The sequence below is a fragment of the Triticum aestivum genome, chromosome 5A (assembly GCF_018294505.1).
Source record: "Triticum aestivum cultivar Chinese Spring chromosome 5A, IWGSC CS RefSeq v2.1, whole genome shotgun sequence".
NCBI classification, from domain to species: domain Eukaryota; kingdom Viridiplantae; phylum Streptophyta; class Magnoliopsida; order Poales; family Poaceae; genus Triticum; species Triticum aestivum.
Window position 1 is genome coordinate 490,201,414 of NC_057806.1, and position 67,645 is coordinate 490,269,058.

Here is a 67,645-nt window from a genome sequence, read left to right on the forward strand (position 1 = left end):
CAAGTGTTAGTGAAGAAAATATAATCAACACAAAGTTCTTGCTCAACTAGATAAAATAATAGAGTAGCGTTTATTCTATTTACTCTAGCTAACACTTGCTTCCCGAGAACACACATAACATATTTTATTTCTTGAAAATAAAAACATAAATTATGGGAGTGAAAGGTATGTAAAGACAACATGATACTAGAGAAAATTGCTAACACTTACGAGTGTCTACTCATCAAGGCTCTCAATTACTTCTTTTAATCATTACTTGTTGATGTTGGGGAATGCAGTAATTTCAAAAAAATTCCTACGCACACGCAAGATCATGGTGATGCATAGAAACGAGAGGGGAGAGTGTCGTCCACGTACCCTCGTAGACCGTAAGAGGAAGCGTTATGACAACGCGGTTGATGTAGTCGTACATATTCACGATCTACCGATCCTAGTACCGAACGTACGGCACCTCCGCGGTCTGCACACGTTCAGCTCGGTGACGTCCCACGAACTCACGATCCAGTAGAGCTTTGAGGGAGAGTTCCGTCAGAACGACGACATGATGACGGTGTTGATGAAGCTACCGACGCAGGGCTTTGCTTAAGCACCGCTACAATATGACCGAGGTGGATTATGGTGGAGGGGGCACCACACGGCTAAAAGATCAATGATCAACTTGTGTGTCATGGGGTGCCCCCTGCCCCCGTATATAAAGGAGCAAGGGGGAGGCCGGCCGACCCTAGGAGGGCGCGCCAAGAGGAGGAGCCCTCCTCCTAGTGGGAGTAGGACTACCCTTTCCTAGTCCCACTAGGAGGGGGAAGGAAGGAGTGGGAGAGGGGAAAGGCAAGATGGGCGCCCCCCTTTCCTTGTCATATTCGGACTCAAGGGGAGGGGGCGTGCGGCCTGCCCTTGCCGGCCCCTCTCTCTCCACTAGGGCCCAACAAGGCCCATTAGCCCCTGAGGGGTTCCGGTAACCCCTCCGGCACTCCCGTTTTCTCCGAGATCACTCGAAACCTTTCCGGTGTCCAAATATAGCAGTCCAATATATCAATCTTTATGTCTCGACCACATCCTCGTCATGTCCGTGATCACATCCGGGACTCCGACCTACCTTCGGTACATCAAAACACATAAACTCATAATACCGATCGTCACCGAACGTTAAGTGTGCAGACCCTACGGGTTCGAGAACTATGTAGACATGACCGAGACTCATCTCCGGTCAATAACCAATAGCAGAACCTGGATGCTCATATTGGTTCCTACATATTCTATGAAGATCATTATCGGTCAAACCGCATAACAACATACGTTGTTCCCTTTGTCATCGGTATGTTACTTGCCCAAGATTCGATCATCGGTATCTCAATACCTAGTTCAATCTCATTACTGGCGAGTCTCTTTACTTGTTCGGTAATACATCATCCCGCAACTAACTCGTTAGTTGCATTGCTTGCAAGGCTTATAGTGATGTGCATTACCGAGAGGGCCCAGAGCTACCTCTCCGACAATCGAAGTGACAAATCCTAATCTTGATCTATGCCAACTCAACAAGTACCATCGGAGACACCTGTAGAGCACCTTTATAATCACCCAGTTACGTTGTGACATTTGGTAGCACACAGAGTGTTCCTCCGGTATTCGGGGGTTGCATAATCTCATAGTCGTAGGAACATGTATAAGTCATGAAGAAAGCAATAGCAATATACTAAACGATCAAATGCTAAGCTAACGGAATGGGTCAAGTCAATCACATCATTCTCTAATGATGTGATCCTGTTAATCAAATGACAACTCGTGTCTATGGTTAGGAAACTTAACCATCTTTGATTCAACGAGCTAGTCAAGTAGAGGCATACTAGTGACACTTTTGTTTGTCTATGTATTCACACATGTACTAAGTTTCAGGTTAATACAATTCTAGCATGAATAATAAACATTTATCATGATATAAGGAAATATAAATAACAACTTTATTATTGCCTCTAGGGCATATTTCCTTCAGTCTCCCACTTGCACTAGAGCCAATAATCTAGATTACACAGTAATGATTCTAACACCCAAGGAGTCTTGGTGCTGATCATGTTTTGCTTGTGAGAGAGGCTTAGTCAATGGGTTTGCAACATTCAGATCCATATGTATCTTGCAAATCTCTATGTCTCCCTCCTTGACTTGATCGCGGATGGAATTGAAGCATCTCTTGATGTGCTTGGTTCTCTTGTGAAATCTGGATTCCTTTGCCAAGACAATTGCACGAGTATTGTCACAAAAGATTTTCATTGGACCCGATGCACTAGGTATGACACCTAGATCAGATATGAACTCCTTCATCCAGACTCCTTCATTTGCTACTTCTGAAGCAGTACTCCGCTTCACACGTAGATCCCGCCACGACGCTTTGCTTAGAACTGCACCAACTGATAGCTCCACCGTTCAATATAAACATGTATCCGGTTTGTGACTTAGAGTCATTCGGATCAGTGTCAAAGCTTGCATCAACGTAACCATTTATGATGAGCTCTTTGTCACCTCCATAAATGAGAAACATATCCTTAGTCGTTTTTAGGTATTTCAAGATGTTCTTGATCGCTGTCCAGTGATCCACTCCTGGATTACTTTGGTACCTCCCTGTTAAACTAATGGCAAGGCACACATTTGGTCTTGTACACATCATTGCATACATGATAGAGCCTATACTGAAGCATATGGAACACCTTTCATTTTCTCTCTATCTTCTGCAGTGGTCAGGCATTGAGTCTGACTCAACTTCGCACCTTGTAACGCAGGCAAGAAACCTTTCTTTGCTTGATCCATTTTGAACTTCTTCAAAACTTTATCAAGGTATGTGCTTTGTGAAAGTCCAATTAAGTGTCTTGATCTATCTCTATAGATCTTGATGCCCAATATATAAGCAGCTTCACCGAGGTCTTTCATTGAAAAACTCTTATTCAAATATCCTTTTATGCTATCCAGAAATTCTATATCATTTCCAATCAACAATATGCCATCCACATATAATATTAGAAATGCTACAGAGCTCCCACTCACTTTCTTGTAAATACAGGTTTCTCCAAAAGTCTGTATAAAACCATATGCTTTGATCACACTATCAAAACGTTTATTCCAACTCCGAGATGCTTGCACCAGTCCATAGATGGATCACTGGAGCTTACACACTTTGTTAGCATCATTTGGATTGATAAAACCTTCAGGTTGCATCATATACAACTCCTCTTCCAGAAATCCATTTAGGAATGCAGTCTTTACATCCATTTTCCAAATTTCATAATCATAAAATGCAGCAATTGCTAACATGATTCGGACGGACTTAAGCATCGCTACGGGTGAGAATGTCTCATCGTAGTCAACTCCTTGAACTTGTCGAAAACCTTTCGCAACAAGTCAAGCTTTGTAGACAGTAACATTATCGTCAGCGTCAGTCTTCTTCTTGAAGATCCATTTATTCTTGATGGCTTGCCGATCATCGGGCAAGTCAACCAAAGTCCACACTTTGTTCTCATACATGGATCCCATCTCAGATTTCATGGCCTCAAGCCATTTTGCGGAATCTAGGCTCGTCATCGCTTTCTCGTAGTTTGTAGGTTCATCATGGTCAAGTAACATGACCTCCAGAACAGGATTACCGTACCACTCTAGTGCGGATCTTACTCTGGTTGACCTACGAGGTTCGGTAGTAACTTGATCTGAAGTTACATGATCATCATCATTAGCTTCCTCACTAATTGGTGTAGGAGTCACAGGAACAGATTTCTGTGATGAACTAATTTCCAATAAGGGAGCAGGTATTGTTACCTCATCAAGTTCTACTTTCCTCCCACTCACTTCTTTTGAGAGAAACTCCTTCTCCAGAAAGGATCCATTCTTAGCAACGAATGTCTTGCCTTAGGATTTGTGATAGAAGGTGTACCCAACAGTCTCCTTTGGGTATCCGATGAAGCCACATTTCTCAGATTTGGGTTCGAGCTTATCAGGTTGAAGTTTTTTCACATAAGCATCGCAGCCCCAAACTTTAAGAAACGATAACTTTGGTTTCTTGCCAAACCATAGTTCATAAGGCGTCGTCTCAACAGATTTAGATGGTGCCCTATTTAACGTGAAGGCAGCCATTTCTAAAGCATAACCCCAAAACGATAGCGGTAAATCAGTAAGAGACATCATAGATCGCACAATATCTAGTAAAGTACGATTAAGACATTCGAACACACCATTACGCTGTGGTGTTCTGGGTGGTGTGAGTTGTGAAACTATTTCGCATTGTTTCAAATGAAGACCAAACTCATAACTCCAATATTCTCCTCCACAATCAGATTGTAGAAACTTTATTTTCTTGTTGCGATGATTTTACACTTCACTCTAAATTCTTTGAACTTTTCAAATGTTTCAGACTTATGTTTCGTTAAGTAGATATACCCATATATGCTCAAATCATCTGTGGAGGTGAGAAAATAACGATACCCGCCGCGAGCCTCTATATTCATCGGACCACATACATCAGTATGTATGATTTCCAACAAATCTGTTGCTCGCTCCATTGTTCTGGAGAACGGCGTTTTAGTCATCTTGCCCATGAGGCATGGTTCGCAAGTACCAAGTGATTCATAATCAAGTGATTCCAAAAGTCCATCAGAATGGAGTTTCTTCATGCGTTTTACACCAATATAACCTAAACGGCAGTGCCACAAATAAGTCGTACATATTCACGATCGACCGATCCTAGTACCGAACGTATGGCACCTCCATGATCTGCACACGTTCAGCTCGGTGACATCCCACAAACTCACAATCCAGTAGAGCTTCGAGGGAGAGTTCCGTTAGCACGACGGTGTGATGACGGTGTTGATGAAGCTACCAACGCAGGGCTTCGCCTAAGCACCGCTACGATATGACCCAGGTGGATTATGGTGGAGGGGGCACCACACATGGCTAAAAGATCAATGATCAACTTGTGTGTCATGGGGTGCCCCCTGCCCCCGTATATAAAGGAGCAAGGGGGCAGGCCGGCCGGCCCTAGGAGGGCGCGCCAAGAGGAGGAGTCTTCCTCCTAGTGGGAGTAGGACTCCCCTTTCCTAGTCCCACTAGGAGGGAGAAGGAAGGAGTGGGAGAGGGGAAAGGCAAGGGGGCGCCACCCCCCTTTCCTTGCCCTATTCGGACTCAAGGGGAGGAGGGGCGCGGCCTGCCCTGGCCGGCCTCTCTCTCTCTACACTAGGGCCCAACAAGGCCCATTAGCCCCCGGGGGCTTCCGGTAACCCCTCCGGACTTCAGTTTTCTCCGAGATTACTTGAAATCTTCCGGTGTCCAAATATAGCCGTCCAATATATCAATCTTTATGTCTCGACCATTTCAAGACTCCTCGTCATGTCCGTGATCACATTCGGGACTCTGAACTAACTACGGTACATCAAAACACATAAACTCATAATACCGGTCGTTACCGAACGTTAAGCGTGCGGACCCAACGGGTTCGAGAACTATGTAGACATGACTAAGACTCATCTCCGGTCAATAACCAATAGCGGAATCTGGATGTTCATATTGGTTCCGACATATTCTGTGAAGATCTTTATCGGTCAAACCGCATAACAACATGTGTTGTTCCCTTTGTCATTGGTATGTTACTTGCCCGAGATTCGATCGTCGGTATCTCAATACCTAGTTCAATCTCGTTACCGGCAAGTCTCTTTACTCTTTCCGTAATACATCATCCCTCAACTAACTCATTAGTTGCATTGCTTGCAAGGCTTATAGTGATGTGCATTACCGAGAGGGCCCAGAGCTACCTCTCCGACAATCGGAGTGACAAATCCTAATCTTGATCTATGCCAACTCAACAAGTACCATCGGAGGCACCTGTAGAGCACCTTTATAATCATCCAGTTACGTTGTGACATTTGGTAGCACACAAAGTGTTCCTCCGGTATTCGGGAGTTGCATAATCTCATAGTCATAGGAACATGTATAAGTCATGAAGAAAGCAATAGCAATATACTAAACAATCAAATGCTAAGCTAACGGAATGGGTCAAGTCAATCACAGCATTCTCTAATGATGTGAGCCCGTTAATCAAATGACAACTCATGTCTATGGTTAGGAAACTTAACCATCTTTGATTCAACGAGCTAGTCAAGTAGAGGGATACTAGTGACACTTTTGTTTGTCTATGTATTCACACATGTACTAAGTTTCCGATTAATACAATTCTAGCATGAATAATAAACATTTATCATGATATAAGGAAATATAAAAAACAACTTTATTATTGCCTCTAGGGCATATTTCCTTCAGCTGAAACTTTTGTTGTCCAGTGATGGGATCATGCCAAAGGAATGCCACATGCGTAGGGCATCGTTTTGGCTTAAGGTCGAATACTATGGACCAATATGTTCTCTTTTCGAGCTCTTGCGATCAGTACTCAGTTATTACCACATACACACACTCTTCAAGAGAAAGTCGAATAATATTCATTGTAGTGTTGCCACTACAAATGTTACGAATCTCATAGCCGAAATTCGAGTTGAAACTCAGTTGGATCGTTCATTGGCCAACAGAGTTCTCAATATAACATCAAGAGAGGTGACAAAATCACATCTACGCACGTAAATGCACATATAATGACAAGGCCATGGCACCAGCAAGAATCTAATGCACCATGCAAAAATGCAAAGTAGATTTTGGCATAATCTCGATCACCTTTCAACTGGGTTCCTCTGGTGCAAAAGATGGGAGTCGTAGGACATACGTTCATGATCATGAATTTCCACACTTCTCTTCTTTAAGGATGTGTTCCTCGATGTCCAATGTAGATCAACTCCATTGTAAAAATATAGACAGAATGCAAACGAAATACGGGCCAAAAAAGAAAAGAACAAGGCAAAAGAAACCTTATTCTTTTTGTGGGGGCGGGGGCGGGGGGGTTTGAAAGCTAACTTGCAAAAGAATTTGCAACTGGTGAAAAGAATAAAAAATAAATGAAAAGCTAATAAAAAGAAAAGTGTTGGAGCAAACCAAAGCGAGTGTTTGAAGCTCAGCGAGCTGAAATACAACCTCATTACAACTTGACAACATTGTTTCTTCCTTCAACCACCTGGGCGCCATCCTTTAGCTGCATTAAAGATCTCATTTGCTACTTGCTCGAGTAGCTTTAGCCCCATATTAGCTCTCTTTGTCTTTCCTAGTTTTTCTACAAATCGACCAAGAGTTAATTAACGCACAAACTCTATGCAGAATGATAAAAGGATCAAGCACCCTCTTGCATTCAAAGCAAGTCTCATTTCTGCAATTTCATATGGACCAAATCATAGCTGATATGCCAACTATAAGCATCACCTTTTTTCTTTGTCATATATTGCGCAAGCTAAGTAGTAAAAACAAAAAAAGATTTCATATTTTTAGGAGGAGCTCTTAGATTAAAAGTGCATTGTAACAAGCTCCACATGAACTTAGCTAGCTGCAAAGCAATAGAGAAACAAATGATCAATTGATTCATCTTTTCCACCAAAAAACACAACATTTGTTTCCATTCTAACCTCTGTTCAAAAGATTGTCACTAGTATGTGTGAGAGCGACTATTTGCCTGTTGAGCTCATCTGATTCCGTCATGAACAGTAAAATTAAAAGAAAAATAATAGAAAAATTCAAACAAAAAAGATATATTTTTTGCATGGAGATGCTTCAGTGGTGAGGTCTTTGCCAAATTTCACCTCATTTGGGCATCTGAGTGGTGCTTAATTTTTGGTGGAGTTTTAACTTTCCACAAAAAGTTTAAAGAAACTTGCATCTCATTCAGAATCATCTGATTGTATAATTAAATGAATTGTGGTGAATATTTTTTTAGAAAGCATTGTAATGAAAAACTGGGATCCAAACGAGTTGTATTTGATTTCAAAGTCAATCAACTTGACAAAACCAGTCGTCATAGAGAGACAGTGGTGAGCAGAGTAGGACGGAGGTGCTTTCATAATTACACTCAGTTCCGCATCTTGGGACAACGAGCAGCCATGGGCATTCCATTCCGATTTCTTCACGGATCATGAGCAGAACACGGCTTCGATTTCATCACGGATCACAAATCTTCACCAATATATGGCCTTGCCCTGAGTCTTCTCCAGTGCCCTTCCCATCTTTCCCATCGTCTCCTCTCTTCCACCGCATCCTCTCGCATCTTCCGGCCCTTACCCAGCGACTGCCATCCACCTGTTCCCATGGAGATTGCCCACCGGGAGCCCTTCAGCGTCATGTCCGGCCACGGTCGGAAGCGCCCGCTGGAGATCCTTCGCCAGCGGTTCCAGTCAGAGATCGTCGCGGTCCGTCGCCTCCTCGCCGAGGCGGCCGCCGTGCTTCCCGCCTCGTCCCCGACATCGGCTCCCCGCGTGTTCGTCCGTCCAGCCGAGGACCCGCCAGCCAAGAAGACGAAGGCGTCCCATGCCGTTCCCATGAAGAAGATGACGTTCAAGGAGCTGGACCTGATGAAGCTATGTAGATAGGGTAGGGTCATGGATCTGTCCAACATACCCTCCCCAAGGACATCTCTACAAAGAATCAGAAGCAGTCGAAGAGAAACCATCATCCACTCGACCATGAAGATGTGCTCACTCGACCACCATGAAGACACTCGACCACCAGAAGATGAGAAGCCCTTCACTCCGCAATGGTCGGGGTTTAAACCATATCTTTATGGGCATTTACAACACTTTACTACAGACATTACCAGTAACGCCCCTCCTTTATGAGCATTGAACCTTGTGTAACGGAGGAGAGCTGGGGTCCTAGCGTACTGTATATAAGCCACCCCCCTCCTCTGGGATAGGGGTTCGCACTTTATGTAATTCACACACATATATTCAGTCGACCGTCTCCGGGCTCCAAGACGTAGGGCTGTTACTTCCTCCGAGAAGGGCCTGAACTCGTAAAACTCGTGTGTACAACTCCTCCATAGCTATGATCTTGCCTCTACATTCCTACCCCCCTATTCTATTGTCAGTCTTAGAACCACGACAGTTGGCGCCCACCGTGGGCCGGTGTCTTAGCGACTTGTTGGAGAAGTTGCAATTTTTCCGATCCCCATCATCATGGTTCCAGGCGGAGGTTTGGCTGAGGGCCGCGAGATCTGTCTCGGCGCGCTCGTGTTTGTCGCCGACGACTCCGCTTGGCTTTAGGAGGCACCACTCGATGCCGATGCGCTCCCCGCCCGCGGGGCGACGCACTTTCGCGCGTGCGTCCACGGCGTCCTCCTGCGGCAGTCGTCGACCTAGTATCAGTCGACTCCAGCAGCTTTCCCCCTCCCTGCGGCCCACCGGAGCAAACGCTCCGGTCGGTCGAGGCTTCAGCGGTGGGTGAAGCATGTGGTGGCCCGCCAGTCGGCCACCCCTCAAGTCACGGCGATCGAGCCCGACGAAACTCTCTACGGCCTGTTTGATCTGTCGACTGGCTCCGTAGAGACCTTATCCGAGTGTGACAGCAGCGACCCAGCGGCAGAAGTCCTGATGGTCAATGGACCACGCAACCCTCCTGGCTTCAACCGTGAAGACGGAGGCGATGGGAATGGCGATCCGTCGCGCGTTCACGAGGAGTACCGCCCCGAACCCCTCTCCTCGCAGCAGAGGGAGGAACTTCGCCGCTGGAACATGGATGCACTGCATACTCCTATAGTTGGAGAAACCCCTGAGGCCCAGGCCTTGGAGCAGGCGCGCTTGGCCAACCTGGCTGAGCGCACTCGACTGGAGAACCTCCAGCGCGCACTCAACGATCGCGCTCGACAACGTGCTCCTGAGTCCAGTCGACGCCATCTTTTTCCACCTCCGACTCAGGTATACCGAACACCGATCCAGAATCTAGCAGCTGTTGCCCGGATAGCAGAGTCGATCCAACCTTCCCAATCAGAAGCTGGCCGAGGTCTAGTGCAGATCATAGCCTTGGTCCGGGCAGCGGGAGAGCAGAATACGGTCGTATCTCAGTCGCGGAATAGGATCCATAGCAGATCCGTGGTCGCAGACACAGTTCAGTCGGCCCATAGCCCAAGATCGCCCTCGAGGTGTGAGGGACGTGGAGATCGGCGTGATCAGTACAGAAACTGAGAGCAGTATGATCGCCGTGCCGATCGCAATGATCGCCGTCGAGTGCCCACGCCTCCTCCAAGAAGTGGGTCATACGTGCCTCGGCAACATGAAGAAAGACGCCCTCACAGTGTTGGACGAGGTATTCCAATCGGCCCCATGGAGCCAGGCTTTGATGCGAGATCTATTCTCGTGCAGGGCTTGGTCGACAGAAACAGAGCTCACCGAGAGGGCCATGACAGAGATCCGCAAACCAGCAACAGGGTGCATGTCTCTGGTCCAGAGTGCTTTAGCAGAGCTATCAGAGTTGCGGTGATTCCCCCCAACTTTAGGGTAGCAACTGGAGTCAGTAAGTTCACCAAAGAGTCCAAGCCTGACACTTGGCTTGAAGACTACCGAGTGGCTGTCCAGATTGGTGGCGGCAATGATGAAGTGGCCATGAAATGCCTTCCTCTGATGTTGGAGGGCTCGGCTAGAGCATGGCTGAATCAGTTAGCGCTTGGCAGCATCTATACTTGGGAAGATCTCGCCCGAGTGTTTGTCAGAACATTCGAGGGCACTTACAAACGGCCGGCAGGTTTGACAAAATTATAGTGTTGTGTTCAGAAACCGAATGAAACTTTGAGGGATTATATCCAGAGATGGATCACCCTACACCACACGGTAGAAGATGTGTCAGATCATCAGGCAATTTGTGCCTTTAAGGAAGGCGTCAGGTATCGGGAGTTGAATATGAAATTTGGCCGGACAGGAAATATGACTCTGGCTCGGATGATGGAAATTGCCACCAAGTATGCCAATGGTGAAGAAGAAGAGCGACTCCGGAGTGGCAAGCACAAAGCAGTCGCCCACGAAGCCGGAGGAGGAAACTCCGGTCGGAAACAGAAGCGCAAGGTCGAGCCAGCTGCTCCGGGTGAAGCCTTGGCTGTGGTTCAAGGAAAGTTCAAGGGGAAGCCCAAAGGGCCGTGGAACCCCAAGAAAGTAAAAGATCAAGATGGAAATGACGTGTTGGATCTGTCGTGCCATATCCACACCAAAAAAGATGAAGAAGGTAATTTCATTTACCCGAAGCACACCACTCGGCAGTGTCGACTCCTAATCTGGCAGTTCCGAGAGAAACATCCCAAGGAAAAGGAGAAGGAAGCAGACAAGGCTGAGGATGAGGAAGAGGATGATGATGGTTATCCCCATGTGAATTCCACTCTGATGATTTTTGCTGACGTTAAGAGCAAAAGTCGATTGAAAGTCATCAACAGGGAAGTGAACATGGTCGCTCCGGTGACACCTAGTTACTTGAAGTGGTCACAGACTGCCATTACATTCGACCAGTGTGACCATCCATCGCACATAGCCACCCCTGGGAGGCAAGCACTGGTGGTCGACCCGGTGGTCGAAGGCACTCGACTGACAAAGGTCCTGATGGACGGTGACAGTGGCCTGAACATACTGTATGCAGAGACGTTGAAGGGAATGGGCATTCCGATGTCCAGACTCAGTGAAAGCCATATGAGTTTCCATGGGGTCATTCCAGGCAAGAAGGCGGCATCCATCGATCAGATTGCGCTCGACGTGGTTTTCGGTGATTCCAAAAATTACCGCAAAGAAAAGTTGACATTTGAAGTTGTGGATTTCCAGAGTGCTTATCATGCAATTCTGGGCAGGCCAGCTTATGCACGATTTATGGCTCGACCATGTTATGTTTACCTCAAACTGAATATGCCTGGTCCCAGAGGAGTGATCACTATCTCTGGCAATTGGAAGAAGGCAGAAGAGTGCTTCCAGAAGGGCTCAAAGATCGCCGATGCCCAGATGGCCGTGGTAGAATTGCAAGAATACCAGAAAAATGCAGATCCGAGTGACTTGCTGCGAGCCAAGAAGCCAGCCACAGATTCAGCATTCCAGTCGTCTAGTGAAACGAAGTCGATTCACATTCACCCGACAGATCCCAATGCAGCTCTGACTCACATTTCAACCACACTCGACTCCAAATAGGAAGAAGCGCTCATCCAGTTCCTCCGTGAGAACTGGGACATCTTTGCATGGAAGCCTTTTGACATGCTGGGTGTTCCCAGGGGACTGGCTGAGCATCGTTTGCGAGTCGACCCGAAGGTGAAACCAGTCAAAGAGCATCTTCAACGGTCCGTCGTACAGGAAAGAAAGACAATCGGTGAAGAGGTGGCTCGGCTTTTGGTAGCTGAGTTCATCCGAGAGATTTACCACTCCGAGTGGTTAGCCAATGTTGTCATGGTCCCAAAGAAAGACGACTCACATCGCATGTGCATTGATTTCAAGCATATCAATCGGGCCTGCCCGAAAGATCACTTTCCTCTCCCTCGCATTGATCAGATAGTCGACTCGACTGCAGGGTGCGAGCGTTTGTCCTTTTTGGACGCCTACTCCGGGTACCACCAGATCCGTCTGTACGGACCCGACGAGATAAAGACAGCTTTTATCACCCCGTTTGGGTGCTTCTGTTATGTCACAATGCCATTCGGTTTGAAGAATGCTGGAGCCACATTCATGCGGATGATTCAGAAGTGCCTGCTCACTCAGATCAGTCGGAATGTGGAAGCATACATGGATGACATTGTGGTCAAGTCACGTAAAGGTTCCGACCTACTAACTGACCTTGCTAAAACCTTTGCCAACCTCAGAAGGTATGATATCAAGCTCAATCCATCAAAGTGCACGTTTGGAGTTCCAGGCGGAAAGTTACTCGGTTTCCTTGTTTCCGAACGAGGAATCGATGCTAACCCAGAGAAAGTAGGCGCTATACTCCGAATGAAACGCCCTGTGCGTGTGCATGATGTCCAGAAGCTTACTGGTTGCTTGGCCGCCCTAAGTCGATTCATTTCTCGCCTCGGTGAAAAGGCGCTGCCTCTTTACCGACTGATGAAGAAATCAGATAAGTTCGAGTGGACCCCAGAAGCTGATGCAGCGTTTGCAGAGCTAAAAGCCCTGCTTTCCACCCAGCCGGTGCTTGCTGCTCCAATCAGCAAAGAGCCTCTACTGCTTTATATAGCAGCCACTGGACAAGTCGTCAGTACAGTACTTACGGTCGAGCGGGAAGAAGAAGGAAAAGCTTATAAAGTTCAACGCCCAGTTTATTATATTTCTGAAGTCCTGACCCCGTCAAAGCAGAGATATCCTCATTATCAGAAGCTTGTCTATGGGATTTACATGACCACGAAGAAGGTTGCACACTATTTCTCGGATCACTCTGTTACAGTCGTCAGCGACGCTCCATTGTCAGAGATTCTGCACAACAGAGATGCAACTGGTCGAGTGGCAAAATGGGCGATTGAACTCCTTCCCTTGGATATCAAGTTTGAGGCAAAGAAAGCTATCAAGTCCCAAGCAATAGCAGATTTCCTTGCCGAGTGGATCGAACAGCAACTGCCGACTCAAGTTCACTCTGAGCACTGGACCATGTTCTTTGACGGATCCAAAATGCTGAATGGTTCTGGTGCTGGGGTAGTTCTGGTATCCCCCCGAGGAGACAGGCTCAGATATGTCCTCCAGATTCACTTTGATTCCTCCAACAATGAAGCAGAATATGAAGCACTCCTGTATGGGTTGCGCATGGCCATCTCACTCGGCGTCCGTCGCCTCATGGTCTATGGCGACTCAGATTTGGTAGTTAATCAAGTGATGAAGGAGTGGGACGTCAGAAGCCCAGCCATGACTGGTTACTGCAACGCGGTGAGAAAGCTTGAGAAGAAGTTTGAGGGGTTAGAACTCCACCACAGACCCCGACTGAAAAATCAAGCCGCCGATGACTTGGCAAAGATAGGTTCTAAGAGAGAAGCCATTCCCAACAATGTTTTTTTGGAGCATATTCACTCGCCGACAGTTCAGGAAGATCCTTTTACTGAAGAGCCCCCGCAACCTAAGAGCGCCACAGATCCAACTGAAGTCGAGGTCCCAGCCGTGGTCGACCTGATCATGGAGGTTCTGGCCATTACTCCCGACTGGACGGTGCCCTACATTGCGTACATCCTCAAGAAAGAACTCCCAGAGGATGAAGAAGAGGCTCGACAGATCGTCCGTTGATCCAAGGCCTTTACTGTGATAAGAGGACAATTGTTCAGGGAAAGCGTGACTGGAGTCGGTCAGAAATGCATAACACCAGAAGAAGGTTGAATGATCCTCAATGACATCCACTCGGGGACCTATGGTCATCATGCGTCCTCTCGGGCTATCGTGGCTAAAGCATACCGAGCTGGATCCTATTGGCCACGAGCAAATGAAATGGCGAAAGATATAGTCGACAGATGTGAAGGCTGCCAGTTTTACTCCGACATGTCTCACAAGCCAGCGTCAGCCCTGAAGACCATCCCCCTCATCTGGCCCTTTGCTATTTGGGGACTGGATATGGTTGGACCACTGAGAACTGGCAGGAGCGGCTTCACTCATGTGCTCATTGCAGTCGACAAGTTTACCAAATGGATCGAAGATAAACCTATCAAGAACCTTGATGCTAGCACCGCTGTCAGTATTATCAGAGAATTGACATTCAGATATGGAGTCCCAGACAGCATCATCACGGAAAACGGGTCGAACTTCGATTCCGATGAGTTCAGAGCTTTCTACGCCTCTCAGGGCACTCGAGTCGACTATGCTTCAGTCGCTCACTCGCAGTCGAACGGACAAGCAGAAAGAGCCAATGGCCTAATTCTCAAAGGACTGAAACCCCGACTGATGCGTGATCTCAAACATGCAGCATGCGCTTGGGTTGATGAACTTCTGTCAGTTCTGTGGGGTTTAAGGACAACTCCTAATCGATCGACCGGACGAACTCCTTTCTTCTTAGTCTATGGAGCCAAAGCTGTTCTGCCAAGTGACCTGCTCCACAACGCACCTCGAGTCGAGCTCTTCTCTGAAGAGGAAGCAGAGCAGGCCCGGCAAGATTCAGTCGATCTCTTAGAGGAGAAAAGAGAGATGGACTTGATCCGGTCGACCATTTATCAGCAAGACTTGCATCGATTCCACGCCAGAAATGTGAGGGGTCGAGCCTTTCAAGAAAGAGACTTGGTTCTTCGAGAGGATCAACAGAAACCACACAAGCTTGCCCCGACTTGGGAGGGCCGCTTCATCATCACCAAAGTTCTCCACAACGGAGCATACCATCTTTACAGTATTGAGCATCAGAAAGACGAGCCACAGGCTTGGAACGCGGAGCTGCTCCGCCCCTTTTACACTTAAGCACTCATTCGAATAAAATGTAATAAGAAACACCTTTGTAATTTGTTTATCAATGACAAGAGCTTATGGTCCTATCATTCGATTGTTGTGTTCTTATTTACTTCTGAAATCCCCCAGTGGGTGGGATTAGTCTCGAGTCCGTTTTGCCTAAGTTCGAAAGAAAATCCTACCGAGTGGAGAGCAATCCTCCCACTCGGGGGCTTAGCTGCAGTCCAGTACTCGCCTAAGTTCTCTTACTAGGGGGCTTAGCTGCAGTCCAGTACTCGCCTAAGTTTGAAAAAATCCTACCGAGTGGAGAGCAATCCTCCCACTCGGGGGCTTAGCTGCAGTCCAGTACTCGCCTAAGTTCTCTCACTAGGAGACTTAGTTGCAGTCCAGTACTCGCCTAAGTTTGAAAAATCCTACCGAGTGGAGAGCAATCCTCCCACTCGGAGGCTTAGCTGCAGTCCAGTACTCGCCTAAGTTCTCTCACTAGGAGACTTAACTGCAGTCCAGTACTCGCCTAAGTTTGAAAAAATCCTACCGAGTGGAGAGCAATCCTCCCACTCGGGGGCTTAGCTGCAGTCCAGTACTCGCCTAAGTTCTCTCACTAGGAGACTTAGCTGCAGTCCAGTACTCACCTAAGTTTGAAAAAATCCTACCGAGTGGAGAGCAATCCTCCCACTCGGGGGCTTAGCTGCAGTCCAGTACTCGCCTAAGTTCTCTTACTAGGAGGCTTAGCTGCAGTCCAGTACTCGCCTAAGTTTGAAAAAATCCTACCGAGTGGAGAGCAATCCTCCCACTCGGGGGCTTAGCTGCAGTCCAGTACTCGCCTAAGTTCTCTCACTAGGAGACTTAGTTGCAGTCCAGTACTCGCCTAAGTTTGAAAAATCCTACCGAGTGGAGAGCAATCCTCCCACTCGGAGGCTTAGCTGCAGTCCAGTACTCGCCTAAGTTCTCTCACTAGGTACTCGCCTAAGTTTGAAAAAAATCCTACCGAGTGGAGAGCAATCCTCCCACTCGGGGGCTTAGCTGCAGTCCAGTACTCGCCTAAGTTCTCTCACTAGGAGACTTAGCTGCAGTCCAGTACTCACCTAAGTTTGAAAAAATCCTACCGAGTGGAGAGCAATCCTCCCACTCGGGGGCTTAGCTGCAGTCCAGTACTCGCCTAAGTTCTCTCACTAGGAGACTTAGCTGCAGTCCAGTACTCGCGTAAGTTTGAAAAATCCTACCGAGTGGAGAGCAATCCTCCCACTCGGGGGCTTAGCTGCAGTCCAGTACTCGCCTAAGTTCTCTCACTAGGAGACTTAGCTACAGTCCAGTACTCGCCTAAGTTTGAAAAAATCCTACCAAGTGGAGAGCAATCCTCCCACTCAGGGGCTTAGCTGCAGTCCAGTACTCGCCTAAGTTCTCTCACTAGGAGACTTAGCTGCAGTCCAGTACTCGCATAAGTTTGAAAAAATCCTACTGAGTGGAGAGCAATCCTCCCACTCGGGGGCTTAGCTGCAGTCCAGTACTCGCCTAAGTTCTCTCACTAGGAGACTTAGCTGCAGTCCAGTACTCGCCTAAGTTTGAAAAAATCCTACCGAGTGGAGAGCAATTCTCCCACTCGGAGGCTTAGCTGCAGTCCAGTATTCGCCTAAGTTCTCTCATTAGGAGGCTTAGCTGTAGTCCAGTACTCGCCTAAGTTTGAAAAAATCCTACCGAGTGGAGAGCAATCCTCCCACTCGGGGGCTTAGCTGCAGTCCAGTACTCGCCCAAGTTCTCCCACTAGGAGGCTTAGCTGCAGTCCAGTACTCGCCTAAGTTTGAAAAAATCTTACCGAGTGGAGAGCAGTCCTCCCACTCGAGGGTCTTAGCTGCAGTCCAGTACTCGCCTGAGTCCGAAACATACCCCTATCCGCAAGGACGACGAGGTGCAGGTCGACTGCAACCTTCTCGTTCGGAGCTACGACACAAGTACAACGTACGCTCCATCCCTATCTGCAAGGGCGACGAGGTGCGGGTCGACTGCAACCTTCTCCTTCGGAGCTACGGCACAAGTACAACGTACGCTCCATCCCTATCCACAAGGACGACGAGGTGCAGGTCGACTGCAACCTTCTCCTTCGGAGCTACGGCACAAGTACAACGTCCGCTCCATCCCTATCCGCAAGGACGACAAAGCGCAGGTCGACCGGAGCCGCCACCTTAGAGCTACATCTCCGGTGCAAAGACTATTCCGAGCAGTGAGCAAAGTCCATTCGAAGGCAAACGCTAGCACATTCGGAGATAAACCAAATTCATATAAATCCTAAAAGTTCCAAGCAGCAAATCAAAAGTACTCGGGCATCAAGCCCGAAGGAGTTCAACGGTTACAGCAATCACTCGGCATTCCGAGGCAAATTTAAAACAGATTCAAGTTTCATAAGTTTGTTCACTCGGCCGAAGGAGGGCTGGCAGGCTCCACGAATGAGTCCAGGTCGATCCCATCAGCGATCCGAGTGGCGGCAGCAATGAAAATCTCCATGAAGGACTAGAAGTCATGCTTTTTGGTGTTAGCGACTTTGATCGCAGCCAGCTTGTCTTCACGAGCCTCCTTACAATGGACTCGCACCAAGGACAGTGCCACGTCAGCACCACACTGGGCAGAAGATTTCTTCCATTCTTGCACTCGGTCAGGGATCTCGTTCAGTCGAGTCATCAGGGATTCCAGGTCATTTTGAAGCGTCGCCCTCGGCCAAAGCGATGAGTCGATTCGGGAGACTACCTCCTTCAGGCGCACGAGGTAGCTTGTGGCGCTGGCGATACGGGACTCCAGTCGGAGCACGTTCATTGCAGTTTCGTCGCAGACTGGAGAAGCGATAGGGTCCAGACCTGTCTCGACCCTTCCAGTTTCCTCGTCGAAGTCTTGGCAGAATTCTGCAGCCAAAAATTAGTGAATCGACCGAGCAAGATCCGATCGCAAGCATCAACACAGTCGGTTTAGAAGAAATACCTTCCAGCGTGAGATAGAGCTTCTTGGCAAGAGTCCTCAGATAAGCTTCCGTGCCATTCCTCTTGCGGATCGCAGACTCCAAATTTTCATTCAGGACAACCTTGTCCTTCTTCAGACTGGTCACTTCGCGGTTAGCTTCATTAAGACAAGATTTCAGTTTGTTCACCTCCCCTTCCAGCGTTCCGATTAAAGCAAGCTTCTGGTCTACGAGAGTAGTTTTATCTTGGGCTGCTTTTTGCGCGGCGGCGAGGTCCGAGTCCTTCTCCAGAGCCAACTTCATTTTCTCTGCAAAAGAAACAATCGAATCAAAGAAATATATTGAAAGTCAGTCGACAGTCAGTTACCTTCCATACCAGCGGCTTCGCCTTGAGCTTTCTTCAGATTCTGCTGGGCCAATTCCAAGTCGAGGTTGAGTTGCCTCTGCTTCTCCTCAAGTTCAGCAAACTTAGAAATAAGAGTACAAGACTTCTACAGAAGGCAAAAGACGGATCAGCCGATAAGATCAAAGGTTGTTTACTTCCGAATGAATAAAACCTAAAGAAGTTCGCTTAGACCCCAACCGACTGCACACAGTCGACTGCGGTCTCAGGGGCTACACCCAGCGGGTGCACTTGGCGTGCCCCCGCTGACTAAGACTCAACTCGACTGGTCTGCCCGGACCAAGTCAAAAAAAAAGTTGTTCATACCACAGTCGACTGCCAGCAGTCGACTGTGGTCTCGGGGACTACACCCAGTGGATGCACTTCGCGTGCCCCCACCGGTTCGGATCCTACTCGACCGGTCTACCTGAGTCGAGTGTAAGAAGTGAAAAAGAAAGGAAAGTAGAACTCAGCCCCCAGTCGACTGCCAGCAGTCGACCGCAGTCTCGGGGACTACACCCAGTGGGTGCACTTAGCGTGCCCCCACCGGTTCAGATCCCACTCGCCCAGACCGAGTGGAAGAATAAAACTACCAAAAACAACAAAACACCCAGCGGGTTCTCTAATTTGACGCAAACAACAGGAGATTGTGTAGAAGAAGATTTTTCGGGTAACATTTCCTCATAGAGCAAAAACAGTCAGAAAGTCTACTCACCTGGACATTGGCCCGAAGAGCAGCGCTGGCACCGTAGGCAGCCTGGCTATTCTCATGTACCGTCTTCACCCGCTCCATCATCATGTCAGCCTGTCGGATGGCTTCCGCAGCCGCTTCCGACTGGTTGTCCGGGACGGGATAGCTAGTGAAAAAGTGAGCAGACGACCCAGGTGCGGCGGCTTGGAGCTCCGTGGCGTGGAGTTGGACGACTGAAGGAATCACATGCGCAGTCAACGGTGCGGGGTGCTCACTCGACAAGGGTGGAGCGAAGGTCACAGAGGCCCTACCCGCGTCTTCAGGTTGACAGACGGGAGGTGTCGTAGTTGGTTCTTGCCGAGACATCCTGCCAGCTGCTACCTTCTTGCTCTTCCTGGGCTTAAGAGCCACATCTTCATCGTCATCTGGAAGATCGATGACGTTGGGTGGAGCTGCAAGGCAGATCATTCGACCCCAAGTGAACCACTAGAACGCAATCGACCAAGGAATCAAGAACAAAATCACAAGAGTTTATACCTGGGTTGGAGGTTACCGCATCTTCCATCTCCTCATCCCGATACTGGAGAGAAGAGGTTCCTGACGTAGCAGCACTGCAAAGACCCACATTCAGTCGGTTACATCCGGTTAATCGAGTCGACGAAAAGGACAAGTCAGATGATTACCCGGAGATAGTAGGGACGGTCACTTTGATCCTGGGCAAAGCTTTTGGCAGTTTGGAGGAGGTGGCTTTCGGTGCTTTCGGTGTTGGAGGCGGCACAACTTTGGACTGCTTTGGAGCCTTCTCAGTCGGCGTTGGGGAAGACGTCCTGGGATGCTTCAAAGACTGTCCAATTGGCGCGGCCACCGAGTCCGGAGCGCTCACCGGGTCGTGAGCGTGTTTGGATCTCCTCTCCTTGCGAGGAGGCGAGTCGACTTCTTCGTCATCAGTCGATTCGTCGCTCTCCTTGTCCTCCTTGGCATCCGAGTGCCCCTCACCGCTCTCGCCCCCGCTCGCTTCTTCCTCGACGTCTTGCTCCAGCACTCCATTGGGCATTGAGTACATGTCGATGAGGGCCTGAAAAGACAACGATCAAAGGAAATCCAGTCGACCATAAACAAGATGTCACACGGTGAATCGAAAAGATACTTGATAAAACAGAATTATACCTGCTTCGGCTGGTGCGAGTTGTCGAATGGAATCACCCTCCTAGACCCCCGAGGGTTGTCTTTGTTGCTGGTGATCTCCATCAACCACTTCTCCAAGGTATCCTTGCTGACATCCTCCGGGTGGATCCAAGTGGAATCCTCGAGCCCAGAGTACATCCAATCGGATGATCATGCGCCTGAAGCAGTTGGATGCGCCGACCGAGAAAGACCTCCAGCAGGTCCATCCCGGTCACCCCATCGCAGACGAGTTGGACGACCCGCTCGACCAGCACCTTGACTTGCGCCTTCTCTTTTGGAACTACCTTCAGGGGGCGGGCTTCTCCACTCGAGCCAAGGAAAAGGGAGGAAGTCCAGTCGACTGACCCGGGGTCGGCTGATCCTTGCAGTAGAACCAAGTCGACTGCCAGCCCCGGACCGAGTTGGGAAGGATCATGGCTAGGAAGGTACTCTTGCTCCTCATCTGGATCCCCAGACCCCCGCACAACTGGATCACTTGTGTCCTCTCGTCACTCGGATTGGCCTTTTTGACCGACTGGGAGCGGCAGGTGAAAATGTGTTTGAAAAGACCCAAGTGCGGTCGACAGCCCAAGAAATTTTCACACGTCGACTAGAAAGTAGCCAGATAGACTATGGTGTTTGGAGTGAAATGGTGAAGCTAAGCCCCAAAGAAGTTCAAAATACCCCGGAAAAAAGGATGGGGAGGCAGTGAGAATCCGCGATCTACGTGGGTGGCGAGGAGAACACACTCACCCTCCCTTGGCTGCGGCTCGGTTTCGTTCCCCGGGAGCCGTGCCGACTTGTGGGGGATCAGTCCCCCCTCCACCAGGTCGTCGAGGTCGTCCTGGGTGATTGTTGAGCGGATCCAGTCGCCCTGGATCCAGCCCGGCGGCAGGCCGGATCTCGACGAGGATCCACCCCGACTAGTCCGCTTGCCCTTCGCCTTCGCGGTCGCCTTCTTCGCGCGCTCCAGCACCACCGTCTTCTCTTTCCCCATGGTGAAGGGTCGAGCTCGAGCAAGAGTCCAACGACGAGAGCGAAAGCGAGCGTGGCGGAGAGATCGGGAGAAGAAGAAGAGAGAATGGGAGCGCACGGGGCAGAGGCCTGGCCCGGGGCCTTTTATAAGGTCGTCCCCCGAGTGACTAACTGGTGGACCAAGACGATCTAAATAAATCCCGCAACATTTGCGCGCAGTACGTGGCGAAAAAGGTGGCACGGGGATCGAGGAGACTTGCCTAATCCGTCCCGATAACCTCGGTTCCATCCGTCTGGCGCACTTCCCAAAATTCGAATCCCATGAAATCTGCGGAGAGCAGAGCAACCTGTCAGACTGAAGACAAACATCCTCTACATTATCATTCGGAATTCTACCGTGAAAATTCACTCGACAAAAACCAAGAATGGACCAAGGCGACTGAGAAAGGAGTCGACGTCTTCACCTCAACTCATTGTTCCAGAACAAGATATACTCATAACGCAAAGAATGGTTCGGAAGTTTTCCCAACTCCTTCCTCACTTAAACCCTGATCCATTCGGAGGCTAATGATGAAGCTATGTACCTAGGGTAGGGTCATGGATCTGTCCAACATACCCTCCCCAAGGACATCTCTACAAAGAATCAGAAGCAGTCGAAGAGAAACCATCATCCACTCGACCATGAAGATGTGCTCACTCGACCACCTTGAAGACACTCGACCACCGGAAGATGAGAAGCCCTTCACTCTACAACGGTCGGGGTTTAAACCATAGCTTTATGGGCATTTACAACACTTTACTGCAGACGTTACCAGTAACGGCCCTCCTTTATGAGCATTGAACCTTATGTAACAGAGGGGAGCTGGGGTCCTGGCGTATTCTATATAAGCCACCCTCCTCCTCTGGGATAGGGGTTCGCACTTTCTGTAATTCACACACATATATTCAGTCAACCGCCTCCGGGCTCCGAGACGTAGGGCTGTTACTTCCTCCGAGAAGGGCCTGAACTCGTAAAACTCGTGTGTACAACTCCTCCATAGCTAGGATCTTACCTCTACAGTCCTACCCCCCTATTCTACTGTCAGTCTTAGAACCACGACAGGACCAACTCTACGCGGACCTCACGAAGCTAGCCAAGCTCTCTGAATCTCATGTGCTCCCTGCTCATATCCTGGAGCTGTTGAAGAAGCAGAGCCACCGCGGCATCTGCGATGATTACATCGAGATCGAGATGCACGCCGTCCAAGATGAGGCCCATGTGGAGATGCAGAAGCAGCTGGACAGATTCCTTCAAGAGAGGGCAAATCCGTCGACGAATCATCGACACAAAAAGATGATGGCCGAGGAGGAGGACGAAGACGTCGACATCGTCGGCGGCGTCTCCCCTTTACCGGTCAGGCTGACACCCGTGCAGCTCGTCGAAGAGGATGAGCAGTACGTGGACATCTGCGGTGACGCCTCACCGCTGAAGAATCTTGGCCAAGATGCAACCATCAGCTGCAGCGACGGTTCGGTTTCTGATTCTTCTCACCAGAGCGTCGACAGTCGTCCTGCTCCGGCAGAGCGCGCCGCCAACACTACGCCTCCGGCCCGCAACCTCATCGCCCGTGCCAGCGAGATTCTGGAAAGGCGGCAAAAGGAGGAGACGTCCCAGGCGAGGGAGAAGGCCCGTCAGCAAGTGCTCGCGACGGAGAGGACGGTAATGTTCAACGAGACTCTAGATGAGGACGTGAAGGCCCTCGGCATCGATCAGTACAACACGACGAGGTCGAACAACTTGTTGCGACTGATGGGACTCTTCCGCAAGGACAAGCTTGACGACGATGATGACGACCTAAAGCAGCAGCAGCATCAAGGCTTCCAAGAAGATTTAGAGGAAGGGGAGATTCGGCTGTGATCGATCGTCGTGGCTAGCAAAGAAAGCTTGTAATTCTCTTCTGCTGCTGAACGTAGTAATTGTGAGGATAACAGCTGACCCTAGATGCTGTTCTTGAGGCCTCAAGAGTAGGCGTGTAAGCATAATTAAATGAGAAACTTATGTTTGTTTGGTCATGTAGGCACACCTTTTATCTATACCATATTTGGAAGTACATGATCGATTATACAGAGTATCAACTAAATTAGTTATATCCTTCTTTACACATATTTGTGGTGCTGCGGTGTGTAAATGCTCATTATAAAGTTGGCCCATCTCCGAGAAAGATTAACAGAGATGTCCATTTCTAAGAATGATTAACAGGGATGTCTGTCAGGGGAGAGGTTTGCACATGTTCTAGGGAGTATACTTGGAGTTTTCACATTTATTTGTCACAAGCTGCCCTTGGCTCAAACCTGGGTTCCACGTTGCAATGACAGAATTGGTAGCATCAAGAATACAATCTTAAGGCATTCCATGTTGTTGATGCTCGCATGTGTGGACCATCGCCTATAGAAGGGACACGGAGTTTCTAGAGACACATTTCTCTCAAACATGCTCCGCTTCTCGAAAGATGTCAGCTGGTCGGGGACACGGGGCCCTAACTGTGGTGGCTACAATGATGGCCGCCGCGGCAACGGCGGCTATGATGGCAGCAGAAGCTCGTATGCTATTGGCACTTCTCCCCCTCCCAAACACCTATGAATCCTTTGCATGAACTATCTTCGGCACAGAAAGGTACACTACCATTATCAACTCCATACACTACCAGCAGGCGGCTTGGTAAGGCCTCTGGATTTTTCGGAGTGTGTGGCGCGAGTCAGAGCATATCATCAATCTTATAGGTAGGGCGACAATTTTCATCAGAAAAGTGTCTTTGATTTTATCTATATATTTATTTTACAAAACCTTGTTGAATAATGCAATAAATATGGTTGTGTGCAATGCAAAGGTCGGGAGTAATCCTCCATTTCGAAAAAACCAATAAGAGGGTGTTGGTTCGACCTTCATGACAAACAAACAAAGCACTTTTTATGACCATATTTCTAAATCATTTTGTTTACCATGGTCATGCCATCAGCAATCTCCAAAAGAATTATCGGAGCGGGAGAGGCAACGCAAAATGACTAAAGGGGTCGATAGCCAGCATGTTCGGGTAGATAATTCGGACACCACCCGAACAAAAAAATATCATTCAACCGGCCCTCCTATGTCTAGCCCATATGTCCGGGGTGTCTAACACCCCTCAAACCAAACCCATACATGGGGTGGATTTAATGCCGCCTGAATGCTTTCGTCACGTCGGATCAAATAGGATGGACCTTCTCTCGTGTCCGTCTTTCCTTTTTCACGTCTGGGCCGTCATCCTCTTTTTCCCTTGCTCCTCATTCGTGCCACCGGTGCCCTCCTCTATCCTAGTTGTCTACACGTGCTTCAAATTCATAGGATTTCTATCATTGGGAATAAAGCGGAGACAAAAAAATAAGACCAATCCAAAGACTATCCTCATTGGCTTTTATTTATAGAAAAAACTCTATAAACACCGCGTGTTAGGGGAATAATAAAGCGGAGACCATCCCCTAGCCCCAAGGAGCTAGCGGCATGGGGCAGCAGTTCCTATTAGAAAAAAACTTCACAAAACCGCTTATGCCACATCTTCTCATTTGGACCCACATGTCAGCTCACACTCTCCTCCACCTTGATTGCGGAGACCACTTACTCCACCTTCTCCATCTCTCTCTGACTCAGATCCGGCCATGGCGCCACCGCCACTCTTAGACCGGGCCTCATCAGCAGCAATCCCGTCATCACCGCCATCGATGCCGGCTTACACACCGTCGCGCGTCGCGGGTGAATTTTCGGTGCGATTCGCTATATTTTTTCCTACAATTGGGTCGTTCTTCACGGCGTCGCGGGCGCTGGCCCTGGCGTGCTCCTTCGTGGCCAGCACGCAGCCACGCGGCCGTATTTTTGCGAGATGCTGGAGGAGGGAGACGAGGAGGAGCGCGCCTATCCCTCCTACTCAGGCGAGGGGTTGGATGTCGTTATCGGTGTTGTGGCCTCCTTGGACGCCATTTCTCTTTAGTTTAGCCAATGGTAGTGCTCGTTTAGTCGTCGAGGTGACATAGGCCGATCGATCAAGAATCCTACAAAAATTGAGCCTGAACTTTCCTGGCTTGACCATTTCATGCCATCTGAAGAAAGCAATTTATTCATAAGCTGTTAAGAGATTGGGCCTAGATTTTTAAATTTAGCCCGAACCTGACCTGCCTATTTTTGAAGAATAGGCCCGAAGATGCAAGTTTATATATTGATGAAACTTGAAAACCTCCCCAGTTCGCATTCAGCAATTCATCCCTCATTAGTCCAGCACTTTCCCTTGGGACAGCATCATCTTCTCCCATGGACTTAGATTTCCCAGCTGGTAGTAGCGGCAAGGATGTTGACACCTTCTTCATGGACAAAGATATGATGCAACTCGTCATGGCATGCCTGTCGCCGCGTAGGATGCTGATTTCATGGTCGCCGCCACCACCAAGCCTGATGGCAGTAGCGGGGTTTGGTAGCCTGCAGAATTGTGATGACGACCGCATGTCACCTTTGCAGACGGCCCTCATCCCTGCACATGCCAGTCCTGCCACCATCCAAGGTGAGCATGCGTCCTTTCCGTTAGCTCACTTTACCTTCTTCTTTTACTTCAATCTTCCAGTTCTGCTCCGTATAGGTGATAATTCCCAAAGGAAACTAGAATGTGTTGGTAGTAAGTGGCATCTCCACGCTTTACTTCATGATGGCAGCACATATGGTTTATCCGTGTTGAAGGAGAGGCTTATACATCCTCTCGGATATTTCGAAGAGTCCACTGATTCATGCCTCCTAGTTCAGGTTTGGGCACCTGTCAACAACAAAGGCCGCTCTGTGCTTACCACTTCAGGACAACCTTTCGTGCTTGACCATCGGAATACCAGGCTTCTTCAGAAGCGGCCCGTATCCATGATGTATACCTTCTCTACTGAAGGCAGTAATGTAGGGGAATTTGGGTTACCAGGTCCGGTATTCAGGCTCAAAGTTCCAGAATGGAGACCCAATGTTCAGTACTACAGCAGCAAAGAGTATCCACTGCTTATCCATGCAATGAGTTACAATGTTTGTGCTGCTATTGCCTTGCCTGTGTCTGATCCTCATACAAAGTCATGTGTTGCTGTTGTTGAACTTATACTGATATCAAAGAAGGTGAATTTTGAGTCTGAGGTTGATTTGATATGCAAAGGACTTGAGGTGAGGTTCTTTCACACCCAACCCAGTGTTCTATCAGAGTAACAATCTAGTACCATATGTATAGGTTACATGCAATCGCTTATCACGTTACTTTGTTCTGTTAACAGGCAGTTAATCTCACAAGTTCTTATATTTCATTCCACCCAAGTGCCCAGGTGAGCATTTCGATCAAGAAAATAGTCTAGGAAGTGTACTGGTGTTCCAAAGTTTTTCAGAAGGAAGATTTTATTACCTTAGAAAGCATCAAGTTGATGTACTGTTGTTCTAATTAATAAATGTTTTTGTCCTTTCACCTTTCAAGATACTCAATCACAGCCGTCAATCTGCTCTGGTTGATATATTGGAAATTATCACAATTATTTCTGAAACACACAAGCTGCCCTTGGCTCAAACCTGGGTTCCATGTTGGAATAACAGAAATGGTATGTGCCATGGTGGTAGCCTCAAGAATTCATGCTTACATTTTGATGGTTGTTGCAGTCACGGAGTATGCATTTCAACCTGTGATGTGGCATTCCATATTGACGATGCTCATATGTGGGGATTTAGGAATGCATGTGTGGAGCATCGCCTACAGAAGGGACAGGGGGTTTCTGGAGACGCATTTCTCTCAAACATGCTCTGCTTCTCGAAAGATGTTAGCCAGGCCTCTAAACTGAAATATCCCCTGGCACACTATGCTCGTATATTTGGGTTAGCTGATTGTATTGCAGTTTGCTTGCAGAGTTCATACACCGGTGATGATGTTTACATATTGGAGTTTTTCCTGCCACTAGATTGCCGAGAAGATGGTGAGCAGAAGGCGCTTCTGGAGTCTATGTCAGTTCTGATGAAACAGAATCTGCGCAGTTTGAATGCATCTTCTCATGGAGACTTCGGATCTCCTTAGTTCAGTGACATGCCTGTGATTGGGAATAAAGAGCTGAAGGAAACATATGCCCAGAATCCAGAAAGTAGGCATTGTGAATCACCTTTGGTGCTAGACAGAAGCAAAAGGATGCGAAGGAACACTGGAAATGCTGCAGCAAGCATCAGTGTTGTCCACACACCATCCTTCTACACAGTCGATAAATGTACCAAGATCAAAATCAAAATCAAGATCAAAAGTATGGAATCACTTCAAGAGGACGGATGGAGCGCGAGCGATTTGCAACTATTGCAACAAGGACTACGCAGCCGACCCAAAAACGCATGGGACTTCTTGTTTGTTGAGGCATTTGAAGGATGACCATGGGATTGACCCCAAAGCCGCATCTTCAGCAAGTGGGAAGTGACACCATTTTGCTTGGTTTTAACTAGATTGTGGGCAACGCGGCTCTCGGCCCTCCACTCAAGCCACACCCTTTTACCGCCTCCTTCGGCGCACCGAACACTTTGAATGGACGGATGCAGCCACGGCCGGACTCCACGAAATAAAAGCCATATTGGCAACAAACCCAGTCCTGGCCGCGCCAAACATTGGCGAACCAATGCTATAGTACATTGCAGCAACACATCAGGTTTTAAGCGTAGTGCTCGTCGTCGAACGAGAAACGGACGGACACAAATTCCCCGTTCAAAAGTCGGTCTATTATGTGTCCACTGTCCTCACTCCGTGCAAATCACGGTACCCGCATTATCAAAAGATCGCGTACGCGGTATTCATGGCATCCCGGAAGCTACGACACTACTTTCAAGAGTGTTCAATAACAGTAGCCTCGGAAGTACCACTTAACGATATTATAAACAACCATGACACAATGGGCCGGATTGCAAAATGGGCCATTGAGCTCCTCCCGTTCGACATAACTTATAAGCCACGGCGAGCCATCAAGTCGCAAGTTTTGGCCGACTTCGTCGCAGAATGGACGGAGGCCGAACTCCCTAAAGAGTACGGCACATATTCAAATTGGATCATACATTTCGACGGCTCCAAGATGTTGGCCAGACTAGGGGATGGCGTCGTTTTGACGTCCCCCATAGGAGACACAGTTCAATACGTACTCCAGATTATGTACACAGACTCCAACAATGCAGCCGAATATGAGACCCTTTTACATGGTCTCTGGATGGCAGTATCCATGGGCATTCAACGCCTAGAGGTGCGCGCGGACTTGAACCTCGCAATATCCCAAATAAATGAAGACTTCGATGCCAAGGATCCAAAAATGGCAGCTTACCGCAACGCCGTCCTAAAAATGTCAGCTCGGTTCGAAGGGCTTGAATTTCACCATATAGCCCGGGAAAATAATCAGGCGGCAGATGTCCTGGCACGCATCGGCGCAAAACGCGATGTAGTCCCCCCCAACATCTTCTTGGAAAGGCTGTTCAAGCCATCCATAGTATGGGAAGGGGAGCCGAACAATAACAGCCCGGACCCAACCGCTCTGCCCGACACCGAACATTCTGACACGATCGGAGGCTCTGCCAATGAAATAACACCTTCAGCCCACGTAATAATGGCCGTCATCGCCCCATGGACAGAACCATTCCTCGCCTACCTTACTAGGCAGGAACTCCTCGAGGACCAAAATGAGGCACGCTGCATAGTGCGGCGATCCAAAGCCTACAAAGTCCACGAGGGAGAGCTTTATAAGAAAAGCACTACCGGCGTCCTTCAAAGGTGCATCTCCGAAGAGGAAGGGCGGAACCTCCTGGCTGAAATTCATGCCGGACTCGGCGGTCATCATGTTGCAGCTCGGTCCCTTGTAAGCAAGGCATTCCGTATAGGCTTTTATTGGCCGACGGCCCGGGCAGACGCCCAGGACTTAGTCCAACGATGCGTCGGTTGCCAGCTCTTTGCAAACCAAAGCCATATGCCACCCACCGCCCTCCAAACTATTCCCATCACTTGGCCCTTCGCGGTCTGGGGGCTTGACATGGTTGGACCCCTTAAAGGCGGAACCCACAAGCAAAAATACTTACTAGTCATGGTGGATAAGTTCACCAAATGGATAGAAGTCAAGCCTGTTAAGACGGCCGAATTCGGACCGGTGATAGACTTTATATCCGGGGTTGTACACCATTACGGCGTCCCCCACAGCATCATCACTGATAACGGCACGAACTTTACGGCCGACGAGGTAAAACTCTGGTGCAAAAACATGGGCATCAAGCTCGATTATGCTTCCGTCTATCACCCACAAACTAACGGCCAGGTCAAACGTGCAAATTGTCTTATCATGAGCGGCATCAAAACCAGATTAGTGCGGTCCCTCAAGGAATCTAACACGCACTGGGTAGAGGAGCTCGACTTCGTACTCTGGGGGCTGCAGACCACGCCGAATCGCACCACCGGATACACACCATTCTTTATGGTGTACGGCGCAGAGGCAGTTTTGCCTTGTGACATAATTCATGACTCACCTCGAGTGCGGATGTATGAAGAAAGAGAAGTCGAGCTCGACCGGCAGGACTGTTTGGACGCATTGGAGGAGGAGCGTGACATGGCAAAAGCCCGTTCCGCATTCTATCAACAGCAGGCTCGAAGATACCAAAGCAGAGAAGTACGGGCCAAAAATTACAACGTTGGCGAATTAGTTCTACGCCTGCCGGACAAGAAAAAGGACAAACTCAAGCCCAAGTGGGAAGGTCCCTTCATAATTGACCAAGTCCTGACTGGTGGAGCGTACCGCCTGCGAGATGCATCGGAGAACCGACTCGAGCCGAACCCATGGAACGCAGCCCGTCTCCGAAGATTCTATGCCTAGCGCCGGACTCTGTGTTCGTCTCCTTCCTCTGTCCATTTTTTATATACTGTCTGTCTTGCATTTCTCTCCTTCTCCCCTTCCTTTCTCTTATAGCCTTTAAAGGCTCATCAAATGACGTGCTATTCGCACTCATTAAACCTGGGGGCTTCTTTTAACAGAAGCTTATTTATACGGGCTTCATGCCCAACACATGTGTTACACTTCCGCATGTACCTTTTATTTCACCATTATATGCATCGATATGACTTAAGTTTTGGCCAAGCTGGGTTGCCTGGTGAAAGCACAAGTGCTCCCTAGGTGGTTTTGATAATTGATGACAACATATCTCTTGTTGGACTAACATTTCTATCTAGCATGTTTCAGGTAACTTCAACAATGGAGTGGCATGGACTAAAGGTTGTGGGAACTCCTTCAAGATGCTAAGGACAAAGGATTGGCTAAAGCTTCAAGCTCAAGACTCTTCATTTTACGTTTTAGTGATCCAAGATCACATTGAGTCCGTAGGAAAAGCCAATACTATCAAGGAGGGATGAGGTGTTGCTTAATGATCCTCTTGCTTCATGTGCTTAATGATATGCTCCAAAATCCTCAGCTACTTTCCCACTTCCACATATGACCTAAACCCTAAGCCAAACTCGGTCCTACCGATTCTTCCTATCCGGCGCCACCGAGTTTCACTTGTCATAAGCCACTGCCAAACCCTAATCATTTCGGTCTCACCGATGGGATCTCGGTCTCACCGAGATGGGCTTGCAAACTCTCTGTTACCCATTGCAATATTCTCGGTCCCATCGAGATATGCAATCGGTTCCACCGAGTTTGCTTGGTCAAATCTCAGTTTCACTTATTACCCAAATCGGTCCCACCGAGTTTTGGATTTACCCTAACCCTAGCACATCGGTCCCACCGAGTTGATCCAGTCGGTCCCACCGAAATCTCTAACGGTCACTAGGTTTACATTTTCGGTCCGACCGAGTTTATTGATTCGGTCCCACCGAGATTGGAAAACTGTGTAACGGTTGGATTTTGTGTGGAGGCTATATATACCCCTCCACCTCCTTCTCATTCGATGAGAGAGCCATCAGAACACACACACCATTCCAACTCATATGTTCTGAGAAAGAACCACCTACTCATGTGTTGAGACCAAGACATTCCATTCCTACCATATGAATCTTGATCTCTAGCCTTCCCAAGTTGCTTTTCACTCAAACCCTCTTTCCACCAAATCCAAATCCTATGAGAGAGAGTTGAGTGTTGGGGAGACTATCATTTGAAGCACAAGAGCAAGGAGTTCATTACCTACACACCATTTGTTACTTCTTGGAGAGTGGTGTCTCCTAGATTGGCTAGGTGTCACTTGGGAGCCTCCGACAAGATTGTGGAGTTGAACCAAGGAGTTTGTAAGGGCAAGGAGATCGCCTACTTCGTGAAGATCTACCGCTAGTGAGGCAAGTCCTGTGTGGGCGATGGCCATGGTGGGATAGACAAGGTTGCTTCTTCGTGGACCCTTTGTGGGTGGTTGCTTCTTCGTGGACCCTTCATGGGTGGAGCCCTATGTGGACTCGCGCAACTGTTGCCCTTGGGTGGAGCCCTGTGTGGACTCGCGCAACCGTTACCCTTCGTGGGTTGAAGTCTCCATCAACGTGGATGTAGGATAGCACCACCTATCCGAACCACGGGAAAAACATCCGTGTCTTCAATTGCGTTTGATCTCTCCAAACCCTTCCCTTTACATTCTTGCAAGTTGCATGCTTTACATTCCGCCGCTCATATACTCTTTGCATGCTTGCTTGATATGTATTGTGTGTGTTGAAATTGTGCCTAAACTCCACTTAAACCGAAAAAGCTTAAAAATTGCAACTTGAGCATTATGTGTCTAATCACCCCCCTCTAGACACATCTACTTCTAGATCCTACAAGTGGTATCAGAGCTTTGGTCTCCATTGCCTTGGTTTAATCACCATTGGAGGAAGATGGATGTGTCTACTCTAGGGAGTCTTAGACATAGAGTGCCTATTCTTGATGGAGAGTATTTCCATGAGTGGAAAAATGAGATGCTTGTAATCTTCAATCAATATCATTTGAACAAGTATATTGCCAGCCCTTGTGCACCTCATATTGATCCTTTGCATCCTACCCTAGATGAAGATATTGACATGATTCGCAATCTTAGAACTATTGAGCTCATCATTAGAGGATTGCCCAAAAATTTGATTGCCAGTTTGCCTACTCACAATTGTGCCTATACCATATGGAAATTTCTTGAGGAACGATTTCCCGATTATTCCTTGAAAACTTTGGATGAAATTCTCCATAAATCTATTGCCTTGAGTAAGATGAACTCTAGTGATCCTAGTTTTGGTAAATATCTGTTTGAACTTGCCAATCTTAAGCATGCTAAAGGAGATGTTGGAATCATTAATGATATCATATTCGAAGCTATAAGAATTCATAAAAGTAACCACTTTGATCATTTATCTAATGAATTACCCTCTCTAGGAAATGATGAGTCACAAGATCATGATGAACATGAATATTATGATGATGATGATAGTGACTTCGATCTTGATGATGCAATGAGACATTTTGGTCTTATGGCAAATCTTCGGGGATATGAATCAGGAGGAAAGGAATGGGTTCTTGATAGTGGATGTACTGATCATATGACCGGAGATGAAGAGATGTTTCGTGAGCTTGCTGAAAACAACGGCCCTCGAAAATATGTCACCTTTGGTGATAATTCAAAGGGTAAAGTGGTTGGCCTTGGTAAGGTGGCCATCTCACATGATAGTTCCATTCAAAATGTCATGCTCGTTGAATCTCTTGGCTACAACTTACTTTCAGTATCTAGACTTGCTGATTTCGGTTTGAATGTCCTATTTACTGAGGTAGATTGCCAAGTATTTCGTCGAGACAATCATAAAATGGTCTTTACGGGTATGCGTAGAGGTGATCTTTACATTGTCGATTTCTCTAAAAAGGCACAACCTAAAACTTGCTTTGTTGCTAAATCCTCAAAAGGTTGGTTGTGGCATAGACGACTAGGTCACGTTGGCATGAGAAACCTTGACAAGCTTATTAAAGGAAATCATATCCTTGGAGTTAACGATGTCATATTTGATAAGGATAGACTTTGCAGTGCTTGTCAAGCAGGTAAACAGGTTGGAGGAAGACATCCCGTGAAGAACATCATGACCACAAGGAGGCCACTCGAGCTACTTCACATGGATCTTTTTGGTCCCAACGCCTACAAGAGTCTCGGTGGAAATTCTTTTGGTCTAGTTATAGTTGATGATTTTTCAAGATTTACGTGGGTGTTCTTTCTTAATGACAAGTCGCAGGTCCAGAAGATCTTCAGAAACTTCGCTAGGAAGGCCCAAAATCAGTTTGATGTGAAGATCAAGAAGGTTCGGAGTGACAACGGAACGGAGTTCAAGAACGCAAATGTGGACACCTTTCTTGACGAAGAAGGGATTTCACACGAGTTCTCGGCTACGTACACACCTCAACAAAATGGAGTTGTTGAGAGGAAGAACCGGACGCTCATCGAAATGGCAAGAACGATGCTTGATGAATACAAGACGCCAAAGCACTTTTGGGCAGAAGCGGTTGAGACAGCTTGTCACGCAACAAATCGCTTATATCTTCACAAGCTACTCGGCAAGACGGCATACGAGCTTCTCACCGGTAACAAACCCCAAGTTGGATACTTTCGAGTATTCGGCTCAAAGTGCTACATTCTTGATAAGCATCGTCGTTCAAAGTTTGCTCCTAAAACTCATGAAGGTTTTCTACTTGGCTATGGCTCAAACTCTCACACTTACCGTGTCTACAACAATTTCACCCGAAAGGTTGAAGAGACGGTAGATGTGAAGTTTGATGAATCTAATGGCTCGCAAGTAGAGCAATTGCCAATTGATGTAGGAGACAAAGACTCTTCAGAAGCAATTCAAGACTTGTCCATCGGCAAAATTCGTCCAACGGAGGTGAAGGAGAGTACTTCATCCGTCCAAGTGGAAGCTTCTACTTCACGACAAGGTGAACCAAGAATCGACACGGAAGCATCCACAAGTGGGACACACCAAGATGAAGAAAACGAGGAAGTACGTCAAGATGAACATCAACAACCTCCTTCTCCACCACGACAAGAGAACGACGACGTCAACAATGAAGAAGGCCAAGAAGAAGAACAAGATGAAGAAGATGTTCAACGAAGACCCAAGCAAAAGCTCTCACGAGTTCGAGCAAGAATTGCCAAAGATCATCCCGTCGAGCAAATCCTCAATGATATACAAACCGGGAGAATCACTCGCTCAAAAACTCGTTTAGCTAACTTTTGTGAAAACTATTCATTCATCTCTAGCATTGAACCAATGAAGGTTGAAGAAGCATTGGAAGATCCGGATTGGATAAACGCTATGCATGAAGAGCTACATAATTTTGAGAGAAACCAAGTTTGGACATTGGTTGAGAAGCCCGACAACAACCACAACATCATTGGTACCAAATGGGTGTTTCGCAACAAGCAAGATGAAGATGGACAAGTGGTTCGCAACAAAGCACGTCTCGTCGCCCAAGGGTACACACAAGTCGAAGGTATGGACTATGGTGAGACGTATGCTCCCGTTGCTAGACTTGAGTCCATTCGCATCTTACTTGCCTATGCTAATCACCATAATATCACCTTGTACCAAATGGACATTAAAAGTGCTTTTCTAAATGGTGAAATAGAGGAGGAAGTTTATGTCAAACAACCTCCCGGCTTTGTCAATCCTAAGAAACCAAATCATGTTTACAAACTTCACAAAGCTCTTTATGGTCTTAAACAAGCTCCTAGAGCATGGTATAAATGCTTGACCAAGTTCCTTACTACAAGTGGTTTTGAAATTGGTAAAATTGATTCTACTCTTTTTACTAAAAGGGTTAATGGAGAACTATTTGTATGCCAAATTTATGTTGATGATATCATATTTGGTTCAACTAACCCTCTCTTTAGTGAAAAGTTTGGAAAGCTAATGTCAGAGAAGTTTGAGATGTCTATGATGAGTGAACTCAAATTCTTTCTCGGGTTGCAAATCAAGCAAACTAAGGAAGGTACATTTGTCTCTCAAACAAAGTACACCAAGGACTTATTCAAGAAGTTCAATATGCAAGAATGCAAAGGTATGTCTACACCCATGCCTACTAGTGGACATAATGATTTGACCAAAGATGGTGAACCTGTTGATCAAAAGGTTTATCGCTCTATGATTGGTTCATTGTTATACCTATGTGCTTCACGTCCCGATATTATGCTAAGTGTGTGCATGTGTGCACGATATCAAGATGCTCCTAAAGATTGTCATCTTAAGGCTGTGAAAAGGATAGTGAGATATTTAATCCATACACCAAATTTTGGCATTTGGTATCCTAAGAGGTCTTCTTTTGATCTTGTTGGCTATTCTGACTCGGATTATGCCGGAGACAAGGTTGATAGAAAGTCCACTTCGGGTACTTGTCAATTTCTTGGCAGATCTCTTGTGTCTTGGTCTTCCAAGAAACAAAACTCGGTATCCTTATCCACCGCCGAAGCGGAATACATTGCCGGTGGTTCATGTTGTGCTCAATTACTTTGGATGACCCAAACTCTTAAAGATTATGGGATTTATGTGAAACATGTTCCACTGCTTTGTGACAATGAAAGTGCTATCAAAATTGTTCATAATCCTGTACAACATTCTCGAACTAAGCATATTGAAGTTCGTCATCATTTCATTCGAGATCATGTTGCTAAGGGTGACATCAATCTTAAGCATGTTCGCACCGACAAGCAATTAGCGGATATATTTACTAAACCACTTGATGAGAAAGTGTTTTGCAGGTTGAGAGGAGAATTGAACATCATTGATGCTTCGAACTTGGAGTAGAAACTCCATTGGATACATGCAAGACATGAGCTTATAACTAATCCATGATATATCTCTTATGATAACTATCTTATGTCTTGGATATATTTGCACCTTGCATGTTGTCTAACCCATGTAGGTGCTTGGTTGAATCTAATTCCATGAGATTGCGACTCACTCATATCTTGAGCAATCTCTACATCACCAAGACTCTACACAATAGTGGTTGAAGACAGGGAAGCACAAAACCACTCAAACATATCCTTTGACAAATTCGATGTTAAGCTTCATGATTGTCATTTTTGGATACACAAGTGCTCTTCCTTGCAAGAACTAACCCATGTAGGTAGATGAACTCAAACTCCAAGTGGTGCTCCCAACTCTTGATGAACTACATCAACCTTGAGCACCCACACAAGTTCAACTACATGAGCAAGAACCACACCACCACCCAAGGTATGTTATTCCATCTTAGAGAAGCTTTACTCCAAGACATGAGTCAAAGCAACTCAACAAGATGTGAATACATCAAGATGCTTAAACGAAAAATGGTAACCCCATTTTGAGCTTAAACGATGAGTATGACCTATGATCAAGTGTTCTCACTTGACTCCTAAGTCAATATACTCTAACATAGGTGACTATGTCACCGCCCAATTCTAGATGAAGTTCTCTTATGTTCTTTTCTGAGTTATTGCATTTGTCCCTTGCATATTTGTTTCCTTCTGTTTCAAACAAAAACAAAAACTTCATCTAGAAACTTTCACTCTTTTCTTTTTTGGTTCTTGTTCTGCATATTTCTGCATCAAATTCATTACAAATCTTGTGAGATCTTACTTGACTAGTGAGCTGAGGTGACAAGTGTTTTTCTCTGTGATGAACTCGGTTTCACCGAAATGCCATTTTCGGTCCAACCGAATCCCTTCAGTACTACCGAAACATGGCACTCGGTGCCACCGATTTCGCAACAGGAAAAACAGTTTGCCACATATTCTATATTTCTTCTGATCCAGCTCCACTCAATGAATCTTGTACTCTACAAGCATCACAGTTTTATTCCCTGCTTTGTACTGAATCTCAAGGACCAAACCTATTCGACGGATTCCAGGAAAAACCTTCTTGGAAATTGATGTCAAAGGGGGAGAGAGAGATCACATCAAAGCTTATCATCAGGGAGAGAGAGATCACATCAAAAGCTTATCACCTACAAAGGAGAAAGTACTAAGGGGGAGAGAACACTCAAGGATCCCATATATTAAGGGGGAGAAAGAAATCTCCAACGGGGAGAGAATACTCAAGGATCCTAGATGCTTGATGTTCAAGAGGAGAGATGCCACATGTCTTTTTGGGGGAAAGACATGTTCATATGAACTCATTTGAATTAAGTTCTATTCATATCTTTCAGCTCTGATTTTCTGTTTCCTATCTTCTCCCAATATCCCATGTACGATTCAGGGGGAGCAAGACACCTAAGGAAAGAAATCAGTCAAATTCATTGCATATCTTTATTCTTGGGACATGTTGAATTCAATGTGGTACCTTGTACTCACTCTCTACATGTCATCCCAGTCTTGGTATTCTTGTGGTTTCTTTTGTTTGCTCTGGCTAGTGGATGTACCTGTGTTATCTAACCTTGTTTGTGCAGGTCCATTCCATCCTAAGCCAACTCAAGACCACAAGGTAAGTATATGCATCAAAATCATGAGTATGAGGAGTTCTTGCTTATGTACATACTGTTTGCAAGAAGGACTCATGAGCATGAAGGTATTTTCCTTGATAATCTTTTGCTCTGATGCATATGGCCAAGATGCATGTAACACATTGCCTACTCTGTCATGGTTATGCTCTCACATGCCTCTATATTTCATATTTACATGAGTGCATACATGTAGGGGGAGCCTATGCTCGTTACATGTCCTTCCAAAGCTTTACTTGCTGTTCTTTACATCTTTATCTAAAGCTTTGATGTATGTTGCCATCAATTACCAAAAAGGGGGAGATTGAAAGCACAAGTGCTCCCTAGGTGGTTTTGATAATTGATGACAACATATCTCTTGTTGGACTAACATTTCTATCTAGCATGTTTCAGGTAAGTTCAACAATGGAGTGGCATGGACTAAAGGTTGTGGGAACTCCTTCAAGATGCTAAGGACAAAGGATTGGCTAAAGCTTCAAGCTCAAGACTCTTCATTTTACGTTTTAGTGATCCAAGATCACATTGAGTCCATAGGAAAAGCCAATACTATCAAGGAGGGATGAGGTGTTGCTTAATGAGCCTCTTGCTTCATGTGCTTAATGATATGCTCCAAAATCCTCAGCTACTTTCCCACTTCCACATATGACCTAAACCCTAAGCCAAACTCGGTCCTACCGATTCTTCCTATCCGGCGCCACCGAGTTTCACTTGTCATAAGCCACTGCCAAACCCTAATCATTTCGGTCTCACCGATGGGATCTCGGTCTCACCGAGATGGGCTTGCAAACTCTCTATTACCCATTGCAATATTCTCGGTCCCACCGAGATATGCAATCGGTTCCACCGAGTTTGCTTGGCCAAATCTCAGTTTCACTTATTACCCAAATCGGTCCCACCGAGTTTGAGTAATCGGTCAAACCGAGTTTTGGATTTACCCTAACCCTAGCACATCGGTCCCACCGAGTTGATCCAGTCGGTCCCACCGAAATCTCTAACGGTCACTAGGTTTACATTTTTGGTCCGACCGAGTTTATTGATTCGGTCCCACCGATATTGGAAAATTGTGTAACGGTTGGATTTTGTGTGGAGGCTATATATACCCCTCCACCTCCTTCTCATTCGATGAGAGAGCCATCAGAACACACACCATTCCAACTCATATGTTCTGAGAAAGAACCACCTACTCATGTGTTGAGACCAAGACATTCCATTCCTACCATATGAATCTTGATCTCTAGCCTTCCCAAGTTGCTTTCCACTCAAACCCTCTTTCCACCAAATCCAAATCCTATGAGAGAGAGTTGAGTGTTGGGGAGACTATCATTTGAAGCACAAGAGCAAGGAGTTCATTACCTACACACCATTTGTTACTTCTTGGAGAGTGGTGTCTCCTAGATTGGCTAGGTGTCACTTGGGAGCCTCCGACAAGATTGTGGAGTTGAACCAAGGAGTTTGTAAGGGCAAGGAGATCGCCTACTTCGTGAAGATCTACCGCTAGTGAGGCAAGTCCTGTGTGGGCGATGGCCATGGTGGGATAGACAAGGTTGCTTCTTCGTGGACCCTTTGTGGGTGGTTGCCTCTTCATGGACCCTTCATGGGTGGAGCCCTATGTGGACTCGTGCAACTGTTGCCCTTGGGTGGAGCCCTGTGTGGACTCGCGCAACCGTTACCCTTCGTGGGTTGAAGTCTCCATCAACGTGGATGTAGGATAGCACCACCTATCCGAACCACGGAAAAAACATCCGTGTCTCCAATTGTGTTTGATCTCTCCAAACCCTTCCCTTTACATTCTTGCAAGTTGCATGCTTTACATTCCATTGCTCATATACTCTTTGCATGCTTGCTTGATATGTATTGTGTGTGTTGAAATTGTGCCTAAACTCCACTTAAACCGAAAAAGCTTAAAAATTGCAACTTGAGCATTATGTGTCTAATCACCCCCCTCTAGACACATGTACTTCTAGATCCTACACCTGGCTCCTGTGCTTACCCCTACGTTCCCGATTATTCAGCTAGGTGGTAAAGGGAGCACCTCTGCGATTGTTACTGCCGGATCAGTCGGATGTGTACCTCAGACTGGGTGAAGCCGAAAGCTAGCATTCTTAAGGGAATATTCGGTCGGTGACCTAAAAGATGATCATTTCACTTATTTATTTATGCGCCCCCAGATGCTTTTTTCTGCGTCTTTTTCGCAGAATGGGCATGCACTTTAGGGCATGCCTCCCAGGGAAAGGAATCCCTAATGGAACTATTCTCCCTGGAGGATATTTCTTACTAATCATGTAATATAACATAACTAGTCGGGCACTTGTCTGTTCACACACTAATGACCCCTACGCCTGGTCTCCATGCATTCCCCGGTTCTTATATAACCGCATGAGAATTCGGACACACTCCGGACCGTCGGGTCCCGAGGCTGAAGCGAAAAGGTCGGCCATGACAAACGATCTACAATCCGGCTAGAAGGCATTATAAATGTCAATTAAATTACATAGTCATTCTGACTGATTGTATTCCTCTTCAATACCATCTAACAGGCTGTCTAATTTACAGTCCTGCTGGGAATACTTTGCGGCCAATTCTACTTGGTCGTATACTAAGCTTACAGGGATCTCCTTCCCATCGGGCCCCACAGGACCGACCTCGACCATGTGGTTGGGGTCAGCCTTTGTGTACCGCGTCTTCACCATGGCCCAAGCCTCCCTAGCGCCTTGACGGCAGGCCGATATCTTCCACAATCGGAAGCGCCGCCGTGCTCCCTTTAGCTTCTCCGCAAGCTCTCCAAGACCTTCGGGCATGGAGATGGATGGCCACAAGGCCTGGGCGACGCCTTGCATCGCCTGCCGAACTCGCTCGAGCAGTTGCGAGAGCTCGGGAAGAAGGTCACCCATAGAACCGGGCATCTCCTCTGCAGGACGACCTGTTAGCACACCTACAGACATTACTCTGTTAGTCGACTTTCCCGCCGGACCTTTTTTTTCAAAGGTTCGTTCAAGCACTTACTAAATATGCCGCGTCGAAGCCGCTGATTCTCCTTAACGGAGTCTGACAGCTGGGCACGAACATCTTTCAGGTCGACACCCAGCTTGGAGATTGTTCTTCTCCCGCCTCACCTTTGTCAGCACCTTCTCACCAACCTTCAGCTGACGTAGGAGTTGTTGCCTTTCTGGACTCAATCCGGCGCCATCTGCAAATTCATTTGTCAGATTCGCACCCATGTCGTGCTTCGCAAAATACTTATCTTTTGAAGTGTATATTACGAGAGGGGGTCTCCTTGGGCTCCCCTGCCGCGGCTAGTGCGGCCTCAAGTTGGGCTTTGCACTCTTCCAGCTCCTGGGAAAGTAGGAAATTCTTTTCTGTAAGAACCTGCATAACAAATGATCCTTAAATCAGTTATTCTAACTGTTTAAAGTCTCGGGGGCTACCGGTATATATATATATAATTACCAAAATGTTCTTACCCATATGTCTTTTACATATTGCTCCGTGGCTCTGGCTAGACCATTTTGAGCGGCCCGGAGGTACGCATCTCCCGAATTGAAGGCATCTAATGCCTCTCGGGAGAAACAAGCGTCGCGAAGAACTGTCCGGCGACGCCTGTGGTTCATGGCACTCTCCACCTCAGAGTTGGTGGCAGACAACCTGTCCACATCCTCCGTCGGAGGAGCGTCCGGTGCGCGCCTTGTGTTCGCCTCCGCCTCCGGACCAGGCTTTGGAGCCTGGCTGGTGGAGGCGCGATTGGCAGCCTCTCTGGATATAGTCCGGCGAGGTCTCTTTGTCCTGAAGAGAGCACGAGTGTTAATATGCCTTGAAGGTATAACACCTGGGATAAGGGGGCGCGCCATACCTTTGCGCTGACGCATCGGTCCGGACTACACTTCTTTTCTGCCCACGGGGCCCTGCGGCCCCTTGTTGGCTTGTCACCGCAGGTTCGGCCTCCCGTCTCAAAAACCTCCCCTGCAAAGCTCGATTGTAATCAGGAAACTGAAAACACGAGAGGACGGACCCCTATTCGGGGTATTGGGACTTCGATCTCAGTTACCTGGGAGGCCGGGATTAGCCCTAGGTAATCGTCCGTAATGGCCACCAAGGCATTGTCCTTGCTCAATTGACGGAACACTCCGTCAATCAACTCCATAGATAAGTCCGGATCCTCTTGAGAGGCCAGGTCGAGGGACCGTCCTGGGTCCTCGGGTTATGGAGGAGGGTTGTTTATTTCTTTAACAGCCTGGCGTAGTTCCTGCGTTAAAGTCGTTAGACTGAATATTTAACAATGGGAATATAAAATGGATGGGCAAGTAAACCACTTACCCAGCTTGGGGGTTTGTACATAGAGAATCCACCCTATGGGTTGACGCGGAGAAATTCCTCCTCTTCTCCCTTGTACAAAGCGGACAAGGTCTTTGTTAGGGCCGCAGCCGAATCCGGTCCCTTACGGCCGTAGCGGGTGGCGTCGTCCTCCCCATTGAAATCCCACATGGCGTGGCCTCTGTACTGTAGCGGCTGCACCCCTCGCATGATGCATGCGACCATGACCCCGATCATGGTCAGTCCGGAATGAGCTAACAGTCTTATCCGGCCCATCAGGTAACGGACGTCCTTGTCACTTTCCCTCTGAGGGCTCCGTGGACGCCAACTTAGGCGCTTCTTTAATGGAGCACTGTCGAACTCAGGGAGGCCGATCCGGACAGGATCCGGCAGCGGGACGTCCTCTATGTAAAACCATTCCGAAGGCCAGTCCTCGGACGCCTTCTTTGGGGTTCCGGATAGATATCTGGTCCCGGCGATGCGCCACACTTCGGCTCCGCCCACTTGAAATATCGACCCCTTCTGAGAACGGGGCACAAGGCAGAATAGCTCTTTCCACAGCCCGAAATGAGTCTCAACACCCAAGAACAGCTCGCAGAGGGCTACGAAGCCCGCGATATGCAATACGGAGGCAGGCGTGAGATTGTGTAGCTAGAGGCCATAGAACTCCATGAGCCCCCGGAGAAATGGATGGATTGGAAATCCGAGCCCTCTTATTAAATAAGGGAGGAGGCACATCCGCTCTCCTTTGGAGGGATTAGGGGCACTCTCCGCTTGCTCTCCGCCATTATAGATGGCAAGACTGGCTCGAACCGGGACCATATAGGCCGGGGGGAGAAATCCCTTGGTCTGGAGCGTCACTAGCTCGCTATGTGGGATGGAGCATCTCTCCTAATATCCAGGCTGAGGGCTGGAAGGGCGAAAGGAGGAGTTGCGACGGCTGGCCATGGTGGTATGGACCTTTGTCGGATGCGCTCTAATGAATACTCGCGAAGGGGAGAAGGCGTGGTTTGGATCTAAATCCTCGTCCCCTTAAATGGGCGGCTCATTTACGTGGCTAGGGGTGTGGATGTAAAAACACTCAGACTTTTCGTATTCGTTTGACACGTGGGAGACGGCCATTATTGGGCGTAGAAGCCAAGGAGCTCAACATTTACAAGAAACCGGACTTTATTCAACAGGTACACGGAATTTGGAGGAGAACCCGCCTTGCAATGCCGAAGACAATCTGCACGCCGGACTCATCATCATTGAAGCCTGGTTCGGGGGCTACTGAGGGAGTCCTGGATTAGGGGGTGTCCGGATGGCCGGACTATACCTTCAGTCGGACTCCTGGACTATGAAGATACAAGATTGAAGACTTCGTCCCGTGTCCGGAAGGGACTTTCCTTGGCGTGGAAGGCAAGCTTGGCGATACGGATATGTAGATCTCCTACCATTGTAACCGACTTTGTGTAACCCTAACCCTCTCCGGTGTCTATATAAACCAGAGGGTTTTAGTCCGTAGGACAACATACAGAACAACTATCATACCATAGGCTAGCTTCTAGGGTTTACCCTCTCCGATCTCGTGGTAGATCTACTCTTGTACTACCCATATCATCAATATTAATCAAGCAGGACGTAGGGTTTTACCTCCATCGAGAGGGCCCGAACCTGGGTAAAACTTCGTGTCCCTTGCCTCCTATTACCATCCGGCCTAGACGCACAGTTCGGGACCCCCTACCCGAGATCCGCCGGTTTTGACACCGACAGCGGCCATTCTTGTCGATCCAACTGTTCAGCACTCATGTAGCACTATGGATAGGACTCTGCATTTGGTATTTCTCTCTGAGATCCGAGTTATGCTTTCTCATGGGTGGTGAATGTTGTTGTAGCCTGTCTAGTTGTACTATTTTTTTGTGTGGATTATCATAGTTGTACTATTGTGCTAAACTCTTCTTGCTTGGTCTGTGGGTCAATATTGCTCTGTTTCCAGAGTTAATCGCAGCTACATCCTGTTTGGAAGTGCAATAGTACAACTGTATTTATGCATTGGTGGAGTGTTTAGTGTCTTTGCTCATCAAACTGTTACATTTGTATGTGTTCGTTGTATGGATGCACCCTTAAATGTCCTAAATTTTCTTTATCAAGCAACGAGCCGCGTTTTTTAACTTCATATAGAGTAGGCAATACTTGTCAATATGATGGCTTCATGGAACTAAATGTGACCCAGGCATCACTTATTTGTGAACTATAATTTTCAGTGACTTCTATATCGAATGAGCTACATTTTCTCAAAAATAGCATTCTCCAGTGGCATGAGATTCCCTTGTGAATACACTGACAATACATAGTAATAGTCCTCCTTAATCATTTCTATATAAACTAGATCATTGTCCATGATTTACCTATTCGTATTAATGTGATTGTGTAAAAAATAGAATTTTACACTTACTTGATACTCATCTATTAATTGTCTTATCAAATAAAACTGAATTTTATTTGATAAGTCAAATAAAAGGCGATTTTTGCTCGTATTTTATTTATTGTTTTCCTCTGGTTCGGCACAGTCCACAACCTCTTGCTTTTCCCGACGCAACCAGGGAGCCCCTAGCCCCGCAAGGTGTGTGCTCGAGGTCGTCGACATACCGGACAATGAGCCACCAAACTATTGCGAGTTGCGGAAACCGTGTGCCCTCCTCCTGTACCGCAAGACGGATTCCCCAGGTCACCTCGGCTCCTCTAGCATGCTTTGCTTCTGGAAGAAGATTATTACCGTACGCTACAGGCGTGTTTGGTAGAATGCCCTAATTTTTGCCCCTTGCATATGTGACTCAGTTGGGCCTGGTTCAGTGAATACAGTCTAAAAACCATGTTGCGCATATAGTCTGATATTATGCATCCTCCCCTGTGTGGCTGCGAAGAAATGCACGGACGGTGTTTGGTTGTGGGATTGTTCTAGGCAGATGCAGAGTATGTGGTGTTTAGTTAGATGCAACACATGTTGTCTAGTAACCTCCTTTCAGATTAGTGAGGTTACTAGCACACTCACAAACACGATAGAGATAAATAGGCAATGCCATTAACCCTTAAACTCGAGTCTTAAACACACAGTTAAACCCTTAAGCAGTTGCGGCAAAGTCTCAAACGATCTATGCAAAAGTCTTTGGTGCAGAGAGAACTTCCTAGGCATCCATGGCAAAGGCCTTGTCGATCGCCTTCAGGGTGTTGGGAGTCACCAGCTTGAAGGTGAAGAGGTACCCGATCCTGATCTGGTGAAAAATGGCGAAGGGGGTGCAACCCTTATCAAGCGTGAGCCTAACACTGAACATCGAGACCATCACTCTCTAGGCGTAGCCGATGTTCGTCTTGAGCATGAATTCACTAAGACGGAGGCAAAGTGCTTGGTGAACTCCAGTGGCATTTGCAAGCACTCAAGCTTGGCTGCACTCAACCTTACAGAAGTGGGTTGGGGCAACCTCCTCATGGAAATGGTTGTCGTTCTTCCGCCGCTTCGGGGCACTGCCAAGTTCCACCACCGCCTTGCCCTTCTTGTCGGCCACAGCTATCTCCTTACTCTGGGAGCTCTCCAAAGTAGTCTAGTCGATCTGCATTATGGAAAACATGAATGAAATTCAATGAAGGGAGAAATGCAACACACATATGAGCAATATCAATGAGGTATGTAGAATTGTTTGGCCACAATCACTGTAGATGTTGATCAAATATCAACATTCATTCATCCCATGCACCTACTCCAAAGCCCCTACTTATCTATCACTACACTCCACTACCTCTCCCAACCATCTATGTCTTTCTGTCTTCTAGCGTCTCCTCTTCCACAGCTCTATCTCTCTGTCTCATCACCTCTCCATCGCCATGAACCCATCGCCAACCCCTTCCCCAACGACATTGGATGGAGGGCATTCCTCCTTGGTTGCTCGCTCGGTGACTGCACCAAGTTAGCAAAGATCATGGAGGTGTGCTCTCAGTTCAAGAGCATTGACAACATGCATAAGCAGGCAAACGCTGTGGTGTTGAAGGCTACGAAGGAGAAGTTGAAGACCCTAATACCTCATCCAATCAAAGGCTAGGTCAGCTGATGTTGGTCAGAGAGCCAGATGGGGCAAGTACATGCTTGTCGTGGCTCCTCATGGCCAATCTGCCATCGCGGTGGGGCCGGACGCCATGGTTCTAGAGGACAACGAGGACAAGGAGATGGTGGATATTGAAGTGGAGCCGGAGGATGCTAGCAATGCCAAAGCGGTGTAGATGGTGGTCAGGACACCGAAGCCAGAGACTGTACACTGCCCATGGAGGTGGATGCCCACAAGCCTCAGGGCTACCGCCGCTCCAAGCGCCTCTAGGCTCACCGCGGCTAGGATGTTGGATATGCATAATTCGAGTATCAAATCAAACCCGAGAGGTATATTGGATGCCTAGTGCGTGAATCCAAGAGATATACTGGATGCCTTGCCACACCTTCTCTTCGATTGTCGTTTCTCCATTTGTGTTTGGAATGAGGTTCTCTCTTGGCGTGATCTTAATGTCAGCACTGCGCTTTGGCATCGGTATTCTCACCAACAACGTGCAACCAAGGAAGGCTTTGGCCTCTTTGCTTCACCTAGTTGGTTGGGAGATCTGGAAGGAAAGGAATGGATGCGTCTTTAGGGCCAAGGCAAGACCGGTGACGGTGATCATGTGCAACATTAAGGATGAAGTGTCTATATGGGCCCTAGCTGGGGTTAGGCACTTGAGTAATGTAATGATGCGAGAGTAGCTCAGTGTCTTTGTTCCGCCTTCGTTATTTTTGTCTCACAAACTCTTCTTCTTAATCATTGAAATTGGTAGATCTTTTGCGTTATTTCGAAGAAAAGAATCTTGGTGATGCAGAGGAAGGAAAATGGTTCAAACTTCAAACTATGTAAATTTTCGCTGCTAACCTGGGTCGTCGGCATGCATCTGTATGCTAGGCCACAGCCGAAAACTCTCCGCCTGCTCGTAGAAATTTCCCATTCTTCTCACCCATGCCTGAGGTTCTCCTATTCAGCGCATAGGTCGTGCGCGAGCGGGAACACACGCACCCCCGTGCGAACAAGTGATCCGACCCATATTTTCTCCTTTCCGGTTTTGGGAATATTCTAGAACCTTCCCAAAGCGGTTTTGCTTTTTTTCTTTCTTTTTTTCTTCTTCTTTTTTCTTTTTCCCTTTCTTTTCTTCTTTTTGTTTTCGCTTTTTCTTTTCTCATTTTCCTTTTACTTTTTAATTTTTAATTTTTGGGTTTTCCAAATTCGTGAGCATTTTTGCGAAAATCTGGGAACATTTTTTTTTCAAATCAGTGAACTTTTTCCCAATTGGAGACATTTTATGAAATTCAATTTTTGTTCATCTAATTCAAAATGTGTTCATCAGATTTTTCAAATGTTCATGAAACTTTTAAGATATATTAAACACGCTCAAAATGATCATTGAATTCAAAATATGTTTTCAAATTCAAAAAAATTTCATCATATCCAAAAATGTTCATCATATTCAAAAAATGTTCATCGCATTCGAATTTTTTTCTCAAAATTAAGATTTGTTCGTCAAATTCAAAAAAAGGTCATTGAGTTTAAATTTTGTTCATCAACATGCAGTTTTTTGAAATGACAAGCATTTTTTTAATCAATGAACGTTTTTCTGAGATTCATAAATGTTTTTTTGAACTCATGAACATTTTTTGTTTCAAAATCGTGAACATCTTATGATTTCTGGAGCATTTTTAGAAAATTCACTTTTATATGAAATGTGAAACTGTTTAAAAAATCATATTTATTTTATAAAGAATAAAAATTAAAACAGAAAAGTTCAAAAAAGGAAATAAATAAACTGGGGCGTCCAGCCCCGCTCATGGCCGGCCCAATAAGGGGGGGGGGGTGCCAGCGCCTCACGCGCCAAATAGGAGCTCCCCCGTGCCCGTGCTGGCAGAAACAACGAAATGTATAAACTAACACGATCGGACGGCTTTTCTCCAGGTGGACTAAGAAGGATTAGCGAATCCGCAGACAAAACTAATCTTCCCATCGATCAATCCGTCGGGTGGATGAGGCTCGATGATGCCCAGAACGATGCCCATCGACTACCTCTTGTTCTTGGGGGCTCAATTTTTGTTTTTGTCTCCTTGTTCTGTTATAGCAGTGTTTTTGACCTGTTCCACGCTTACGCTGTTAAATGTGCATGCCGCATATGTTACTCCTACCACATCACGAGCTTTTTTTTAGTGTTGGGAGCTGAGAAACATCAGATGGGTCTCCTGTCGCTCATCACCGGCAGGCCGGGCGCCAGCGGGTTCGGGTCGGCGTCCACGGCGGAGCAGGTCACCGACGGCGTCGACGCCTCGAACCTCACCGTCGTCATCACAGGTAACAACACACAACACACCGCTGTCGTCGTCCCGGCATGCAGTGAGGAACTTTCACCCGAAACCATCAATTTGTTGGAGTAAACTTCAAGTTCTGTCACAATCAGTCCCTTTTGTAGCATGTTCGAAGGATCCATTCAGGGCAAGGAAACTCTGAAAGAAACTCGTGTTTTATTTACAGGAGGACCTAGCGGCATCGGCCTGGAGACGTCGAGGGTCTTGGCCCTGAGAGGAGCCCATGTCATCATCGCGGCGAGGAACACGGAGGCCGCGTCGGAGGCGAAGAAGAGCATAACGGAGGCGAACCCAGCCGCCCGGGTCGACGTTCTGAAGCTCGACCTCAGCTCCCTCAAGTCCGTCAGGGCCTTCGCCGAGCAGTTCAACTCCATGAACCTCCCTCTCAACATCTTGATGTAACTAACGGAGCGCTTCATCTCGATCTTATGATACTCCATTTTCTTTTTCCATATGTAACCAAGCCGTCCAAAAACTTTGTGCTCTGCAGAAACAATGCAGGTGTGATGTTCTGTCCCTTCCAGCTCTCCGAAGATGGGGTCGAGATGCAGTTCGCAACCAATCATCTTGGTATATATTGTCTCGACACAGCGGTGGTTATCTATCTATCTTTTTTGATACTGATATTTGTCTCTCTTGTTATGATCAACCAGGTCACTTTCTGCTGACCAACCTGCTGCTTGATAACATGAAAGCCACTGCTGAGTCTACGGGCATCGAGGGCCGCATCGTGAATCTGTCATCGATCGCCCACGAACATACTTATCCGAAGGGGATTCAATTCGATACACTCAATGACAAGAAAACGTATGGGTTTCTTGTGGTTCTTTGGAATTGGAGAAGATCTTGAACTGTTACTGATGGTTTTTGCACTGGCAGATTCGACAGAAGGTCGGCCTATGGACAATCCAAGCTTGCGAACATACTACACGCTAAAGAGCTCTCTAGACGGCTCAAGGTATTCTTTTCCTCTCTCCATATTTTCGCCTATTACCTTATTTATTCAGAGGAAGATCAATACTGAATAGAGGGCTCTTACTAATTGAGAGTGTCTTAAAAAGTTTCAAACTATTCTGAACCACCATAAACTGTATGTTACTGAAACAGGAGGAAGGAGCTAACATCACGGTTAATTCCCTTCATCCTGGAGTAATCATGACCAATTTGATGAGGCACTCCTATGCTGTCATGAGTACGCTCCCCGGCCCATTTTTCTGTTCTTTTGAATGTATTTGTCAAATGTCATCAAGTTTTAGCTATGCGCCATTTTATGGCAAGTGCCTTTATGGCTCCACGGCGTTATCAATTTCCTATTTAACTTGCAGAGGCAATTCAAGTTGCCACCTGCTTGATCTGGAAGAATGTACCCCAGGTTCTCCTCTACTCTTGCCTTCAAGTAACGAATATTTCGTTGTGTAGTTTCTTCTGAATTTAACCTTGTCTAATAGAGGATGCCTTGCGGTTTCATTTCCAGGGAGCAGCAACTACCTGCTATGTAGGGCTCAGCCATCAGCTGAAGGGAATCACAGGCAAATACTTTGCTGACTGCAACGAGGAGAAGACGAGCAAATTGGGAGAGAGCGACGTCTTGGCGAAGCAACTCTGGGAGTTCAGCGAAGAGCTGGTCAAGTCTGCGAGTCAGATCTAAAAGCAGGCGAGAGAAAGGCGTAGTAGGAACCTACCGCATGCATGGTGAACCAGTGTCGTTCATTAACAAATTTTCGTGCTTGTTGTTTGGATCGTGACCTAAGAGGCTAAGACCAATATGCACCCTGGTTAAATTTCTCTAATGTATCTGCCGATCTGTTCCGGATTGGGTCAATGGGACTGGTATATGTCATCCTAGTTTCAGATTTCTGTTGCCTGAAATATCACCCAAGTTTCAGAGATATTTTGGTGTTGCCTAATACTTTATCGTCCTAGAGTGATTTCGGGACTGATGGAGTCCCCGGTGCGGGCACGTCCTGATTAGGGTCATTATGAGCTTCGGGTCTCTGGCAGGCAGCCAGATGGATGCTATTGCTCTGCTGATGCTCCCCGTGCTTATCGTGCCGGCCCCTGGATCGAATCGCCAGCATAGACGATACCGATCTAATATCAAACATGTATCGTCCAATCGCAATAATCTAGAATTAACATAAGTCTTACAAACCACTATCAGAGGTTAGCCAAATGAATAATCTCACAAACTCAAAGAATTCACAACAATGAAAACATAAGCAAATCCTAATGAAGTAGTTTTTGGTAGAGCTCCATCTACGTCACGAGGAACCATGTTGAGTGGATGCACGTAGCCGTACGTAAGTCACTCCTCGAAGAGTCACCTGCAACATGATATGTTGCAGCCACTAGACATCTATAGATTTAATGTATGGGCAGGTTCCACAAGAATTATAACAGTCATATCTCACCTACATGCTTTTCAAGTAAGTGAAAATTTGGCTTAGTTTGCGTAAAGCGATAGTTTTATACAATCTTCATATATAAGTGGATCTACTCTATACATAGGACACACTACATCTCACAACAATCCGCAGTATACTTGGGTCCACGGCATCTCACAACAACCCTAGACCTTTAGCCCACTAGTTTGACCAATAGCATCACATCATTAGTGTCATCAAGCAGAGACCTATCCCGGCCCATTGTTCAACCCACCAAGTTTTTTTATTGAAGAGATGATGATGGGATCTTCCAGAGAGTTTTCAGCCATGTTGCTCAAAGTTGTCCATGACTGAGGACACGACTAATCATGATCAGTTTGCACACTCTCCAGAGGTTTGTGTACTTTACCCGCAAGACCAAGTCGCGCCCTTCTGCTACTAAACTCAACTGTAGAGTAGTCACAGGACGAGACTTTTGTGAAGCAGTTGCTTGCTCCAGCAGGTAGACCCACTCCAACCTACGCACCTACATTTGCCGGTCTACCTGGGATGGTTCCCATAACTTACTTGGTCAAGACAGAGCCATATGACTCATGATTACACATGGAAGCTACTTAACTTAAAACTCAAACAGTCCCTTTGAACCTGCGCGGCAGGCCCCACCCAAATCACACCCTAATGACCCAATCAAAGCCAATCCACCTAGATGATTGATTAGTTAGGTTGTCATTAGGTAGCCAACCAATTTACAGTAACATGTCTTCTAGTGTGATTCCAACCCCATTATATCATAGCAAGCTAATCATTGTCTACATGTTGTTTACAAGGAACAGGGTAATGGAACCTAAGGTTTTGCTACTAGGTATCCATACAATGTCATAGCTTAAGCCTGAACTCACATACCTATCGTGGCATACTACAATACATAATCAAAGTAGGGGAGTCATAATCAAAGTGAAACTTGCCTTGGTTATTGATGTCACTTGTGCACTGCTCACACTCACAGGGGTTGCACTCCTTGCAATCTAAAAGTTGAACAAACACATACAACATACATAAAAACGTAATCCATTCAAAAGGGAATGCTTGCATGAATGACAAATAAGAACCAAGCACACACACACTAGCAAAGTAGTTTGGCTTAGGATAGGATTTGGTTCTTCTCCATTTGGTTCAACATCCTAGGGTGTATGTGTTAGGGTTTTGGTTAAAATGATTTTCATTCATAACTTGACTTAGTTTTGTTTCATTCAAAATTTGTTTCTAAGATTGAATTTTGGTTTTCAAAATGATTCATACTTCAACTTGGTTGTGTATCAAATTGGATTTCATATTGAAATTTGAAAATAGTTTAAATATAAAATTCAAGTTTGAATTTGAATTGGATTCAAATAGTTCAAGTCAGGTTTAGATCATTCAAAGTTTGATTTGAAATTAAATTTGAAGTTGAAATAGTATTCAAACTTTTTTGAATTGTTTTGAATTTGAATTTGAATTAAACTTGAATTAAGTCTTTAAAAGGCTCGGTTCAATTCAATTTAGTTCATAGTTGGTCCATGAATTCATTTCCAAAGCTTTCCATTTAATTTGAATTATTCAATTGGTTCATAAGTCCCATTTTAGTTTGAATTAAATCCAAATTAGGTTTGAATTTGATATGGTCAATATGTTCAAAAAATGCATTCCTAAAGTTTAGCTCAAAGTTCTGGAATTAAAGTGCAAACATTATTATTATTAATTCCATGGTTTGAAAGTTATAAACTATTTAAGTTTCAATTTATTTGAATTAAGGTTTCTATTGAAATTTATTTTAATTTTAATTTTACCTTGTTCGAATTTGAATCCTAGTGAGTTCCTTTGAAGGTTCAAGTAATTAGGATCATTTTGCAAAAAGAACCAGACGAATTGAATTATAGTTTGCATTTTAGACCCTATATAGGTAAAAAGAGACTCTATTTTAAATTCATTTTAACTATTTAAAATTGAATATTTTTTTCTCCTGGTTGAATGTTTTTCTCTATAATTTGCAAAAAGTTTCACGTCAATTGGATTAGCAGAATAAAAGTTGTGATATTTTTAGTGCACATGAGCTTTTTGTAAAAGTTACAGAGCCTAATACCTAGTCGAATTCTTTTCATTTTAAGTAGAGACATGTGGTGCTCTCTGATTGGCTGCTACCGCTTTGACCTAGAATAAAAACGTGAACATTGGATTGTATGATCAGCGAACAACTCAGATCAAAACGTACCGCTTCAGTTAAGGCTGGTCATAATGGGGAGGAACTTAGGAGTCACATCACATACTCCAATACAACTTTGCTTATGTGGCACATATTTAATGAAGAAAGAGGTGCTTGTGGTAACTAGCTAAGTTACCGGAACATCACACACTCCAAGAAACAATGAGTCTATAACCTAATAAATACATCGTTGCATGACACTACATAGATGTTCCTACCCATTATGGAGGTAGTAACATAGTCTAGGGAAGTGTGTAAGTTACTAGGTTATGTTCTTGTCCATTGTGACCAGCCTAAGTGAACTGACATAAGACGTTGGTTCCAGATCTAATAGGCGAGAACAGAAGGCAATGCTCATTGGGCGGCTAGGCCACCGAAGATGGGGAACATCGGCGGCGGTGGTGCTCGGGTTCGACGGTTGCAGCGTTAAGCAAAATATGATTCTCTTTTTTATGGTAAAACGTGTCTCATTCATATCACAAATATTAAAATACAGTTCAGGTACAGATCGACGTGACAAAACTGAAAAGACAGCAGAACGTCTCTGAGCTTGACACCAACGTCCGTCGCCTGTCTCCAGCACCTCCACAGCAACCGTCAAGGAAAAAATAACAGATCACCTCCTCATCTGAGCTCGACGCGGCTCCATCGCTGATATGCAGCTTTACGGGCCTTCAAGATGGCTCGCTAGAAATGATGTCCTTGCCGTTGAACAAATGAGCCCGGGGCAAAATTCCGGACACACCATCTAACCCTAGATCTGGCACCCCCACCACGGCTAAGATGCCGAAGAAGGAAAGCATACCTGCTATCCATCAACCATGAATCCAACACATGTTCCGTCTTTCAGATGTCATCAGTGCAGACCATAATCTGCATTCGCTCCTGAACTACTTCCCAAGCTCCACGCAGACGTTGGAGCAAACGCCGACGCAACGGCGGAGTCAAAGGTCACATGTGCACCAGAGGATGTCGCCGCTGCCATGACATCCCAACTTGAACAGACTGGTTCTCAAATCCATCGCTAACCGTAGAGACGGTCGTCTCGCCAGAGAAGAATCTGGAGCTTCTTTATTCAACATCGTTGTCGTCGTTGCTGAAGCCAAGACGTCGAACAATACAAAAACCTAAGCTACTAGGGCTCTATAACTAAAACTTAAACGATCCGCACGCGCGGGATCCGGCGACCCCCTCACCACCGACGACCAAGAGGTCACCGCCGAAGGGGAGCCGCCAGAAGGGTTGGCTCTCTTGGCTTCGATGGCTAGGGTTGGCAGGCTATAATTAATCAGATCCATCCTTTGATGAACGTATGTCATGTGGAGGTTTGTTCTTGGCTGTGTGTATTTTGAATGTCTTCAAATATCTTGTTGGTGTAGAGGCTATGTGTATCTGGTATCCTCGCAATATTAATATATTCACCTTGTCAAAAAAAAGTCGTGTGAAGGTCTGTCCACGTGTATGCATCCTGTGGCGTACCATACGAAAATTCAAAATTTCGAGAACCAGAGCGGGCGGGCGAAAGCAGCCGCCCTCCCGAGCTGCCAAAGGGTGGGCCCCACATCGTCCGCAGTCACACATCGGATACCGCGCTCGCGCCGCCTTCCTCCTCCAATCGCTCGGCGGCCACTTTCCCCGCCTCGCCGAGCCTGTTCGTCCGCTTCCCAGCTCGCCGCGCTCCCCTCCCGGCGCTCAAACCCGAAGCCCACGGGCTGCCGTGGCGGCATCGCGCTCCTCGGCGGATGGGCCCGCCGCCGCGCGACGTGGTGGTGATCAGCTCCGACGAGGACGAGGGCTCCCGGAGGTCGTCTGTCTCGCCCGGCTCCCTCGGACGGGTCGCGTTGCTCGGGGAATCGCTGCCGCCGGTGCCAGTGCCGCGGAGGAAGAAGGGCAAGTCCCGCGGCGTTCGCGCCAGAAAGGACAACGACGACGAGGAGGAGGACGACGACTGCGTGATCCTGGACGGCGACCCTGACGGGCCGGCTGTGGTTGTGGGCGCCAAGGGGAGGGGCGCGGGGGACGGCGCGTCAGACGAGGTGGAGATCGTCGCGGTCAAAGGCAAGGTACAGATTGGTTTGTTCCCTTCCGCTTTGATCCGCGCAATTTTTGCGCATTTCACTGAAGCAGTGCGAAACCTTGTTACGCTGCCTGGAGTCCGTGCCTAGAGATGAGCAGACCACTGATTTCATCAGAAATTTCGTTTCGAATCGAACTGTGGCTCAGCGAGCATATGTTCTAATTTAAGTATGTATTGCACGTTCACTGCTTCAGAACATACTTTTCCCGAAAGACTTTCATTGTTCAGCCTGTAACATGGAGGTGGTCTGCTGAAGTATCTGTCCCTGTTATTCACCCTTACTGTCGATGAGCATCTTCAGTTTTACTGCATTTTGCCTGTGGACTGTGTTGGCATTCTAAATCGCAGCTACTACAACATGCCATCCTTCTGCAGATAGCGTGCAAGGATTTCCCTCACCCGCGGCATTTATGTTCTGAATTGCCCTTTAGCACCACTCCTCACCCAAAGCATTGTAAAATGGTAAGTCACAAGCATTGTCACCCCCTGTCCCTGATTCTGTTGGTAATATGATTACAGTAGCAGAGTTGACAGCATAGCTTTTGTAATGCGGCCCCGTTGCTGTTCTTTTTCTTTTCAAATGCAGTGCTACTGTTATGTGTGTGATGCTCCAGCTCCATGCAAGAGTTGGGGCAAAGGGCTCTTGAATGGTGATCATTGTCATGCCACCGACAAGGACACAAAGTGGGAAACACTGAGGCAATCATTCAAGCGCAACTTTGAGCTGGGCAAGGAGGCCACTGTGTCCGCTGGGAACCTACCCTATGGCTTTGACACCGAGCGCCTTCGCCAGCTCTTCAGGTATGCCCGAACTCTCACGTTCTCATAGGTGAGCCTTCTTAGTTCTCACAGGCGTTTGGATTGATCGTTATACTCATCAATTGTTGAGCATGCAGTTGTAACTTCTTGATAAACCCTGAAATAATTTAAATATGTTTCTTATCAAGACTGATTGCATTGCTTCCTGGCCTTATCTAGTAGGCTATTCATGCAGTGCGCGGTTCTGTTTCGTCGGTGTTCCTTTGTATGGGTTTTCTCTATGTGCTAAAACACAGTGTCTTACTTTGCTGATGTGCAGATCATTTACGACAAGGGAACAGGCAAGAGTTGTGGACAGGGGAACTGGTTTTGACATCGATCGCCTTGGCCAGCTCTTCAGGTACGCCCGAACTCTCACGTTCTCATAGGTGAGCCTTCTTAGTTCTAACAGGTGGCTGGATTGATCGTTATACTCATTAATTGTTGAGCATGCAGTTGTAACTTCTTGATAAACCCTGAAATAATTTAAATATGTTTGTTATCAAGACTGGTTGTATTGCTTCCTCGCCTTATCTAGGCTATTCATGCAGTGCGCAGTTCTGTTTCATCGGTGCTCTTTGTATGGGTTTTCTCTATGCTCTAAAACAGTGTCTACTTTGGTGATGTACAGATCATTTACGACAAGGGAACAGGCAAGAGTTGTGGACAGGGAAACTGGCTGAGTATGCTGTGCAGAATTTCCATCTGTGTGTGAGTATATTTCATAAATGATAACTTGATATGACAAATGTCCTTAATTAAGTTTAGAAGGGACTTGTTATCCTATGATCATGTCTTAGCAGTGCAGCTAATGTGCTCATAGTTAAAGCACTATGGTTGCAGTATGGTTGGAATGTCTTCCCCCAGTTTGCATTTGCATACGTTTCATGTATATGTAACACGGAGTATGTTCCTTTGGTAATATGATGCAGTACTTGTTTCTGGTTTGCATGCAAAGTTAATCTTTTTCATGACTGTGCTCTTAGTTTCTGATTTAGGGAACATCTAAATCTGAACACAAGCCAACCTAATTGCCCTCGCCGTTCTTCTAATTTGTTTATACTAGGGTGTTCCTTGACCTTTTAGCTGTTATTACTTCTTGAGGTCAGTATCATGTGCAATTTGTGCACCTCGGTTTACCGAGACAATCGGCGCCACAGCTGTTCTGTCAGTTGCCAAGTATATGATGGCACGCTTTCTTGTAAATATTCTTCTCTCTTCTATAAAGCTAAGGTATGCCTTTGGCGTACTCTCGAAAAAAAGTTTGAGGTTTGCAGGCTTGGAAGGGACGCAAACTGCGAGTTTGAGTTGGAAGATAGGAATGAACACGGTGAGGGTTTTAGGTGTTGGGTTTTGCAGGTTTTGCTAGGAACATCATTAGTTTTCTTGCCATGCTTCTCTCTCTTTCTAATGTTTACTACCTCCGTAGCTGATAGTGTCATAATTATTTTACAGATTTATCATGATTTTATTTTCATAAATCCTACTCCCTCCGTCCCAAAATAAGTGTCTTAACTAGCTTTAGTACGCACGTACTAAAGCTAGTTAAGACACTTATTTTGGGACGGAGGGAGTATAAGTTTTCATCAACATCTGATGTCCAACAAAATAGCCGTTAAGTTTGTCGTGGAAACATCTCACGATCCTGTAAATGCTTACCATCTTTAGAGATTATATTTCAGGCATAAAACGTCGTGTACTAGGAACGGAACAGAAGGATTTTGCATCACAATTTGGTCTCAGGATCACTAAACAAAAACTGAACATACACATCCAGACATGCAATCTCCTATTCTTCACTAGACGACTTGCTTTGTTGCTCTCCTGCTGCCGCATCTGGTGGCGTCTTCCGTCGTCTCATCGTCGCTGGCCTTGTGAATCACCAAGCATGGGCCGCCGTCCCGCTGGAACGCCCATATCTGGATCTCATCCATCGCTTCCATGCCACTCGTGTTGATGAAACTCCCGTGGTCTCCGAATTTCAGCACCGTCCTGCCGCTAGAATCCCACCGTGTCAGCTGACCATCCATCCGGTCGCCGGCGCGGTTGACGTAGACCGGCACGACGAGCCCGCCGGGCTTCTTCCCCCGCGCCCTGCGGCACGCCTGCGGTTCCGTCCTCTCCCGGGGGTTTTCCAGCTTGGCGGCGCGGCGCTGCTCGTCGGAGAGGAGCCGGAGGAGGCGGCCGACGGCATGGCCGTGCGGCATGGACAAGCGGCCCTGCTGCAGATCGAGGTCCGTCCGCTGGACGCGCTTCTCGGCGATGAAGTGGAGCGGGTGGTCGGGCTGGAGGCCCAGCTTTTCGCGTATCCAGCCCGGCTCCGCCGGCCCGGGTTGGTGTCCAGCGGCCGGCGGCGGAACGGCGTCAGCGGGCTCACCGGAGAAGGGTGCCGCCGCGGCGCTGCTTGAGGCGGGCTCCAGCGCGGACGCCACGTCGTTCGTTGTGATCTCCGTGGGTTTGGCTTCAGCGTCGCCGCCGGCGGTTTCCGATGGCGATGTCGAGCAATATCGCTCCATGGTCGTTCGTAGGTGCAATGTCGATCGTTATCGTCTGTTGATTCAGCAAGTTGAGTCCTCCTGGCGTGAGAATATATATAGTACCGGAACGGGTGGATGATGGACATGCATTTGGACCCGAATCAGGATTCCGCTTTCAAGTGTCCGTCTCTGATTCGTGTCCAAAGTGTTCGTGCGATGATGATGGCGGTAATCCGAGCTGGAGTAGTAAACAAACTACTCGCGGCGAGCGGCGATGACCATTATTTATATTTTGGACCACAACTTTTTTTTTTGACCATGGCAAACTTATTGCTTAGACCATGACAAATTTGTTTTGTACACACCAAGATTTTTTTTGAGAATGAACCAAGAAAACTTTTATCACATACACCATATAAATTCTGTTTTGTAAATAAAATGAAACATATAAAATTTGTTGAACAATTTTTTTGTATACCATGGCTAATTACGTGAACATCATATGTCAACTTTCTTTCCAGAGGGCTGGGTGAAGGTCAACTCGGACGGTGCATTCTCACAAAACCGAGACAAAGGTGGGACAGGGGTTGTGCTAAAGGATCGGAATGACGCTTTCAGAGCTAAAAATTGGTACATGTATGGGCCTGCTACAAAAGGTTACAGGCCTTTCCTTAAATAATCTCCACCGCCCCATGATTTTCATCAGGGTGGGGCCCTTCCCTCCACCTTAATCCAATTAAAATCTGCCAGATCAACATCAGCCTGTAAACATTACTAGCAAAAAATGCCCGTGCGTTGCAACGGAAGAAAAATTTATCACATGTGTTTTCTAATTACCCTGAAAAATAAATATATTTTCAAACAAAATTTGTTTTACTCGTAGTTAATTTGCAAGCCAATGTCATATCTTCAATTCTGATCCAACATGTGATAGACAGGAACTATCAAGAAATTCTCAGGGGCATGTGTAACTAAAAAGATGAACAAAACCGAAAGGAATTATAGCTTTGCTTGTCTCTTTTCTCATTGTGCACTTGCCTGTCAGATAAAAATGATATGTTAATAACAACATTTTTTTGACGTTAATAACAACATATTAAAGTATGCATTATCTAAAGACTCATAGGGCCTGAAAATAGAAAGTAACAACATATTAAAGCATTCACTATCTACAAACCCCAAAACTGAACAACATTCGTACCATGGTAGCTTGAAGCCCTCAACATTAAGAATAAATCAGATAAGCAAATAAAAAATCACATGGACTATTACAATTCACCCTCATTACTGCTCGCATTTCATTCTCAAGGGGTGTAAGTTGTGCAGCAAAAGTCTAGTGATATTCTCAACTGTGCTGGAAAAATAAGATGAGAAGGTTCCGTGCAACATCCTTTACATGTGCACTATATCATGAAATTGTAAAGATAAACTGAGTAAAATTATGTTGAAATCTGAAGCACTTGCAAGAATGCCGATATAGTGACAAGGATAGTTGGCACGTCATAAACTCATCATGATCAAATAAACATTATGGTGGGCTTGCATTCTCACCAACAATCAATGGCATCTTGACTGAGCTCCGAGCTAAACGTCTGGGAGTAGAATCATAATCTCCCAAAGTTGTCGTTAATTTCAAAGATATCTTGGCACCCGTTGAGAAAATTTTGCCATCTTGAAACAACCGTGAACTAAAAAAAATGCATCCTAAAGACAACATGAGCAAGATCAAGTATACCAACTCCCTTAGGGAGAACCAAAATAATTACGAAAAATTATCAATACCTGTGGAGGTAAATTCATCGACGAACATGTGAGTTCTTGAGTGCACTATCATCAAAATACACATCCATATCAAGTTCTCCTATGAACTGAACCACCGGTTGTTTTCAGAAAAAGCAGCCAGAAAAAAAGAACGGACATAGATCGTTTTGGTGTAATCACCCATGATTTTGACAAATATAGAACCGCGGCCATAGATCACTTTGATGTCTCGCATGCATGTGTTGCACCGTGGCTTAGCTAGCTTTGCAGCGAATCAATCAATCCATCGCTGTGTACTGCGGCGTCTTGCCGGAAGATTGATTGTCTCGGTAAGTAATCGATCCAGCTCCGAAGTTCTCAGTACGCGCGTCACCGTCGCCGTAAGCTTGTTGCGTGTATGTGGACAGGGCCAACATGCATCGATCACACAGGCGTCGTTCCATGGCGCCCACGGGCTTCCGCGACCTGCCGATGGAGGCCCTGGAACAGACGCGCGGCGCACCGGCCCCCTCGACAATGTCGCCCTGCTCCGCCGTTTGTGCACCGTGGCGCCGCACGCTCAAGGCCACTCCTCCGCCTAATCAAACTGCCGAACCAGCCACACCACGTGTACGTGGAGCGTTGCTGCGAGTGCCCGCTGCGGCTGCGAAACAAGCGCCCTTGCTAAGACAGAACCTGAATAATGGAACAAAAAGTATGCCTCTGACAGACGAACGGTACTGGCCCTCTCGTCGCCGTTTCCTTGGAGAGCAAGACCGACTCAGCAGTGCAGCCGACGCGCATCATAGGTTCCTCCTACGGGTGGGTGGTCAGCGTCGACGAGGCATGCACCCTGACCCTGCTGGAGCCGCTCACCGGTGGTCGGTTTCCGCTGCCTCCCATCACCTCGACGCTCGAGCGTAGCAAGCAAGGAGCAACGGCGGCGTAACATAGGGGATCGGCGAGGTGAGGAGCAGCAGCCGTAAGCACTTTGTCCTTGGCCCCCGTAGCCCCTACCTCTCGATCTAATAATGAATCGAATCGTTTTCTTTTCCTCGATCTGATATGCGTTCAGGAGGACTTGTGCCCGTGAAGATGAAGGAGATCTAGTTGAAACAAAGAAGAGGACGGATACACCTAGTATTTGTGTCCGTGAAGAAGAAGGAGATCAAGCCACAACTTATTTTTCGTTGCGGACGGAAGGGCAGTGGATCGAAACGTGTCAACTTTCTTTTCAGAGGGCTGGGTGAAGGCCAACTCGGACGGTGCATTCTCACAAAACCGAGACAAAGGTGGGGCATGGGTTGTGCTAAAGGATCGGAATGACGCTTTCAGAGCTAAAAATTGGTGCATGTATGGGCCTGCTACAAAAGGTTACATGCCTTTCTTTAAATAATCTCCACCGCCCTCCTGATTTTCACCAGGGTGAGGCCCTTCCCTCCACCTTAATTCAATTAAACTCTGCCAGACCAACATCAACCTGTAAACATTATGTAATTGATTTTTTTTAAGAAAAGGCTAGACGCCCGACTTTATAAATAAAGCCAATCACCACGAGTACCATATAGGAACAGAGTATGTCGAAAGGGGAATAACAAGGAGGCAACCAAGCAGGGTTGCAAAGTACAGTACAACCACTAGGGCAAAAGGCACGCAGGCCTGGGCAGCAGAAGAAGACTAAGCATTACTGAGCTTGAGGAACTTGAGATGGTACGACATGATGACCAAGGCTGATGGCGATCGCGCGGATCTTGGCTATGAGGGAATTGAAAGCATCCACGTCTCCAGCTTTAAACAGAGGCGCCCACTTCTGTAAGAAAGCAACCATTTTAAACAGACAATCAGAAGGCTTATTAGGGAAAACATGCTCAATAGTAAATTTATTTCTGGTCGTCCATAAGCTCCAGCACAAAGTCGCAAAGAAAACCCAGAAGATCCTACGCCCCTGCCCCGACAGGTTGCGGGATAGCTCAAATAGATCATTAAAGCTTTGGGGGTTCCAGGTGCACGAGAGCCACGAGCGGACGCAGTTCCAACCAAACCGCGCCAATGGGAAGTTGAAGAGAATGTGTTCTATGTCTTCCACCACTCCACAAAGGGTGCAAGCCGGGTTAGCATTGCCATGCCGTTTAATGATTTGGTCGCTAGCCGGGAGTTTACGTATGAGGGCTTGCCATAGAAAAATCTTGATTTTCAGGGGGATCCGGGCTTGCCACACCCCCTTGAAGCGGTCATCAGTCCTACCAGGAATGAGCTTGTTATAAAGAGATTTGACCGAGAAGCGGCCCGAAGCAGAGTGAGGTCAAACCAACACGTCGGAGGACTCCGAGAGCGGGGGGGGGGGGTGTCAGGGCAATGAGGTCACTCTTCGAAAGTCAGAGTCCGGCAGAAGGCAAAGTCCCACTCAGCAGCTGCCAAAGAAGCCACCGAGGCATTTGGGTCGGAGACATAAGTAAAAAAGCAAAGGAAAGGCCACGGCCAGGGGACCGGTGCCCGTCCACCAATCAAGCCAGAAGCGGGTGGATGTCCCATCTCCAACCCCGAAATGGACCAAGCCTTTGAAAGTATCGCGAAGTTTCATCAAGGACGACCAAAATTGCGATCCGAACCTGATAGTCGACATGAGGGCGGGGCAGTTCGGGAAGTATTTAGCCTTCAGGATCCGGATCCACACATAATTAGGAGGTTCAGAGTATAAGCGCCACCACCATTTCATCATAAGACATTGATTCATGACAGCGGTGTAAGTGATACCGAGTCCGTCGAACTTCTTGGGTCTGCACATGAGTTTCCATTTCACCATTCTAAAATTTTCCTTGTTCTCAGCCGTGTTCCAGAAGAAGGCGCTATGGTCCTTGTCAAAAGACGCATGGTTGCTTGCGAAAAGGCGGTAGAAGCCCATGATGAAAGTTGGGAGAGAGGATAGACTAGAGTTGGTAAGCACCACTTTACCAGCAGTGGACTAATAACACTAGTGCAGAACCGGGCAATAACACCGGTTCGTAAGGCCCTTTAGTGTCGGTTCCATAACCGGCACTAAAGTGTGGGCACTAAAGACCCCCCCTCCCTTAGTACCGGTTCAGCACGAACCGGTGCTAAAGGGCAACCACGTGGCACGAGCCAGCTCCGGGGGCCGGGAGCCCTTTAGTACCAGTTGGTAACACCAACCGGTACTAAAATGTTTGGGGGGGTTTTTGGTTTTATGATTTCTTTTTCATTTAATTTTGTGTTTTCCATTTTAATTCTTTTTCGTTTGCTGGTATTTTACGATACTACACATTGTACATTTTATGCATATATATATATATATATATATATATATATATATATATATATATATATATATAATTTCTAGTAGAACCAATCATATATATATCATCAATGTCTCACAAACCACCATATTAATTCACACATACACACATGTATAGCTATATACAATTTCTCCTACATATGCATGTTGCCTTCGGAGCCAGTGGCATTAGCCTAATTGGTGCCTTCGGAGCACGATGACAATTGGAAGTGGTTCATTACCTGATCGATGGGGGCGGTAGCGGGTAATAGTATTCTCCCTTCGGATTTATGACCTGGTCGAGCAAAAATCCCGCTATTTCCTCTTGAAGTGCTTCTACGCGCTCCGTTTCTAGGAGCTTGTCCCGCACTTATGTGAACTGTTAAGAAGGAGATCAATATGCATGTGTATTAGTTGTGTGACTAGATATCGATAATGGTGTAAAAATTGTGAATAGTGTTTTGACAAGCGTACCCATTCCTGTCTTTGAGATCTGCTCCTTTCGGACGCCATCATGCGAATGTTCTCGCAAACGCAGAATGCACACATACTAGTCCCCTACGCCTGCTTCAGGGCCTTTATTACGAGAATGGAATTTAATTTGATTAGATAATAATTAATCAAGCATGATAATTAAAGAGATGGCAGCTAGCTAGCTAGCTAGTACTACTTAATTACTTACCTTGGGTCGAAACCATTTCAGATGTCGTTTCCATTCGCCTTCCATGACGCTGATGAACCTTGCCAAAGCCCTGCCCGCCGACAAAGAAAATGAATAAAGGGGTTATTAAATAGTTCATATCATGAAATAACGAACTAAATAGGCCGAGATATATAGTTAATAATGATTGAAATTACCTGTTGACTATCCCAAACAAGATGTTATAGTCACTATTTGCTTTGAGTAGTGAGTCCAGTATTTCAACTGTTCCGGCGTCAACTCTAATGATACACAAGATCTAGTGAAATCTGCATGCACACACGTTTGCATGCCATAATTAAGCGGACATATGTAAGCAAAAACATGTAGCTAGCTAGTACGCAAAAACAAAGAATTTATAGTACAAGAAAGTGTGACTCACTGGAAGTTGTAAGGAAGTAGTATATCTTCATTGTATTTGAGGCGCTTCAAGAACTCTAGCATGCTGTCCTCTACCTGCTTTTCATGATTCTTGTTTATTTTCCATGTGTATTCATTAACGGTGTTTGGGCCAATGAACCCAATGCCATAGCGTCCACCTTTTCTCATTTCATACATCTTCATCCTGCATAATACCACAGAAAAGAATATAGTGAGGATAATTACAGGTAATGATTGATCAAAATGATCACTACAGCTAGCTTGAGACTTAAATTATAGAAAGAAATCACTTACAGACAATAGCAACTGACGATAGATTTGTCGAGTGCGTCTTGATTGTATAATTGAAACAATTCAGAATACTCAACGGTCACAGGTTTCTGATGGTAGTAATGATCCTTCTTGACTTGCACCATGAGGGACTCGATCAGATCTCTTGGTAATGTCCATGTACCATTGATGCAATTCATACATTCTCGTTGGGAGCTTCTTGACCCCTTCTGGCTTGACCAAAGGTTGGCCCGGGCATATTTCCGTTTTATTTCCTCCTCTGTAAGCACAGGCATGTCCTCGATCTCGAGGAGTTGTCCAACAGTGATGTTGAGAGTTTCAGCCTGCATTATATGCTCCTGGGTTATTACCACATCGCTGTTGGAAATATGCCCTAGAGGCAATAATAAATGGGTTATTATTATATTTCCTTGTTCATGATAATCATTTATTATCCATGCTAGAATTCTAAGGACTGGAGTAAGCATCTCGGAGTTGGAATGTATGCTTTGATGAGATGATCAAAGATTTTGGGTGTATACAAAGTTTATGAGAAACTTGTATTTCCAAAGAAGTGAGTGGGAGCACTATAGAATTTCTGATGAATATATGTTGTTGACATATTGTTGATCAGAAATGACGTAGGATTTCTGGAAAGCATAAAGGGTTATTTGAAAGTGTTTTTCAATGGAAAGCCTGGATTAAGCTACTTGAACATTGAGCATCAAGATCTATAAGGATAGATCAAAACGCTTAATGGTACTTTCAAATGAGCACATACCTTGACATGATCTTGAAGGTGTTCAAGATGGATCAGTCAAAGAAGGAGTTCTTGCCTGAGTTGTAAGGTATGAAGTTAAGACTTAAAGCTCGACCGCGGCAGAAGAAAGAGGAAGGACGAAGGTCATCCCCTATGCTTTTGTCACAGGCTCTATATGGTATGCCATGCTGAGTACCGCACCTGATGTGTGCCTTGCCACATATCTGGCAAGAGGGTACAAAGGTAATCTAGGAGTAGATCACCAGATAGCGGTCTAAATTATCCTTAGAGGAATAAGGATATGTTTCTCGGTTATGGAGGTGATAAAGAGTTCGACGTAAAGAGTTATGTCGATGCAAGCTTAACACCTATCCGGATAGCTCTGAGTAGAGATACCGGATACGTATAATGGAATAGCTCCAAGTAGAACAGTTATTTGAAATGGCTCCAAATGTAGCGTAGTAGTTGCATCTACAACATGACATAGAAATTTGCGAAGTACATACGGATCTGAATGTTGCAGACCCGTTGACTGAAACCTCTCTCACAAGCATAACATGATCAAACCCAGAACTCTTTGGGTGTTAGTCACATGGGGATGTGACCTTGAGTGTTAATCACATATCGATGTGAACTGGATTATTGACTCTAGTGCAAGTGGGAGACTGTTGGAAATATGCCCTAGAGGCAATAATAAATTGGTTATTATTATATTTCCTTGTTCATGATAATCATTTATTATCCATGCTAGATTTTTATTGATAGGAAACTCAGATACATGTGTGGATACATAGACAACAACATGTCCCTAGTAAGCCTCTAGTTGACTAGCTCGTTGATCAATAGATGGTTACGGTTTCCTGACCATGGACATTGGATGTCATTGATAACGGGATCACATCATTAGGAGAATGATGTGATGGACAAGACCCAATCCTAAGCCTAGCACAAAGATCGTGTAGTTCGTATGCTAAAGCTTTTCTAAATGTCAAGTATCATGTCCTTAGACCATGAGATTATGCAACTCCCGGATACCGTAGGAATACTTTGGGTGTGCCAAACGTCACAACGTAACTGGGTGACTATAAAGGTACACTACAGGTATCTCCAAAAGTGTCTGTTGGGTTGGCACGAATCGAGACCGCGATTTGTCACTCCGTGTGACGGAGAGGTATCTCTGGGCCCACTCGATAGGACATCATCATAATGTCCACAATGTGATCAAGGAGTTGACCACGGGATGATGTGTTACGGAACGAGTAAAGAGACTTGCTGGTAACGAGATTGAACAAGGTATCGGGATACCGACGATCGAATCACGGGCAAGTACAATACCGCTAGACAAAGGGAATTGTATATGGGATTGATCGAATCCTCGACATCGTTGTTCATCCGATGAGATCATCGTGGAACATGTGGGAACCAACATGGGTATCCAGATCCCGCTGTTGGTTATTAACCGGAGAACGTCTCGGTCATGTCTGCATGGTTCCCGAACCCGTAGGGTCTACACACTTAAGGTTCGATGACGCTAAGGTTATAAAGGAAGTTTGTACATGGTTACCGAATGTTGTTCGGAGTCCCGGATGAGATCCCCGACGTCACGAGGAGTTCCGGAATGGTCCGGAGGTAAAGATTTATATATGGGAAGTCCTGTTTTGGTCGTCGGAGAAGTTTCGGGGTTTATCGGTAACGTACCGGGACCACCGGGAGGGTCCCGGGGGTCCACAAAGTGGGGCCACAAGCCCCGGAGGGCTGCATGGGCCAAGTGTGGGAGGGGACCAGCCGCAGGTGGGCTGGTGCGCCCCCCACCAAGGCCCAAGGCGCAAGGGAGAGTGGAAGGGGGCAAACCCTAGGCTCAGATGGGCCTAAGGCCCACCTAGTGGTGCGCCCCCCTCTCTCCCCCCTTGGCCGCCCCCCCCCCCCTAGATGGGATCTAGGGCTGGCCGCCACCCCT

The 67,645-nt window shown here is 46.7% G+C and overlaps 3 protein-coding genes across 5 annotated transcripts; all 3 read left to right on the forward strand.

The window, feature by feature from the left end:
- The first annotated feature begins 24,998 nt into the window (after window positions 1–24,998).
- On the forward strand, window positions 24,999–28,127 carry LOC123107315 (protein NLP3-like). The gene is made up of 3 exons (XM_044529297.1): window positions 24,999–26,595; window positions 26,703–26,750; window positions 26,897–28,127. The coding sequence occupies exons 1-3, from the start codon at window positions 25,720–25,722 to the stop codon at window positions 27,482–27,484; spliced, it is 1,512 nt and encodes a 503-aa protein (XP_044385232.1). The 5' UTR covers window positions 24,999–25,719; the 3' UTR covers window positions 27,485–28,127.
- Window positions 28,128–46,456: 18,329 nt separating this feature from the next.
- Window positions 46,457–50,228, forward strand: LOC123107316 (short-chain dehydrogenase TIC 32 B, chloroplastic-like). 3 transcript variants are annotated; one of them, XM_044529301.1, is made up of 9 exons: window positions 46,457–46,476; window positions 48,348–48,559; window positions 48,740–48,971; window positions 49,064–49,143; window positions 49,227–49,380; window positions 49,453–49,531; window positions 49,681–49,765; window positions 49,899–49,945; window positions 50,048–50,228. In XM_044529301.1, the coding sequence occupies exons 1-9, from the start codon at window positions 46,472–46,474 to the stop codon at window positions 50,219–50,221; spliced, it is 1,068 nt and encodes a 355-aa protein (XP_044385236.1). In that variant the 5' UTR covers window positions 46,457–46,471; the 3' UTR covers window positions 50,222–50,228. The 3 variants fall into 3 exon arrangements, with proteins under 3 accessions (XP_044385236.1, XP_044385233.1, XP_044385234.1); XM_044529298.1 differs by lacking the exon at window positions 46,457–46,476 and having other exon boundaries at window positions 48,324–48,559; window positions 49,227–49,386; window positions 49,465–49,531; XM_044529299.1 differs by lacking the exon at window positions 46,457–46,476 and having other exon boundaries at window positions 48,324–48,559; window positions 49,911–49,945.
- A 4,459-nt stretch (window positions 50,229–54,687) lies between these two features.
- Window positions 54,688–57,016, forward strand: LOC123107317 (uncharacterized). Its single transcript, XM_044529302.1, has 5 exons — window positions 54,688–55,259; window positions 55,649–55,735; window positions 55,860–56,074; window positions 56,352–56,432; window positions 56,703–57,016. Exons 1-5 carry the CDS (start codon window positions 54,939–54,941, stop codon window positions 56,752–56,754), a joined length of 756 nt encoding a protein of 251 aa, XP_044385237.1. The 5' UTR covers window positions 54,688–54,938; the 3' UTR covers window positions 56,755–57,016.
- The last annotated feature ends 10,629 nt before the right edge of the window (window positions 57,017–67,645 follow it).

What these genes read in the sequence shown, in the direction of transcription:
- LOC123107315 (XM_044529297.1), top strand. Translation starts at nt 25,720, where the DNA reads ATGGACTTAGATTTCCCAGCTGGTAGTAGCGGCAAGGATGTTGACACC. An exon ending in TGATATGCAAAGGACTTGAG is followed by an intron (nt 26,596 to 26,702) that starts GTGAGGTTCTTT and finishes TTCTGTTAACAG; the next exon opens with GCAGTTAATCTCACAAGTTC. An exon ending in CATTCCACCCAAGTGCCCAG is followed by an intron (nt 26,751 to 26,896) that starts GTGAGCATTTCG and finishes TCACCTTTCAAG; the next exon opens with ATACTCAATCACAGCCGTCA.
- LOC123107316 (XM_044529301.1), top strand. An exon ending in CTCCCTCTCAACATCTTGAT is followed by an intron (nt 48,972 to 49,063) that starts GTAACTAACGGA and finishes TGTGCTCTGCAG; the next exon opens with AAACAATGCAGGTGTGATGT. An exon ending in GTTCGCAACCAATCATCTTG is followed by an intron (nt 49,144 to 49,226) that starts GTATATATTGTC and finishes ATGATCAACCAG; the next exon opens with GTCACTTTCTGCTGACCAAC.
- LOC123107317 (XM_044529302.1), top strand. Translation starts at nt 54,939, where the DNA reads ATGGGCCCGCCGCCGCGCGACGTGGTGGTGATCAGCTCCGACGAGGAC. An exon ending in CGCCTTCGCCAGCTCTTCAG is followed by an intron (nt 56,075 to 56,351) that starts GTATGCCCGAAC and finishes GCTGATGTGCAG; the next exon opens with ATCATTTACGACAAGGGAAC. An exon ending in CGCCTTGGCCAGCTCTTCAG is followed by an intron (nt 56,433 to 56,702) that starts GTACGCCCGAAC and finishes GGTGATGTACAG; the next exon opens with ATCATTTACGACAAGGGAAC.